This window comes from Dioscorea cayenensis, chromosome 1 (assembly GCF_009730915.1).
Source record: "Dioscorea cayenensis subsp. rotundata cultivar TDr96_F1 chromosome 1, TDr96_F1_v2_PseudoChromosome.rev07_lg8_w22 25.fasta, whole genome shotgun sequence".
NCBI classification, from domain to species: Eukaryota; Viridiplantae; Streptophyta; class Magnoliopsida; order Dioscoreales; family Dioscoreaceae; genus Dioscorea; species Dioscorea cayenensis.
In genome coordinates, this window is record NC_052471.1 from 20,037,873 (window position 1) to 20,109,961 (window position 72,089).

General features: G+C 41.8%; 1 long non-coding RNA gene and 5 other non-coding genes across 8 annotated transcripts; 3 read left to right on the forward strand and 3 right to left on the reverse strand.

Moving 5' to 3' along the window:
- Positions 1-13,400: 13,400 nt before the first annotated feature.
- LOC120266798 lies at positions 13,401-13,507 on the forward strand. The gene has a single exon (XR_005538284.1). It is a non-coding gene; the product is annotated as a small nucleolar RNA R71 (small nucleolar RNA).
- A 14,708-nt stretch (positions 13,508-28,215) lies between these two features.
- LOC120268459 lies at positions 28,216-28,322 on the reverse strand. Its single transcript, XR_005538948.1, has one exon. It is a non-coding gene; the product is annotated as a small nucleolar RNA R71 (small nucleolar RNA).
- Positions 28,323-32,139: 3,817 nt separating this feature from the next.
- LOC120264593 lies at positions 32,140-36,078 on the forward strand. Of its 3 annotated transcripts, XR_005537491.1 has the most exons (5): positions 32,140-32,174; positions 32,260-32,322; positions 32,588-32,643; positions 35,801-35,845; positions 35,955-36,078. It is a non-coding gene; the product is annotated as an uncharacterized LOC120264593 (long non-coding RNA). The 3 variants fall into 3 exon arrangements; XR_005537490.1 differs by having other exon boundaries at positions 32,147-32,322; XR_005537492.1 differs by lacking the exons at positions 32,140-32,174; positions 32,260-32,322; positions 32,588-32,643 and adding an exon at positions 34,499-34,538.
- A 4,562-nt stretch (positions 36,079-40,640) lies between these two features.
- Positions 40,641-40,747, reverse strand: LOC120266572. The gene has a single exon (XR_005538204.1). It is a non-coding gene; the product is annotated as a small nucleolar RNA R71 (small nucleolar RNA).
- An 18,294-nt stretch (positions 40,748-59,041) lies between these two features.
- LOC120266721 lies at positions 59,042-59,148 on the forward strand. Its single transcript, XR_005538260.1, has one exon. It is a non-coding gene; the product is annotated as a small nucleolar RNA R71 (small nucleolar RNA).
- Positions 59,149-70,481: 11,333 nt separating this feature from the next.
- LOC120267959 lies at positions 70,482-70,588 on the reverse strand. The gene has a single exon (XR_005538640.1). It is a non-coding gene; the product is annotated as a small nucleolar RNA R71 (small nucleolar RNA).
- Positions 70,589-72,089: the final 1,501 nt, after the last annotated feature.

A 72,089-nucleotide genomic window follows, 5' to 3' on the forward strand; every position in this document is an offset into this window, starting at 1 on the left:
TTATTCTTCCATCATTCTCATTTGTTTTCTTTTGTCATGTCTTACTTTTTCTTGCAAGGATTTTAAATGATGATTGACCCAGTCATTGCTCTACATTTGCAGGTTGAAGCTCTGAGTGAAAAACTTGATAGAATTTTAGCTTCACAACAACAGAACATTCCATGTTAAAACGCATATCATCCAATTGAAGTGGGCTACCCAAACGTACTATGGGATAATGGTGAACAACATTGGGAGGCACCTCAAGAGGAATGTCAAACGAGTGAGATACTCGGAGAGGATGCACTTCAGTTGCAAAGAGTGTTAGCTAACTTCACTAAAGCATCCGATGTCTGCGTCCAAAATATGGAGACCACACTAAGATGTCATGAAGCCTCCTTTAAAAACCTTGAGCATCAATTAGGAGGGATACTTGACACACTCTCCAAGGAACAACAAGCATTTGAGCAAGCAATTCAAGTTCCTTGTAGAGATGATGCGGTAGTGAACGACAATGAAGAAGTTGGGCAAATTGAGTACATTGGTGTAGAAAATGAAAAGGGAGAAGTTGAATATCATTTTGAGATTTTGGACAGTGTGAATGAAGATTGTGCTTGTGAGAGAGAAAATTTTCAAGGGGATTTGCTAGTGTCATGTTTCTTTCAAGCTAAAAATACACAAGAAGAAGTAAATCCTAAGGTAATGGAACAAGCACTACTCTTTGGTATTGATCAATTCATAAATTGCAAGAAAGAGATTTTGGGTTTGGGAGAAGATGTGGGTAGGAGATTCAAACCATCCAATGACCCACCTATGCTAAGTTTGGACAATTCCCAACCCAAATTGTTTCCTTGGAGGCCAAAAGTAAGATGGTTGGACTCTCCAACAAATATTCCACCCTGGCAAGCAAATTTTTGGTTTAAGGGAAGTAGCTATGCAATGTCTAGTTGGGAGGAACATACTTTTTTCAAGCCTCCATAAGGTAAAGAAGAGGTACGTCAAGCTTAGTGACGTAAAACAAGCGCTTCTTGGCAGGCAACCCAAGCAATTACTGTTTTCCTTGTTTTTAGTTTAGTGTTTGCATGAATAAGAGCTTGAGTGTTGGTGTTTTGATTCTTATAGGCCATTGCTATGCTTTTCTTGTGGACCGTTGGTGTTATCTTGTGCTTCCATGTGTTTTGGTGAAGTTTTGGTCGTTTGAGCTATTTCACATGTTTTTCACTAGTAAAACTTACATATTAGGGCAGGCTCTGAGTGTGTAAACATGTTAAAAAAAATTTTGTGGAGCCTGCAGAATTTTCTAAGGCATCCAGAGAAAACACACGGGCGTGTGGAATTTCCACACACCCGTGGATTTGCACTGCGAGCTCATCCAGAGAAGGCACAGGGGCGTGCGGCTGCCGCTGTGAATGACCATGCGACTGTCACACGACCGTGGGTAATTTTCGCACGGGCGTGTGAATTCCTGTAGAGTTGGGCGGTTTATCCCGAGAGCACACAGGGGCGTGGACTTGCCCCTGTAGGTGACCTTGTGAACCACACACGGGCGTGGGTAATTTTCGCACGCCCGTACGAATCTCTGCAGAGGATCTCTCCATCCCGAGAAGACACAGGGGCGCGCGTTTTCCCCTGTGAGTTGGACTTGTGAATATCCACGCCCGTGTGGAATTTCCGCACGGGCGTGGGTCTTAGAGAATTTTCTCGGTTGCATGCAGAGTCCACAGGGGCGTGCGTCTACCCCTGTGGGTCAGGCACACGGGCGTGGGTAATTCCCACACGCCCGTGTGGATTTACAGATATGCTAGAACCGTAGGCTTTCTTTAAAATCTTTTCGGGTTTCTTCATCTTTTCATCCTCATAAGTTTTGAGAACACATCCTTGCTCTCTCCTGACCTCTCACCGTCATTTTAGAGGGTTGTTAATTGATTTTTCCGGCTGTCTTCTAGTCTTTCATTCTCATTTTGTAGGTAAGCTTCTCTTTCTCTTTTCTTTGCCAATCTTCATTTATTTTGCAGCACCATCATCATCTTCACCAGCAACGGAAACAGATGTACTAGATATTGACACCGACACTGGAGGCGTCTTTACCTTCTTTGCTCTTATTTTTTGCATTTTATTTTCTGCATTTTATTTTGGATTGGTATACTCAAAAAGGATTTTCCTTCTGAGTTTATTTTCATTTTGTGGTCTCGAGTTGTATTCATTGCTCTATCTTTTGTATACTCGAGTTGTTTTTATTTTATTGAGCTTCAATGACCCCTCCTCGTGTATGCGTGCAGATGGTCTTGTCTTCTTGGGAATTGAGACTTTGTCATGGGCACGACCAAGGAGCTTCGGAACTTGCTCGTGAGAGCTTCACAACCCGTCGGAACACTACTCCCATGGAATTAGCTTCATCAAACGCAACACTAGGAGTCAGGGGAGTATTGTTTTGATTGCTTCTCCCACATTTGCTTTTGAAGGATGTATATTTTGAGTGAGCTTACATGTGTCCATTGAGGACAATGTACAACTTAAGTGTGGGGGGGAGTTTCATAATGCACACATCTTTTATATTGTTCTTGATTGATATATGCTTACATAGCCAATGGCGGTTTACCTTAGTTGCAATGATTGTATTATTAAGTCTAGAAGAATTGTTAACATTGAATGTTTTCATGCTCTAGTTCTTGCTTGAATTTTTAGGAATTTTTGCCCGATTTACACTTAGTGCACTACTCACTTTGTGAACTCTATTGGAAACTCATGTTCGATGTTAAAGGGACTAGTTAGGTTTACTTCTTTTGCTAAATTCAAAAAAAAAAATAAAATAAAAATAAAAATAAAAATAAAATGAAAATGAAAAGAAGCAACAAAATAGTTTTATTGTTTATTTGTATTTGTTGAGTTGAAAGAGCTACCACCTATGAAGTATGAAGCTACTCTCACAAGTTGGATACTAGTTATGCACTAATGAGAGAAAGAGCTATCTCATAGGATGAGTGAAAGCTACCACTCTGGTAGAAAGAGCTACCACCTAGAAAGTGTGAAAGCCACGTTAGCGGCGGCTTTGGAAAGGGCTACCTTAGAGGATGTGTGAAGCTACTACCATCTTTTAAAATTTTTGTCACTTTTGTAGATAAATAAGTCCCTTGTACTTAGAACTTTGAGGAGTATACGTTGGGTTGTTTTGAGTGAGTTCACACACATTCACGAAATTCGGGTTTAATGTCCTTTTTTATTCAAGTTTTTAGCTAGAGCATTGATTTTTCGTATTTAGTGTTGAAATTTTCCTTACTTGTAGAATACTTTCTTTGTATGCATCGGTGAACCTAAGGCCAAGAACTTTCAATATTTTCTTCATTGATGCACAGAATGTTTAATTTTTGCTTGAGGACAAGCAAAAGCTTAAGTGTGGGGGAGTTTGATAAGTCCTTGTGTGATATGAATGTGAAGCATTCTTTCCTTATGTTGAGCATTACTTTTCTTGGGTTTTTACATTAATATGTGTGTTTTTATGTTACTTTTATGCAGGTAGGGTTGTGAAACCAATTATGAAGGAAAGAAGCCAATGTGCATCACAATGCACCGATTTTGGAGGAAATCTTGCTAAGGTTCCAACGCGAAGATATAAGTCAGGTGCGAGATGCTAGAGTGTGTGCCAATATTCCCATATTTGAGTTTGCACAACCATTTGGAGGGGTACAAGGGCAGTCACACTCAAGCATTCTGACTTATGCACATAGAACAAGATCTCCAACAACTTATCCGTCATTGAAGAAACAAAGCGATCCACGGCATAAACGTGTGCCCGTTTATGTTACCTCGATGAAAAGTGGATTCGGGAGTATTTTTCACAACCGGCCGAAAATGACAGTTTCAAAGAATCCACACGGGTGTGTGGAAATTACCCACGCCCGTGTGGAAATTCCTCACGGGCGCATGAAGCATCCACGCCCGTGTAGTCACCCGATTCCAGCCCTATTTAAAGCCGAATCAGCCCCGATTTTTGTATTTTTTTCTCCATCTTTTCCCCAACTTGAGAGAGGGCTTCAGCTAGGGTTTTGAGGGGTATTAGCCAAGTTTTTGGAGAGGTTCTATGGCTCTGACATCGTCATTACTGAGGAAGAAGTTTGGTAGGGGAGCTTCCGTCGAGGCGTATCCTATACCGGACGAGGGAATCCTTGGATAACGAGTAGAGGACACTCCGCAAGACCATCGACATCACCATCCATAGGGTTTCTTTATGGATTCGTTGCTTTTACATTCGATTTCTTTGATTGTCCTTAGCTCCATGGAGAGCTAAACCCCTAGTGGGTACTTGGGTGATTGTGAACCTAGGATGTATTCATTTCTTTGAACTTCTTTATTATTCTTTCAATAAATTAATGTTTATTGTGAGTTCCAACCTTGAATGCTTGATTGCATGAATGTTTCCCCTAGAGTGACACTAGGGTTGAGAGTTCTTGTTGGTAACCTTGTGAGTGAGTGACACACCACGAGCGTTAGACAAAGCTAGGTTGGAGAGGTTTGAGAGAGTGAGTCGAGAGGTACAGGAGCGTCCCCTTTCCTCTCTGACGTGATAGATTCTACCTCCGTTCTTTGAGTTCTTTACGGCCATAATAGAGTGAATGGTCTAAGGGATAAACCTCCGCTGGGGCCTAGTTGCGCGTGCAATGGAGTGAAGCGTTAAGGGGATCTTAGTATCTAGGGCTTAATTGTTGCTAGGGACCTTCCGCCTGGACCAAAGGGTTAGGTCTATAATTAGGAAGCGATTTATCACTTGGAATCCCTAGAGCTCATTGCAACTTTATTCGAGTGCAAGGTTGAGAGGTTATTTAATCTCTCCTCCGGGACATGAATAGAGTTAGGCATAGTTGACCTTAGATTTGGGACTATGTATGTAAGGATTTTCACGACTCACCATTGCATTGATTAGGAAACATAATAGAAAGTTCTTGCACTTGAAGCGATTTTCCTAGGTTAAGCATCATCCGAGTGCCCCATCTTTATCGATTGCCTTGCCTCCTCCTTACTTTTGCTCTCTTACTTGTTGCTTTTAATTGTTGAGAATTGAATTATTATCACACTTATCATTGTTGATACTCCACATAGCTAAGAATCGAATTAAGTGTCTTTACTCCCTACTCCCTGTGGATTCGACCCCGCTCACCCGGGATTATTACATCGACAAACCCATGCACTTGCAGGATATACGCAAGGGGACCTTATCAGCCTCATAACCCTACCTGCATGAAACTAACATAAAAACACACATATTAGTGTAAAAACCTGAGAAAAATAATGCTCAACATAAGGAATGAACACTTCGCATTCATATCGCACAAGCACTTATCATAAGTCTTTGGGAGTGTTGTTCTAATGGGTTGGGAAATTCACACAGACAAGTGCCGAAACACCTTGGTCGTGCCCATGACAAATTCTCAATTCCCGTGATGATAAGACCATCTGCATGCATACACGATGGGGTTCAGTGAAGCTCACTAAAAACAAACATAACTCGAGTATATAAAAGATGAAGCAATGAATGCAACTCGAGACACAAAATGAAAATAAACTCAAAAGGAAAGTCGTTTCTGAGTATACAAGTCCAAAGTAAAATGTGGAAGTAAAAGATGAGGAAAATAAAATCAAGTGTAGATGTCATGCTCTGGCTCTGTACTACTGCTGGTGCTAGATCAAAGGGTGCTGGTGGAGGTGGTGAAGGAGATGCTAGAGGAGCTGGGGGTCTGCTTCTCAATATTTGTCGTAAGAAGTTGAAACGGGCCATCATATCGATATACTGTGCTGACTGTATCGACCGCATCTCCATAATCTCAGACTACAATACACTTACAGTGTTCTCGAGCCTCTTAATACGATCATAGGCTCTTGAAAGGATAACTGGGCACCCTGAGGTCTCGGTCGCCGTCGGTGCGGACTGTCCCGCTATATTTTTTCTGCTCTCGGTACTCTTAGTAGTGGATGTCGCCAGAATGTGAACTTCGGGACCATATCTGTGCACTACTCCCATCATCCTAAGAGTATCGAGTCTGAGTGGAGAAGGAATAAATGTCTTTTCGGTATCCCGAATGGCGTCTACGAGGCCCATCCCCAGAATAAGTCGAGTGATGTAGGGACTAGCAAATAATACTCCCACTCTCCCATTATGGCACTGATATCGCAGATAATCGGCCACAATACACTCCAAGTGGATTGGCACGATCTGAACCATGGAATACAAGTAAAGTAATCCCTGCCGACTCAAAACACCCGTATTGTCCCCTCGACCATCTATAGATATGCTAAGAACGGTGAATAAGTACCTGTAGCTCAGTCGGGACAAACATGAGGCCTTAGACACTCCCGGTTCATACTGTCTCCGTCTGTACAAGGCATGGTAAGCTTGCTGTCGGGTCAAGGTGCCAAGTTAGTCTATCGCCAATTGTCTATACTCCTCGGTGTCTATGTAAGCCTCATCATATAAGCCCATGCGCACTGAAAACTCAGTGACACTGACAAGGTCCCCTTGCGTATATCCCGCAAGTGCACGGGTTTGTCGAAATAATAATCCCGGGTGAGCGGGGTCGAATCTACAGGGAGTAGGGAGTAAAAACACTTAATTTGATTCTTAGCTATGTGAAAGATCAATGATAAGGAGTGTGATATTGATTCAATTCTCAACAATAAAAGCAACAAGAAAGAGAGCAAAAGTAAGGAGGAGGTAAGGCAATCCATAAAGATGGGGTACTCGGATAATGCTTCACCTAGGATAATCGCTTCAAGTGCAAGAACTCTCTATTTTGCTTCCTAATCAATGCAATGGTGAGTCATGGAAATCCTTACATACATATTCCCAAATCTAAGGTCAACTATGCCTAACTCTATTCATGCCCCAGAGGAGAGATTAAATAACCTCTCAACCTCGCACTCGAATAAAGTTGCCATGAGCTCTAGGGATTCCAGGTGATAAATCTCTTCCTAATTATAGACCTAACCCTTTGGTCCAGGCGGAAGGTCCCCAACCACAATTAAACCATAGAAACTAAGATCCCCTCAATGCTTCACTCCGTTGCACGCGCAACTAAGCCCCAGCAGAGATTCATCCCTTAGACCATTCACTCTATTATTGTCACAAAGAACTCGAGGAACGGAGGTAGAATCTATCTTGTCGGAGGAGAAAGGGGACGCTCCTGTATCTCTCGACTCACCCTCACAACCCTCTCCAACCTAGCTTTGTCTAACGCTCGTGGTGTATTACTCACTCACAAGGTTACCAACAAGAACTCTCAACCCTAGTGTCACTCTAGGGGAAATGTTTATACAATCAAGCATTCAAGGTTGGAACTCACAATAAACATCAATTTATTGAAAGCATAATAAAGAAGTTCAATGAAACGAATACATCCTAGGGTTCACAATCACCCAAGTACCCACTAGGGGTTTAGCTCTCCATGGGGCTAAGTACAATCAAAGAAATCGAATGTAAAAGCAATGAATCCATAAAGAAACCCCCTCGATGGTCATGTCAATGGTCTTGTGGAGAGTCCTCTACTCGTCGCAAGGGATCCTTTGTCCGGCCTGGGATACACCTCGCCGGATCGATGCCGACGAAAGCTCTCCCAATAACCTTCTTCCAAACGACACGCGATGTCAGAGCCATTGAACCTCTCCAAAACCCTAGCCAATATCCCTCAAAACCCTAGCCGAAGCCCTCTCTCAAGTTGGGGAAAAGATGGAGAAAAGAATACCAAAATCGGGGTTGAATCGGCTTTAAATAGGTCTGGAATCGGGTGACTACACGGCCGTGGATGCTCCACATGCCCGTGCGGAATTTTCACACGGGCGTGGGTAATTTCCACACGCCCGTGTGGATTCTCTGAAACTGTCATTTTCGGCCGGTACGTGAACAAGAATTACTACAGATGTTTTTCTACAATGATTTAATACAATACCCCGCTACGATGACTACGCCAAAAATACTCCCGAATCCACTTTTCATCAAGGTAACATAAATGGGCACATGTTTATACCGTGGATCACTTTGCTTCTTCAATGACGGATAAGTTGATGGAGATCTTGTTCTACGTGCATAAGTCAGAATGCTCGAGTGTGACTACCTTTGTGCCCCTCCAAATGGATGTACCCACTCGAATACAAGGAGGTTGGCACACACTCTGGCATCTCACGCCTGACCTATGTCTTCGCGTTTGAACCTTAGCAAGATTTCTTCCAAAATTGGTGCATTGTGATCCACACTGGCTTTTTCCTTCATAATTGGTTTCACAACCCTACCTGCAAAAAAGTAACATAAAAACACATATATTAATGTAAAAACCCGAGAAAAGTAATGCTCAACATAAGGAAAGAATGGTTCACATTCATATCATACAAGCACTTATCAGACACCCATGGCGAACTGATGTTTAAATGCTCTGAACTGTATGACATCAATGACGTCAGATCTCCCATATGGCTGCTGGTACTCAAAGGACGCCAGAACCTCCAGTGTCAGTAGCCAGTAGACTAGCTCTCGTATAGAAAGCAATCTCCTCTAGCTTTCCACGGTCATCAATGTGTCAAGCTCACTCTGGCTCACTCGCCTCACTCGGACCTCACTAAATACACTCAAGTCCACGAACTGGGACTACCCAATCTTGAGTCTCAATAGCCGCTAAAATCGAGCCTCATGCTCGAGATTTGAGAATTCGATATGTGCTAACTCAGGTGAGGTCTCTCTGCGATGCTTACCCTGTTGCTTCTTCGAGCGCGGGGCCATACCTGCGATAAAAAATGAAGAAATGATCAAAGAATCTCAGAAACAACATACTGTAGAATTCCACACGGGCCTATGGAAATTACCCACGCCCGTGTGGATCAGCAGGGTGTGAAAATCGCACGGGTGCACAACAATTCTCAAAAATCCAACTTAAAAAAACGCCTAGACCCTTTGTAAACAAGCATAAAACATTATAACATGAAAATTCGTTCACTTTAAGACATTCAATCAGCTAAATACAAGAGTTGACGAAGAAAAGAGAATATAGAGGTTTTACAGATGAAATAGATGTGCAACTTTCAAAAATCGGTGCGGAATGTGAAATCAAATCCTCCAAAATAGCGGTGAAAGGCCGGGGAACTGATCAGGAGCTGTTTTCAGGTGGGTGAAGATGAAGAAGAAGAGAATTCACTAGGATTTTAAAGAAAAACTCGTGTCTCTTGGAATTTTGCACAACCACACGGGCGTGCGGAAATTACCCACGCCCGTGCGTCTCTGATAAACGTCTAAAAGTACATATTCTGCATGTATTTGTTTTGTATTATTCTTTATATTTATTTGTTGAATCGATTCCCTTTTGGTTTAAATTGTGTTATTTTTACATTTCAGGTCCATTTGAAGCCTTGGCGCCTCGGCGACGCGATTAGGGATGAATTCAGCAACAAAGTGGTGTTTTTCGGTCCGGGATCACTGTAGCACAACACTGTAGTAGTGTACTGGAGCAGTTTCACTGTAGCAGTCACTGTAGCTCATCGCGGGCTTCTCGGCAGAAAACTGAATTTCCCGAGGGGTTGGCATACGGTCGGTATATTGACCCATTTACCGATCGGGATCTGGGCATATATAAGGCTTGTTACGGCATCAATTAAGGGACTTTTGGCCACCACTCTCCACCATCATCCGCTAGAGCTTCAAGGCTGCGGGAGAAGGCAGATCTGAGGGGCAAATCAAAGGGAGAAGAAGGTTACACTCAAGGGAAAGGATCTAGGAGCTCGCCGGCGTGGATCCGACGAGTTCTCATCACCACCTTCTAGTCTTCATCTTAGGGGAGTTTGTTATGAACTTTTCTTTGTATCTCTTATCTTCTACACTTGCTCCTTTGTTGATGACGAACTAGACTCCCAAGGTCACCGGGCATTCGGTGAACCTTGGGATGAACTTTCTTGTATAGATTCTTTGATTTACATTTATGGCATTTGTGTGGTTTGTGATCCTTGCTTGGTGCTCTTTGATGTGTTGTTTTGCATGAGCACTTTGTGATTCAACTTCTAGGTTGTATTTGGTGCGTGACCATCGCCCTTATACTAGACACACCTTGCTTGGAAAGGATACACCATGACCATTGGGTATTTCATACCGCTCCAACTATTAGGGATGTACCTAAGTTGAGTTTCGGCCCTAATTTGAGATTCCCCTAATTGTAATGCGATCATAGGAGGATTTGGTCGGAAGAGATTCCGAGCTAATACTCTTATTGGATTAGGGATTACTGCCGTGACCATCGGGGTGATCTATCTTTGGATATCTCTTGGTCCAACCACCGTTGCCTTTGTAATTCTAGCATCCATCTAGCTTTAGTAGTCTCGAGGGGATCCTAGCTCGGAGACCTTCCACTTTCATTGTTACTTGCGACCTTAGTATGCTTGTGTGGTGACCCTTAGTCCATGTGTTTATAGTTTCTTTTCTTTTGTTATTTTCATTATCTTGTTTTAGTCCTATATTTGGTAGACTAGACAGTGTCATCTAGGGGGGAGTAATAGCAGCTCTTGGGACCTAGGGAATACGACCCCTGTGTCACGCACAGGGTATTACTTGACGACCCGTGCACTTGCGGATTTCATCAGTCTCCATATAAAGATTTCACAGGGGCATGTACATGCCCCTATGCGCTCTCTGGAAAACACTCCTTCTACTCTAAATGCTCTCGCACGGGCGTGCAGAAAATACCCACGCCCGTGCGCCCGACCCACAGGGGCAGTCGCACGCCCCTGTGGCTTCTCTGTCCACACGAGATGAATTGCTAAGTGTTTCACACGCCCGTGTGGAAATTCTGCACGGGCGTAGGCATTCACAAGCCCACTTCTCAAGGGCAGTCGCACACCCTGTGTCTTCACAGGATGGTGAGAGCTCGTCTACAGAGATCCGCACGGGCGTGTGGGAATTACACACACCTGTGTGTAATTCACAAGTTCGCCCACAAGGGCGAGTCCACGCCCCTGTGTGCCCTCGGGATAGTTTGTGAAGTCTTTGCAGGAAATCACACACACGTGAAGAAATTACCCACGGGCGAGTGAGAATCACAAGGTCATTCACAGTGGTGAGTCCATGCCCCTGTGCCTTTTCTGGATGAGCTCACAATACAAAACCACGGGCATGTGTTAATTCCACACGCCCGTGGGTTTTCTCTGGATGCCATAGAAAACTCTGCAAGCTCTGCAGAAAATTTTTGAACATGTTTACACACTCAGAGCCTGCCCCAATATGCAATTTATACCAATGAAAAACATGAGAAATAGTTCAAACGACCAAAACTTTGCCAAATTCACATGAAAACACACGATGAACTTGAAAACCCACAATAAAATCACAGCAGAAATATATAAAAAATCAAGACACCAACACTCAACACTTTATTCATGCACACACGAAACTACTAAACTACGAAAATAGTAAACACTTGGGTTACCTCCCAAGAAGCGCTTGTTTATCGTCACTTAGCTTGACGTACCTTGTCTTACCTCACGGGGGCTCATAGATGAAGGTTGCCCTCTTACCCATGGCTTGGAAACATGATGAGCAAAGCCTCTTGAAGATAGAGGGGGAATTATCAGGCTTGCAACCACCTAGCAATGGTTCATCAAACTTGTTCAGTTCACGCACGTCACCAACAGCCTTGAAGCATTTCCAATAGCATCTCCTAGCTCTCTTCATCTTCCGGAGCATCTTCTTTAAGATCCCCGGGGCAGATGGTACTTTTTCCATCAAACCAAGCATCATTACTTCTTCATTATCCTCCTCTTGGTCGAACAGACCCTTATACGAGTCTTGTTTTAACATTTCTTGCATGTATTCATCAACAATGTCATCACTAATGTCTAAAAAATACAAAGTATCATCAAAATCAAGTGAATTCCACATGGCTTCAGCAAGGCGGTATGTGAGCTTGTCATCTCCAACTCTCAAATTTAGCTCTGTGCCGTCCATGTCAATCAATGGCTTGTAAGTCCGCAAGAACGGCCTCCCAAGTATCAAGGGTACATCCGCATCATCATCGACGTCTAGCACCACAAAGTCTACAGGAAATATATACTTGTCCACCTTAACAAGCACATCTTCAATGATATCCCTCGGATGTCTCACCGTTCGGTCAACTAATTGCAAAGTCATCCGAGTGGGTCTAGGCTCGCCCAAGCCTAACTTTTGAAAGAAGGTCTATGGCATGACGTTGATACTGGCCCCTGAGTCCTCCAATGCCATTTCTTCACCTAGATTGCCAATATTACATGGAATGATGAAGCTTCCCGGGTCATTCTTCTTGTTTGGCATGTTCTTTGGCAAAACTGCCGAGCAAGATGCATCTAAAATCACTGAAGCACTCTCCTCTAACTTCCTCTTGTTGGTCAACATGTCTTTCAAGAATTTTGCATACTTACGCATTTATGCCAATGCGTCAACAAAAGGAATATTGATGTGGACTTGTTTGAACAAACTCAAAAACTTCTTGTACTGTTCATCCCCTTGGTCATTCTTTATTCTAGAGGGATAAGGGATTCTTGGTTTCAAAGATGGGGGTGCCACCGCCTTCTCTTTGTTTACTCCCTTCTCAACCTCTATAACCTCGACTGCGTGTTCATTTGGCTTCTCACTCGGAAGCTTAACCTCAACCTCACCACCACTCCTCAAAGTGATCGTCTTCACATGCTCTCTAGGGTTGGTCTCGATGTTACTTAGCAAGCTTCCTTGTGGCCTTTCCGATAATGACTTCCCAATCTGCCCAACTTGATTTTCAAGATTATGCAAAGAGGCGGTGTGGTTGCGAAGTGTAGCCTCAACTGATTGGAACCTTGTATCAGATGATTCTACAAACCTAGTTAAGGTATTTTCCAAATCGTTCATTCGGGTCTCCAATCCTAAAACTCGGTTCTCCATGTTTGGGGCTTGTTGTTGGAAACCCGGTGGCCCTATGGCCTTTTGTCAACCTTGGTTGCTCCACGAGAAATTGGGATGACTCTTCCAACCCGGACTGTAGGTATTACTGTATGGGTTTCCTTAATTCCTCATGCCATTACCCACAAAATTAATGTTGTCAATCGAAGATGCATCACCAATAGATATCGGGCGATCGGAGGGAGCATGTCCTCCATCACACCCGGTGTAAGTAATCACAACCGCCACTCTATTCGAAGTTAGAAGATCTAACTTCTTACTCAATGATTCCACTTGAGCTGCCAACGAAGTCACTACAGCTATCTCATGGAGACCGCCCACCTTTTTCTTCTCCCTGGCATTCCATAAGTAGCTGTTTAACCCCATTTCTTCAATTAATTGATGGGCCTCATCGGGGGTCATGATACTTAAGGTACCTCCTGATGTCGCATCCAAGAGTTGCCTTGTACTCAGATTCAGACCGTTATAAAAGGTCTGAACAATCATCTACTCCGGGAATTCGTGTTGCGGGCACTTTCTCAGGAGCTCCTTGAACCTTTCCCACGTCTCAAATAGAGACTCCAATTCCAATTGTACAAAGGATGAGATCTCATTCCTAAGCTTTACAGATTTTCCGGGAGGGAAATAACGGCCAAGAAAAGCTTCTAAAATCTCCTCCCATGTGGTAATTGATACTCTAGGTAATGAGTGTAGCCACTGCTTCACTCTCTCTTTCAAGGAAAATGGGAAGGCTCTCAACTTGATGGCATCATCTGTTACCCCGTTTATCTTAAGCATATCACACACCACGAGAAAGTTCTCTATTTGACTGTTCTGATCCTCATTGACCAAACCATTGAACTGTGCAGATTACTGCAACATGTGGATGAATGCCGGCTTCAGCTCGATGTTCTGAGTTGTAATCAGGGGAAGCACAATGCTCGATTGTGTCCCCAATACTGAAGGTCTGGTATAATCGGATAATGTCCGCTGTTGCTCATTCTGTTCTGCCATGTTTTCAGATTCTTCTACTTTCAAATCAGCTAAATTAGACTATTTTTGCATAGGTTCTTTCCCTTTTCTTCTAAGTGAACGTTCGAGCTCGGGATCTCCTTCAATCAATATTGAGAGGTTCCCTCGGGTCATAACCTTGAGCTGCAATAAAAGAAGGAAAACAAAACCCGAACGATGATAGAAAAGAATATATGAAATAAAATGAATGAATAAATAAGAAAACAAAGTGCAAAGTATCTCTAAACGAATACTGCCTGGCAACAGCGCTAAAAACATGACACGTCCGTATATGCATGTAAACCGCAAGTACACGGGTGTCGAAGTAATAATCCCAGATGAGTGGGTATCGTATCCACAGAGAGTAGGGAATAAACACAGTTAAGTTGTTTTGTAACTAACGTGGAAGATGAATAGTGATAAGTGTAACAAAATATGAAATAACAAAAATAAAAGCAACAAGATAGAGAGCACAAGTAAAAGAGAAGGTAAGGCAATCAATAAATATGGGGTACCCGGATATTGATCCATCTAGGACAATCGTTTCAAATACAAGAACCCTCTATTATACTTCCTAATTGATGCAACAATGAGTCATGGAAATCCTTAATTACATGATCCCAAATATAAGTCAACCATGCCTAACTCTATACATGTCCCGGAGAAGAGATTGAATAACCTCTCAACCTCGCACTCGCATAAAATTGCAATGAGCTCTAGGGATTCGAAATCAAATACCCTATTTCTATGTATAGACCAAACCCTTTGGTCCAGGTGAAAGATTCCTAGGCACAATTAAGCCCTAGGTGCTAAAGTCACTACAGCGGTTCACTCCGTTGCACTCGTGAACAGGTCCCCTTGTGTATATCCCCCAAGTGCACGGGTTTGTCGAAGTAATAATCCAGAGTGAGCAGGGTCAAATCCACAGGAAGTAGGGAGTAAAGACACTTAATTCGATTCTTAGCTATGTGGAGTATCAACAATGATAAGTGTGATAATGATTCAATTCTCAACAATTAAAAACAACAAGTAAGAGAGCAAAAGTAAGGACGAGGAAAGGCAATTGATAAAGATGGGGCACTCGGATGATGCTTCACCTAGGAAAATCGTTTCAAGTGCAAGAACTCTCTACTATGCTTCCTAATCAATGCAATGGTGAGTCATGGAAATCCTTACATACATAGTCCCAAATCTAAGGTCAACTATGACTTACTCTAATCATGTCCCGGAGGAGAGATTAAATAACCTCTCAACCTCGCACTCGAATAAAGTTGCAATGAGCTCTAGGGATTCCAAGTGATAAATCTCTTCCTTATTATAGACCTAACCCTTTGGTCCACGCGGAAGGTCCCTAGCCACAATTAAGCCCTAGATACTAAGATCCCCTCAACGCTTCACTCCATTGCACGAGCAACTAGGCCCCAGAGTGAGGTTCATCCCTTAGACCATTCACTCTATTATGGCCGCAAAAGAACTCAAGGAATGCATGTAGAATCTATCACGCCGGAGGGAAAGGGGCGCTCCTGCACCTCCTCGACTCACCCTCTCAACCCTCTCCAACCTACCTTTTGTCTAACGCTCGTGGTGTGTCACTCACTCACAAGGTTACCAACAAGAACTCTCAACCCCTAGTGTCACTCTAGGGGAAATGTTCATACAATCAAGCATTCAAGGTTGGAACTCACAATAAACATAAATTTATTGAAAGCAAAATAAAGAAGTTAAAAGAAAAGAATACATTCTAGGGTTCACAATCACCCAAGTACCCACTAGGGGTTTAGCTCTCCATGGAGCTAAGTACAATCAAAGAAATTGAATGTAAAAGCAATGAATCCATAAAGAAACCCCCTCGATGGTCATGTCGATGGTCTTGCGGAGAGTCCTCTACTCGTCGTCCAAGGATTCCCTCGTCCGGTATAGAATATGCCTCGATGGAAGCTCCCCTACCAACCTTCTTCCTTAGGAATGACGATGTTGGAGCCGTAGAACCTCTCCAAAACCTTGGCCAATAAACCTCAAAACCCTAGCCGACACCCTCTCTCAAGTTGGGGAAAAGATGGAGAAAAAAATACCAAAATCGGGGATGAATCGGCTTTAAATAGAGCTGGAATCGGGCAACTCCACGGGCATGGACGCTACACGCGCCCGTGCGGAATTTCCACACGGGCGTGGATAATTTCCACACAACCATGTGGATTCTCTGTTTCTCTGATTTCACGGCCGGCTGTGAACAATGTCGCTACAAGATTTCTCATGCATTGTCCCATTACGCTCTTCGACCGAATAACTTCCCCAATTCCCATACTTTCATCGGGTAACGCAAAACAGTGCACACGCTCCCCATCGTGAATCACTTTCTTCTTCAATGATATATATGTTGGTGGAGCTCCTGCTCTTATATGCATAGACGATGAATGCTCGAGTGTGACCGCCTTTTGTGGCCCTCCAAATGGATGTGCTCACTCGAATGCGAGGAGGTTGGCACACACTCTAGTATCTCACACCTGCCCCTATGTCTTCGCGTTTGAACCTTAGCAAGATCTCCTCCAAAATAGGTGCATTATGATCCACATTGGCCTATTTCCTTCATACTCAGCCTCACAACCATACCTGCATAAAAGTAACATTAAAACACACATATTCATGTAAAAACCTAAGAAAAGTAATGCTCAACATAAGGAAAGAATGCTTCGTATTCATATCACACAAGCACTTATCAAACTCCACCACACTTAAGCTTTTGCTTGTCCTCAAGCAAACATTAAAACATTATGTGCATCAATGAAGAAAATATTGAAAGTGCTTGGCCTTAGGTTCACCGAGGTATACAAAGAAAGTATTCTACAAGTAAGGAAAATTTCAACACTAAATACAAAAAAATCAATGCTCTAGCTAAAAATTGGAATCAAAAAGGACAACAAACCCGAATTTTGTGTAAATGTGTGAACTCACTCAAAACAACCCATGTTATACTCCTCAAAGTTCTAAGTACAAGGGACTTATTTATCTACAAAAGTGATAAAAATTTTAAAAGATGGTAGTAGCTTCACACATCCTCTGAGGTAGCCCTTTCCAAAGCGGTCGCTAAGGTGGCTTTCACACTTTCTAGGTGGTAGCTCTTTCTACCGGAGTGGTAGCTTTCACTCATCCTATGAGATAGCTCTTTCTCTCATTAGGGCATAACTAGTATCCGACTTGTGAGAGTAGCTTCATACTTCATAGGTTGTAGCTATTTCCACCCAACAAACACAAATAAACAATAAAACTATATATATATATATATCAAAAATTTAGCAAAAGAAGTAAACCTAACTAGTCCCTTTAATATCAAACTTGAGTTTCCAATAGAGTTCAAAGAGTGAGTAGTGCACTAAGTGTAAATCGGGCAAAAATTCCTAAAAATTCAAGCAAGAACTAGAGCATGAAAACATTCAATGTTAACAATTCTTCTAGACTTAAGAATTCAATCATTGCAACTAAGGTGAACCGCCATTGGCTAACTGAGCATATATCAATCAAGAACAATACAAAAGATGTGCACATTATGAAACTCCCCCCCCAAACTTAAGTTGTACATTGTCCTCAATGTACTCATGCAAGCTCACTCAAAATATATCATTTAAAAATAGATGTGGGAGAAGCAATTAAAACAATACTCCCCTGACTCCTAGTGTTGCGTTTGATGAAGCTAATTCGTTGGGAGTAGTGTTTCAACGGGTTGTGAAGCTCACACGGCCAAGTGCCGAAGCACCTTGGTCGTGCCCATGACTAAGTCTCAATTCCCAAGATGACAAGACCATCTGCACGCATACACGAGGGGGTTCAGTGAAGCTCAAGAAAAACAAAAATAACTCGAGTGTATAAAAGATGAAGCAATGAATAAAACTCGATAAATGCAACATAACATAAACTTAGAAGGAAAAATCCTTTCTGAGTGAAGAAGTCTAAAAACAAGACAATAGAATAAAATAAAATGCACAAAAGTAAAAGAAAAGTGAAGTGCCGGAGTCACTCTCGGTCTCCTGTGCTACTGCTGAAGTGGAAGCATATAGTGGGTCCTCTGGTGCTGGGTCGAGGATGGAGGTACTGGAGGAACTGGTGGGGCCTGAAGAGTCCTCGACTGCAGGACAAATGATGAGGCAACGTCTCGCTCTAGGATCTGCTGTAATATGTCAAAACGTGCCATAAACTCTGTATACTGAGAGGCCTGTGTAGCCTGAATCTCGGCAATCTCTGCTCGAGCCTCAGTCACCTCTGTCTGTATCACTCCCAAGGCGCCCTCGAGTCTCTCAAAATGATCATGAGCTCGAGACGGTGGAAATATACGCACAGGGGGTGGTTCCTCTGCCGCTGGAGGTGTCTCGGTCTCCATCGGAGCTGGTTGGGGCTTGGGAATGGACTGAGATACCCCAGCTTCATCTTCAAATGGTATGTGTAGCACATAAACACCATTTGAAAATTTTTGGACCAACCCCATGAGCCTCATTGTCATTAACCCAAGTGGAGCTGGTATTATCTCTTTCTCGATTCTGCTGATTTTATCTCGCAAACCAATCCCCACAATGAGTTTAGTAATATATGGACCCTAGAAGATGACACCTAATCGAGGATATTGTCCTTGATGCTTCAAATACTCCGCTAAAATGTGTCCCAGATGGACCGGTTCGTTCTGAACCATGGAGTACAAGTACAGAAGCTCTTTCTTGTTGATGACTCCCGTGCTATCACCGCGACCATTCACTGACCTGCTTATGATGGCGTGAAGATATCTGTAACTGGGTCGAGATAAACATGAGGTCTTAGACACTCCTGGTTGATAACACCCCTTTCCACATAATAATGAATACGCCTCAATGGGAGATAAACGCGTCATGTCAATTGGGAGATTCTCATACTCCTCAGTTTCAGTATACTCTTCATCATATAGACCAAATCTAGTGGAAAACTGTGTGACACTAATACTGTGATGCTGCCCAAAAGCTTTGAACTGAATCGCGTTGACACTATCAAAATGAGCATAAAAGCGGTCGAACTCAAACAAAGTAAATACATCCAAAGTGAGTGTGCGGATAGCAGGGTCATGAATATTCAGTAACTTGTGCCAACTACCGACCAGTAATAATTTCTCTACCTCGTCAGCCATATCATCCGCTAGTTGCACCTTCCTAAGTAACCCAACATCCGGAATTCGCGTTTGACCAAACTTAAGCTTCTCTAACCGTTCAAACCGAGCTTGATGCGCAGGGAGTGTGAATTGCATAACTTCCAGCTCAGGGGCAGGCTTTCAAGGACGCTTAGCAACTGCTTTCTTCAATTTGGTAGCCATACCTGTATGTATTAGAAAAGGAAAATCAATCAGTTCCATTCAAGCGGCAGAAAAATAAGAATACATGACCGTGCGGAAATTCCACACGCCCGTGTGCTTCCACGGGGCGTGAATACCACACGGTCCTTATAGCCAATCTCCATGCCACCTCTCTATCTCACTTCCATATCATCTTAAAAACAAATCATAACTAGTTTAGCAAGAAAAACGATGTGTTTTGACCATTTCAATCGCAAGTAATCAGTAAGATTCAAACGAAATCGAAAAAGAGAGGAAATCAAGGCTTACCGATGAGCTGCACTTAAACACCCTTACAATCCACACAATGCTCACTCAATCAGCTCGAAGACGATAGTAGCAGGGGACAAGAATGTCAGAAAAATGCTCTTTGGGCAGCTTAGGTTTATTTGAGGGGAAGGGTGTGACTCTTGTATTGGGAGAGCGAATGGTTCTTTAAATCATGGAAATCCACACGGGCATGCGGGAGTCGTCCACGCCCGTGCGCCCTCAAACAAAGGGTTCACAGGGGTGGACGTACGGCCCTGTGGCCTTGCTGGATATCCGAGAAAAATGTACACACGCCCGTGCGGCAATTCCGCACTGGCGTGGACTTACACATGCCCGACTCACAAGGGCAACCGTACGCCCCTGTGTTTTATCGGGATGGAGGGACCAACCTGCAGAGTTCCGCACGAGCGTGCGGAAATTATCCACACCAGTGTGTGCCTCACAAGGTCACCGACAGGGGCGAGTCCATGGCCCTGTGTGCTCTCGGGAAAATCTGCTCAACTCTGCAGGAATTCACACGCCCTTGCGGAAATTATCCATGGGCGTGCGCCCGGTCGCGATGATCGTCCCACAGTGCGGCAGCCGCACGCTATGCCCCTCACTGGATGAGTTCACAGATGAGATCCACGGGCGTGGGAAATTCCACGCCTGCGTGTTTTCTCTAGATGACTTAGAAAAACCTCGCAGTCTCGCGGAACTATTACTGAACATGTTTACACACTCAGAGCCTGCTATATTATGCAAAATTTACCAGATAAAAACATGAAATAGAACTCAAACGACCAGACTTCGCCAACTCTCAACAAAACACACAATGAGTATTTTTTTTTTTTAAAAAAAAAATCCCACAACAAAATCGCAGCACAAGCACTTATAAATCAAGACACCAACACTTAACAATTTATTCATGCAAACCAATTAAACTACGAAGATAGGAAAATAGTAAACACTTGGGTTGTCTCCAAAGAAGCGCTTGTTTAACGTCACTAAGCTTGACGTACCTTACCTTACCTCATGAGGGTTCATGGAGGAAAAATACTTCTCTATTGTCACTGCAAATTTCTCCGCCATGGTATGGTTTCAGCCTATGTCCATTCACCTTGAATGTGCCATTCTCTGGATGACTAATCTCAATGGCTCCATCAGGTGAAACTTCGGTTACGGTATATGGACCAGACCACCTTGATTTAAGTTTCCCTAGGAATAAACGTAGACGGGAGTTGAATAGTAGCACCTGGTCGCCGACTTTGAAGTCTTTCGGGGTTTTAATATGCTTGTCATGCCACTTACGAATCCTTTCCTTATATATCCTTGCATTCTCATATGCCTTCAGCCTCCATTCATCTACCTCATTGAGATGTAATATTCGTTGCTCTCCAGATTTGCGCAAGTCGGAATTCATCACTTTAATTGCCCAATACGCTTTGTGCTCTAATTCCACTGGTAAATGGCAAGAGTTTCCATACACTAGATTATAGGGAGTGGTCCCTATTGGTGTTTTGTATGCTATTCTATGAGCCCAAAGCATGTCGTCCAACCTTTCAGACCAATCTCGTTTACCTTGTTCCACTGTTTTAGTTAAGATTCTCTTGAGCTCTCTGTTTGTAACCTCCACTTGCCCACTCGTTTGTGGATGGTAAGGTGTTGCAAGACGATGATGAACCCCATAACACTTTAACACTTTTGCCAGTTGTGTATTACAAAAATGTGTTCCCCGATCACTAATGATAATTCTTGGAGTTCCGAAACGAGCAAATAACTTCTTATGAAATTTCACCACAGTTCTTGCATCATTAGTTGGAACAGCTTGGGCTTCCACCCACTTGGAAACATAGTCAACTGCTACTAAAATGTATTGATTGCCATTGGACTTTGGAAATGTTCCCATGAAATCAATTCCCCATACATCAAACACCTCGCAAAATTGCATAGGATTTTGAAGCATCTCATCCCTTCGTGATAAGTTTCCAGCCCTTTGACAACTATCACATCGTAAAATGAATTGATGAACATCTTGGAATAAAGTCGGCCAGTAAAACCCAGCATCTAGAACCTTCTCTGCAGTTCGACTTGACGCATAGTGCCCCCCCCACTGGGCCTGAGTGACAATGCACAATGATGTTCCACCCTTCCTCCCTAGAAACACACCTTCGCACCACCTGATCTGCACAAATACGGAACAGGTACGGATCTTCAGAGAAAAAATTCATATGGTCACTGAAAAATTTCTTCTTCTTTTGAAAGCTTAAGCCCTGCTTCAATACCTTTGCTGACAGATAGTTTGCAAAATCCGCAAACCATGGGGTATCTTCTGATTCTGATTTCTGTACCTCATACAGATGTTCTTCAGGGAAGAAATCATTAACTTCCTTGCTTGCCGGTTCTTGCCCCTCACAACCCTCTAATATCGACAAATGATCGGCAACCACATTCTCTGTCCCCTTTTTATCTTTGATTTCCATATCGAATTCTTGCAACAACAATATCCACCGAATCAATCTTGGCTTCACATCTGCCTTGTTCATGAGATAGCGAAGTGCATAATGATCTGTGAACACGGTGACATTAGATAGGATGAGATATGGTCTGAATTTATCAAAAGCATACACTACTGCTAATAGTTTCTTTTCAGTAGTGGTGTAATTCTCTTGTGCACTTGTGTGAGTCTTGCTAACATAATAGATCGGTTTAAATTGCTTATTTCTTCTCTGACCCAAAACCGCTCCCACTGTATAATCACTAGGATCACACATTACTTCGAATGGCTCATCCCACTTTGGTGTTGTTAGGATTGGTGCTTGCACTAACTTCTTTTTCAATACATTGAATGCATTCAGACAGTCATTTCCAAAGTAAAAAGGGGTATCCTTCTCCAGAAGTTTGGTCAACCGTTGGGAGATTTTCGAAAAGTCCTTAATAAATCTTCTGTAGAAACCTGCATGACCCAAGAAACTGCGGATCCCTTTTACATTCGTAGGTGGTGGAAGCTTGTCAATTATCTCAATCTTCACCTTATCCACCTCCATACCTGCCTGAGAAATCTTATGTCCAAGGACAATGCCTTCTTGTACCATAAAATGACACTTCTCCCAGTTAAGGACGAGATTTGTCTCTTCACATCTCACTAATACTCTTTCCAAATTGTTTAAGCAACCATCGAAAAAGTTCCCGAACACTGAAAAATCATCCATGAACACTTCCATAATATCTTTGAGAAAGTCGTCAAAAATTGCCGTCATGCAACGCTGAAATGTTGCAGGGGCGTTATACAACCCGAAAGGTATTCTTCTATAAGCAAAGGTTCCATAAGGGCAAGTAAATGTGGTTTTTTCCTGATCTTCTAGGGCTATCGGAATTTGAAAGTATCCTGACATGCCATCAAGGAAATAGTAGAAATGATGCCCCGCTAGTCGCTCCAACATTTGGTCAATGAATGGCAAAGGAAAGTGATCTTTCCGAGTGACGTCATTTAGTCTTCTAAAATCAATGCAGACTCACTAACCAGTAACTATCCTGATGGGGATTAACTTATTCTTTTCATTCCTCACTACAGTTATTCCTCCTTTTTTCGGGACAACTTGGGTCGGACTCACCCACTTGCTATCGGATATGGGGTAGATAATTCCTGCATCCAAAAGTTTTATTACCTCCGCGTTAACAACCTCCTTCATATTCGGGTTCAATCTTCGTTGAGGTTGGATCACAGATTTATAGTCATCCTCCATTAGGATCTTATGAGTGCAGAATGATGGATTTATACCCTTAATGTCAGAGATCTTCCATGCGATGGCTGATTTGTGCTTTTTCAACATGCTAACAAGCTTATCCTTTTGTTCCGCAGATAAGTTCGATGCCACGATTACAGGGAGTTTAGAGTCCTCCATTAGGAATGCATATTCCAAATGTTCTGGAAGAGTCTTAAGCTCAAGTTCTGGTGGTTCGACAATTGATGGCTGCGAGCTACCCTCCTTCAATTTATCAATCTCCTCGAAATCATTCCCCTAATGTTCACAGTTACTCTCTTCCTTTTCCACCTAGAAATCTATTTCTTTACAATCTGTACTGGATATCAATGTGTCCATTCCATAGAATTCCAAATTTGAAATAGAAACTCCAACTGAAAAGATTTCTTGCTTCTGATTTTAAAAGGAGAATCAAACCTAGTAAGGATTCTTTCTACAATCTCCTCTAACTGGTCACTCATTGATACTGAAGTGGATTCCTCAAACTGCTTTATCACATTATCTAATTTATAGCTTTGCCCTTGAATCCTGGCGATGTACTCTTCAACCAATTCTTCTAATGGCTGTTAAGTTGTACATTGTCCATGGTAAGAATAACACCATATGTCATTCCATGCAACTGTTTGAACTTTCTGCTCTACGTGTTCAACCATCCTCATGATAGTGTCAAATGATTCAAACATGTTGATCATTTTCTGCAATAAAAGAAATAAGGAAAAATTAGAGCAATGATAGAATAAGAATATATTAATTAGAATGTGTGGTGAAATAGCTAAGAAAACAAAGTGCAAAGTATCTCTAAACGCCTAGCTCCCCGACAACAGTGCCAAAAACTTGATAACGTCCCCTTGCGTATATCCCGCAAGTGCACGGGTTTGTCGAAGTAATAATCCCGGGTGAGCGGGGTTGAATCCTCAGGGAGTAGGGAGTAAAGACACTTAATTCGATTCTTAGCTATGTGGAGTATCAACAATGATAAGTGTGATAATGATTCAATTCTCAACAATTAAAAAAACAACAAGTAAGAGATCAAAAAGTAAGCGGGGAGGCAAGGCAATCGATAAAGATGGGGTACTCGGATGATGCTTCACCCTAGGAAAATCGCTTTCAAGTGCAAGAACTCTCTATTATGCTTCCTAATCAATGCAATGGTGAGTCATGGAAATCCTTACATACATAGTCCCAAATCTAAGGTCAACTATGCCTAACTCTATTCATGTCCCGGAGGAGAGATTAAATAACCTCTCAACCTCACACTCGAATAAAGATGCAATGAGCTCTAGGGATTCTAAGTGATAAATCGCTTCCTAATTATAGACCTAACCCTTTGGTCTAGGCGGAAGGTCCCTAGCCACAATTAAGCCCTAGATACTAAGATCCCCTCAACGCTCCACTCCATTGCACGCGCAACTAGGCCCCAGCGGAGGTTCATCCCTTAGACCATTCACTCTATTATGGCCGCAAAGAACTCAAGGAACGGAGGTAGAATCTATCACGTCGGAGGGGAAAGGGGACGCTCCTATACCTCTCGACTCACCCTCTCAACCCTCTCCAACCTAGCTTTAACTAACGCTCGTGGTGTGTCACTCACTCACAAGGTTACCAACAAGAACTCTCAACTCTAGTGTCACTCTAGGGGAAATGTTCATACAATCAAGCATTCAAGGTTGGAACTCACCATAAACATCAATTTATTGAAAGCATAATAAAGAAGTTCAAAGAAACGAATACATCCTAGGGTTCACAATCACCCAAGTACCCACTAGGGGTTTAGCTCTCCATGGAGCTAAGTACAATCAAAGAAATTGAATGTAAAAGCAATGAATCCATAAAGAAACCCCCTCGATGGTCGTGTCGATGGTCTTGCGGAGAGTCCTCTACTCGTCATCCAAGGATTCCCTCGTCCGGTATAGGATACGCCTCGATGAAAACTCCCCTACCAACCTTCTTCCTCAGGAATGACGATGTCAGAGCCATAGAACCTCTCCAAAACCTTGGCCAATACCCCTCAAAACCCTAGCTGAAGCCCTCTCTCAAGTTGTGGAAAAGATGGAGAAAAGAATACCAAAATCAGGGCTGAATCGGCTTTAAATAGGGCTGGAATCGGGCAACTCCACGGGCATGGACGCTACACGCGCCCGAGCGGAATTTCCACACGGGCGTGGATAATTTCCACACGCCCGTGTGGATTCTCTGTTTCTCTGATTTCTAGGCTGGCTTTGAAAAGTGCTGCTATAGTACTTGCTACAGTGTCGCTACAGTTCTCTGATACAGTCTTCGACCTGAATAACTTCCCAATTCCATACTTTCATCGGGGTAACGCAAACAGGCACACGTTCCCATCGTGAATCACTTTCTTCTTCAATGATATATATGTTGGTGGAGCTCCTGTTCTTATATGCATAAGATAGAATGCTCGAGTGTGACTGCCTTTGTGGCCCTCCAAATGGATGTGCTCACTCGAATGCGAGGAGGTTGGCACATACTCTAGCATCTCACACCTGTGCTATGTCTTCGCGTTTGAACCTTAGCAAGATCTCCTCCAAAATAGGTGCATTATGATCCACATTGGCCTATTTACTTCATACTCATCCTCACAACCATACCTGCATAAAAGTAACATAAAAAAACACATATTAATGTAAAAACCTGAGAAAAGTAATGCTCAACATAAGGAAAGAATGCTTCGCATTCATATCACACAAGCACTTATCAACTCACAACTAAGCCCCAGCGGAAGGTCATCCCTTAGCCCATTCACTCTACTATGGCCGCAAAGAACTCTTTGAATGTGGAGGTAGGATAGAACACAGCGGAGGGGAAAGGGAACGCTCCGCTACCTCTCGACTCAGCCTCTCAACCCTCTCCAGTCTAGCTTTGTCTAACTCTCATGGTGTGTTACTCACTCACAAGAGTTACCAAGAAGAACTCTCAACCCTAGTGTCACTCTAGGGGAGTATTCATACAATCAAGTCTCCAAGATTGGAACTCACAATAAACATCAATTAATTGAAATCATAATAAAGAGATTAAATAAAACGAATACATCCTAGGGTTCACAAATACCCAAGTACCCACTAGCGGTTTTGCTCTCCATGGAACTAGATATAATCAGTGAAATCGAATGTAAAAACAAAGCGTCCATATGAAACCCCTCGTTAGTCATGGCGATGGTCTTGTGGAGAGTCCTCTACTCATCACAAGGGTCCCTTTGTCCGGCCTAGGATACACCTCGTCAGATTTGTGCCAACGAAAGCTCTACCACTAACCTTCTTCCAAATGGGGCGTGATGTCGGAGCCGTAGAACCTCTCCAAACCCCAATCCAATAACTCTCCAAATCCTAGCCGCCGCCCTCTCTCAAGTTGGTGAAATGATGGAGAAAGAATGCTGAAATCGGGGTTGAAATCGGCTTTTAAAGGGCTAGAATCGGGAATCCACATGCCCATGTGGGCGCCCCTGTGTATTTTTCACATGGGCGTGTGGAATTTGCACACGCCCGTGTGGATTCTCATTTTTCCTGTTTCCTCGGACGGCTGTAAACAGTGCTGCTACAATATTTTTCTATAGTGTTTTCTACAATACCGTGCTACATTACTGACCTGAAATACTCCGGAATCCATACTTTCATCTAGGTAACGCAAACGGGCACACATTTACGTCGTGGATCGCCTTGCTTCTTTAATAACGGACATGTTGATGGAGATCTTGTTCTATATACGCAAGTCAGAATGCTTGAATGAGACTACCCTTCTGCCCCTCCAAATAATTGTCCTAACTCGAGTATGAGGAGTTTGGCACACATTCCTGCATCTGGAATCCGACCTATGTCTTCACGTTTGAACCTTAGGAAGATTTCCTCCAAATTAGTGCATTACGACCCACATTGGTTTCTTTCTCTCATAATCGGCCTCACAACCCTACCTACATAAAAGTAACATAAATACACCCATATTAGTGTTAAAACCCGAGAAAAGTAATGCTCAACATAAGGAAAGAACGCTTCACATTCTTATCGCACAAAGCACTTATCACGGCGGTATAGTTTTCATGCCCCGTGGATCGACAAGGCCATGTGAAAATTCCACACTACCATGTGGATTTCTGCTGTATTATTTTGTGAATTTCTTTGATCGATTGCTCTTTAATTTTTACAAATATGGCCTCTCAGTCGAAGAGGCAAGCTGAGAAATATCCACGTGAGTCATCACCTGAACCCAAACAGATGGAATTCATGATTCCCGAGCATCCTGCTCGATTTCTGAAATTGGCAAAGCTAAGGTTTGGACAGAGACACATTTTCCCAACATGGACGCAGTGAGAGAGGTTTAGGGGACAGGTGACATGGTAGAGGAGATAAAGGAGATGCTTGCTGTAGGCGGATGGAGTCTGTTGCTCGCCATATGGGATCCTGTGATCCGTATGTTGACATTGAAGGTGTTATCATAATTCGAGTTCGACCGCTCTTATTCCAGCTTTGACATCATAGACACTATACAGTTTAGAGCACTCGGACAACATCACAACATGTTATTCACCCAGTTCTCGACTGGGACGTTATGATGCGGCATTCATGGATATAAATAACTATGACCAATAGAGGATACTTTCTGATTATTATAGACCATCAGTTGTAGGCACACATTCGAGTATTGTGTGACCCCCGATTACAGCTCTGAACTTCGAGCTGAAGCTCGTATTCATCCAAATGATTTAGCAATCAGTGTAGTTTAATGGTTTGGCCAATGAGTATCCATACAACCATATAGAGAACTTCTTGGAAGTTTGTGATATGCTAAAGATTAACGGTGTATCAGTTGATGCTATTAGATTGAGTGCTTTCCCATTCTCTCTCAAGGGAAGAGCCAAGCAGTGGCTACATTCTTTGCCCAAGGTCTCCATCACGACTTGGAACGAGATGGTCGAAGCTTTTCTTGCTAGATACTTTCCTCCGTGGAAGTCAGCCAAGCTTCACAATGAGATTTCATCATTTGTACAGATGGAGCTAGAGTTATTGTTTGAGACATGGGAGTGCTTCAATGATCTTTTGCATAGGTACCCACAACACGGATTTCCCGAATTGATGATTATTCAAACCTTCTATAATTGGTTGAATCTGAGTACAAGATAGTTGTTAGGTACTACTGCAGGAGGTACAATGAGGAGTAAAACCCTGAAAGAAGCCCGACAGTTAGTGGAAGACGTGGCCATGAACAGTTATTAGTGGAATGCACAGGAAAAGAAAAAGGTGGCCGGGCTCCATGAAATAGATGCAGTAACTTCATTAGCGGCTCAAGTGGAATCATTGAGTAAGAAGTTAGACCTTCTAACCCTTAATAGAATGGCGGCCGTGACTACTTGCACCAGGTGTGGTGGTAGACATGCTTCCTCCGATTTTGTGGGTAATGCAATGAGGAACCAAGGGAATCCATATAGCAACACCTATAATCCGGGTTTGATGAGTCATCCCAATTTTTCGTGGAGTAACCAAGGATCACAAAAGGCCACGACCCCAACAGGTTTCCAACAACAACAACCTCAAACATGGAGAACTGAGTTTCAAGCTTCGAAACCCGAATGACCTATTTAATGAAGACCTTGACAAGGTTTGTACAATCGTCGGATACAAGGTTTCAATCAGTTAAGGGTACACTTCGCAACCACAATCTTTTTTTGCACAATCTTGAGAATCAAGTGGGGTAAATTATGAAGTCTCTATCGAAAAGACCACAAGGAAACTTACCAAGTAATACTGAAACCAATCCTAGAGAGCATGTGAAGGTGATCACTTTGAGAAGTGGTCATGAGATTGAGGGTAGGGTTCCGAGTGAGAAGCCCAATGTAGAAGCACCTGAGGTTATAGAGGTTGAGGAGGGAGCAAGGAAAAAGAAGAATGTGGCACCCCCACCTTTCAAGCAAAGAATCCCTTATCCCTCTAGATTGAAGAATGACCAAACGGATGAGCAGTACAAGAAGTTCCTAAGTTTTTTTAAGTAAATCCACATCAACATTACCTTTGTTGAGGAATTGTCCCAAATACCTATGTATGCAAAATTATTGAAGGACTTGTTGACCAACAAGCGAAAGTTTGAGGAGAGTGCTTCAATGATCTTAGATGCCTCTTGTTCGGCAGTTTTGAGAAAGAATATGCCGAGCAAGAAGAAAGACCAGAGAAGCTTCATCATACCTAGCAATAATGGCAATTTGGGTGATGAAATGGCATTTGCAGACTCAGGGGCCAGTATCAACGTTATGCCATATTCTTTCTTTCAGAAGCTAGGCTTAGGAGAGCCTAGGCCCACTCGGATGACATTGCAATTGGCGGATCAAACGGTGAGACATCCGAGGGGCATCATTGAAGTCGTGCTTGTTAAGGTGGACAAGTAAATTTTTCCTGCAGACTTTGTAGTGTTGGATGTCGATGAGGATGCGGATGTTCCTTTGATACTTGGGAGGCCATTCTTATGCACTTCTAAGGCATTAATTGACATGGACGGCGGGGAGCTGACACTCAGGGTTGGAGATGTCATTGCTTCCCCGCAAGTGTATGGGATCGCCAAGTAATACCTTGTGTGAAGACACGAGGATCGTATTCCACGGGGCTAAGGATCTCCTATTACTCCTTCTCGAGCTATTATCTAGCCTAAGAACTCAAGTGATGGGTTTTACTCTACTAAAAGTAATTAAAACTAAAACAAGATTATGACCAAATTAGAGATAACAAGCAATAAGCAAGCAAGAAAATCAATGAGGTGCAAAGGCCTATGGATGAGGATCCCCTTGAGGGGTTATCATGCAACATGGATGATGATCTAAAGATGCAAGGGTAAAAATGGACCATGAGATTCCAAGATTAGAACAACTCCAATTTCTCGGCGATTGAACCCTAATCCCATACAAACATAGATAGGAATTTTTTCGAAATCTACATTCCTACGATTGCATTAAGTACGAGGAAATCTCACTTAGGAATAAACCTACTCTTCTTCGGATTAAACCTACATGGAGGGCTACAAAACACCCAATTTCTTGGCATGATGATACAAGTATCCCCTTATAATCCATTCATGATCTAACACATGCGAGCAAGTCACATCTACATGCATCACTCATAAAAGAGCTACAGATTTCTCCTTAGTGTAGCACTTAGCATGAAAACAATGGACTAGATCTCAAAATTACCCAAGCATGGAATTAACAAGTTATCATCCAACATACATGATAAAACCCCCCCAAGGTTCACCAACACCCGGTGGCCTTGGGGGTCTAGTGTGTCATTATCCCACAACAAGCAATACAAACAAACAAAACATGAAACAAAAGCATAAATGACACTCCCTAGATGAAATGGTGAAGGAGGAGGTGAAGAATGTGCCGAATGATGCTTTCCCCGCCAAAGGAGTGCCAAATGACGCTTCCTCTAGCCGCGGGTCTCCTTCCTTCAAATCGTGGTAGATCTCCCCTTGAATGATGTTGCCTTCTTGCCTTGAGAATCTTGGACCTTGAGCTTGGATGATCTTCTAGCTTCCTTGCCCTTCTTCTCCTCCCCAAGGTTGCCCAAAAACTCCCAAGTGCTCTCCCAAAGTCGGCCAAGAAAAGGGCTAGCCAAAAAGTCCCCTTTCCTGCCCTAAAAGTTGGTATTTATAAAACCCGAGGCATACGGGTCGTATGGGGGTCATATGGGGGTCGTATAGCACCCAAAAACCCTAGATTCACGATCCATACGGGGTGCATACAGCCCCTATACTTGGTAGTATGGAAATCTGGGCAGACACTTAAAATCAATCTGCTGCTACAGTGCATACGGCCCCCATACTGGGTAGTATGGGGGTAGTATGAAATTTCTGTTTTCTTCTCTTTTCACCCAAATGATATCTTCTTGTTCTCTATGGCTTCCTTATACCCTACAAAGCAAATAATAGACGATTAAGCGCAGAACGGACATCAAACCTCACAAAATACATGCAAAGTGAATACGATATATACATGAAAATATCTACATTTAGACACTTATCAAATATCCCCACACTTAAGCGTTGCTTGTCCCCAAGCAAACAACTCATGAAAGACAAAGAGACTGAGAAGTGGCTAAATGCATTACCTCTGCCATCAAGTAAATATCAGACTCCAAAAGCAATGGACAATGATACATAGATGTTGAGTCATAGTCAATAAGCATAATAAAATTATCTTGTCTCACCCCTTATATGTCTGTGCCGTCTAAGTGAATCTTATATCTCATATGCCCTGATCTGGTCTAGCCTACGGACTTCATTCAGTACAGCTCTAGATGCTAATCACTCCACTTACAAAGAATACTAAGTCTTAAACTACTAAGTGCTACTTCAATGGCCAAGTGAGATCCTTCTAATTCTATAGCTTGAAACTAAATCAACTTTCTACTCAAAACCTTTGGTAGGTACTCAAAAAGATCACTAGGTTTTATTTTCATTTCATCATTCATTTCAATTTTTTTTTTTCGAGTCTAACTAACGTAGACCGCAAGAAAATCATTTTGAAATCTTTCTGAAGGGTGCACATGCTAGTTAGGCACAAGAGCCACCCAACTACTCGATTACAGTCCACATAGACGCATTCATGCTTCAATAGCAGAGGAATACTGACATAGACTCATTTTTTTTTCACTTTTTTTATTTTTTTATTTTTTTTTTGTTACATTCACCCTAGATCACATCCTTAGAGTACACTACATGCCACAAAATTAGGATTAGCTCAACAAGACTTAGAAGTTCTTAAGAGTCCATTGATGGAAAGAACCTGTGGGAATTTTAAAGAAGAAGGCAGTTGGTTTTGCGTTAACAAACGAAAATTACTTCCCTCATTTCATGTTGTTCTGGAATTGTTTGTACTCAAACAATAGCTACCATACACATATAATCTGTCTCATGATATACTGATCAACTGGTATGAACTCAAGACTACATATCCCATTGGCATCAAATAGTTCTCACTGATACTCTGTTGCTAATGGTTTTGATAATTCTCATAGGAACCGTCATAATTGAAATTCTTCTTATCACTATATTTTTCAAATCGGCATTTGTATCAAAAGGTATGCCTGTGTTTTTTCCATCTGACCAATTAATTCGAGTTATATGACTTATCTCTTCTTCCAATTGAAGTTGATTGTCTCTTTTTATCGCATTGCTTTTCATAGAATTGAAGCTCTTATCACCTTGCAAAACGTGAAAATTATGATACTGCAGTGGCCAAGAACAGAAAAACTGTTTTAGCAGGTTATTATTGTTATTATTATTATTATTATTATTATTATTATTATTATTATTATTTCATTGTGTTTTGGTTTGAACTTGCAGCACCTATCCATTTATAAATTCTGATAAAAGGTTCAGCAGCTGCCCTCTGTGTAAAGGTACACACTTCTCAACACTTATTTAATAGCTATGATGATGAAAAAATTTTATGATAACATTGATTGATGCTACTTTTATGAATAAAGCGTCACCAATAAGCCTGACCATCATTTAACTCCGCTGCTTTGGATTGAATGCTTCCTTGGCCATCTTGAAGGTGCCTTTGTGAATTTTTTGGTGACCACTTGCTAGGAAAATGAAATCAATCAATTCATGCTGCCCATTTCCTTAAACTAGGCCCACTCTCAAGCATGTTTTCAATTAGTATTAAGACTCTGTCATCCATTGTGTTCAGATTGAGTATAGGAGAAAAGGAAAGTAAACCATGTTTAAAGGTTTGCTTGGCCCTGGTTTTCTGTTATATATATATATAATCTAGTTTGAAGTTTTTATTAAAAGTTGATTATTTATTTAATTAAAACTTAAGTCAGTTATTTTGTTTTAATAGAGAATAATTTGATTATTATTATAACTTCTAATAGTATGTCTTGGTGGTGCTTTAATTACAGGTTTGTCTTCTGTGGAGTCTCCTAATTTAAGATTTTGTCAATCTTTTTGTGTAAAGACAATAACAAAGAGTTGGAAGAAGATCCCTATTTTACTGACTCCATTTTAATTGGTTCTCATGTCAGGGGAGGCACGATACCTATGGAAGCATGAGATAAACTGTAAGCCAGGATTTCAGCTGGGGGGAGGAGAAGAAATTCAACAAGAGAGGAGGACATCTGTAACTCTGTGACTGGCTCATTGCAGGAACATCTGTTCAAGTTCATGCAGGAAACATCCTTATCAACACAAGACTTAATGATAATCAAGAGGACAAATGGATGAATATCAATGTTAGGTAGTTCTTCTACGATATGCAGATATGGAATTTATTACACCACATCTTCATTGGTTCAGAAATAGATTGGTATTTGGCTTAGGTATAAGTTAATTTACAATGTTTTAGTTGTGATATTTTTATAAACATTATATATAAATATATATAATATTAGTAACTATAGTTTTTAATTAGTAAACCGGTGGCCATGCGGACTATTTGCGGCTATGCACAGGACCTGCTCGTTGGTGGATTATTTTTTTTTAATTGATTATTATTATTTTACTCGGGTAATCACCTGTAAATTAAATTATTTATGACTTTAATTTTAATATCCTATGTTAATCCTAATTGTTATTTTAAATAATTATAAATTTAAATTTTGAAATAGAGTGATTATATATAAACCAACACCACCCCATTTTATTATAAATCTATAAGAGAGAACAAAATAGATTGGAAATATTATTGTGGTTTCCTCACAGCTCGAGGTCTAATAGCTATGGATGGAGGTAAATATTTTTGCTTCCGCTAATTATTATGTAATTATTATATGATATATTTAGATGTTATATATTCGATAATTTTTTTGACATGCACAGCTTACAAAAATACAAAAGGCTTATTAGGGCAAAATTGACCCTATTATATGAAATAGGGTCAATTTTCATTAGAATGATTTTTATTATAAATTATTTATTTTTATATATGGAGTTTGGAATTTCTTTGACTTTGTCTTTCTAATTAAATTAATATAATATTTTTTAGTTATGTTCTCTTCCTTTTTTTCATCAATTAAATGAATGTTACTATACATATTATAATAAATAAAAGATATTGTAATAGGGATTATATATATGAACTTGATTATTTCTAAATTGAAAAGAATATTTTAAGATTATAATTATTTTTTTAGATAAAAAGAGTATTTATCTTCTATTTTTCTCATCTATAGAGAAGGCGGGTTCACTCGAAGACATCTTCTATTTCTTTGGTGTGAGTGAAGATTTTGGAATTTCTTTTTGCACAAAAATCATCATTACTCGAACAATTGAAGGGAAACCATATTTGGTAAGTTGAAATTGCCTTCATTTTTCTTGCATTTATTTATTTATGTATTTATTTATTTCATAAGTAAAGTAAATGCATGCCCATAATAATCACAATATATGGGTTTATATGCTTTCAACATGCATGATGCCAAGAATAAAAACAAACCTCATGATGTGGAAGTTGATGAATGGGTAGTGATTCTCTTTGTTGGTGGCCAACGCAAGTTTTCATGTATGTCTCTCGTAGTGTGTTACATCTTTTATTTTAATTTTTAATGTTTTGTTTTGAGTTGATTATATTTATTTATTGTTTATGGTGAATTAATGTGTTTATGAAAATTAAAAGTGATTATACTTTGCATGATATACTAGTTAGAGTAAATATGGTTGATCACTTTGAACTATTTTTAATAGATTTTATTTTTATTTCAAGTTAGATAAGCCTTAGTGAAATTGTAAAACAAATTTATTGTTTTATGTGAGAACAGATTGTTTACTTCGTAGCTTTGTTAGACTTGAAACATGAACAGAGATCGATCTTGGATGTATTGTCGTAAGGATGGGGCTTCATTTATCAATGATGAATTTGTTAAGGGAGTTGAGGAATTTATTTCCTTTGCATATTCTAATATTCCTCGTTATCATGATACGGGTTCAAGTTTCATGGAAGAAGAACCAAACCCCAAGGCATCCACATTCTATTCTTTACTGAATGATGCAGACGAACCCTTGTATGAAAGTTGTACCAAGTACTCAAAGTTATCAGCTTTATCACAAGTACTAAATTTAAAATCTGATTTTAACATGAGTGAAGCATGTTTTGATCGTCTTATGGTGATGATTAAGAATATGCTACCACAAGATGAATGCTTGCCTGATAACTTCTATAGAACAAAGCAGAAGATGAAAAGTCTAGGTATGGGCTATGAGAAGATAGATGTTTGTCAAAACAATTGCATGTTGTTTTACAAAGAGTACTCCACGTATGGATGTTTCTCTTAATGATGATAGAATTGTGAGTTTAGAGCAGAAGCTTGAATCATTGACTGATGATGTGAGTCAAGTGAAGAATGCCGTAGGTGACATAAGCGACTTAAAAAATCAATTTCAGATTATGATGAGTTTCATGATGGAGAAATTTGGATCAAATATTCCTCCACAAACAAGTAAATAATTTTAGGTATAAATTGAATCTTACTTCTCTTATGTTTTAGTGCTTTACATATAAATTTCTACTTGCAATTTAAATTGATGGATTTTAAAATTTCATGATTTTCATAGAGGAAGATCTTGGAGGCAAGAAGAGAGCAACAAAAAAAACTCAAGGTAATTAAATGTACCTTCATATATTACTTTTACTTTGTTTATTGTTCACAATTGTATTTCTATAGCAGTTTTATTTGATGGATTTTAAATTTTTATGATTTTAATAAAGGAAGACAATGGCCAAGAAGAGGGAACAAAGAAAATCAAAGTAATGTTCATGATGACTTCTTATTTCACTTTGTTTGTTGGTGACAAGTGTATTGATGGATTAGAGAATTGTTGATGATGGATTTATGGTTGGATCATTTATATGGATAATTTGTTTTTTCGTTATGAATTGAATGTTGGATCATTTGTATGGATTAATTGTGTTTTTGTATTTTTTGTATGATTGAAATGATGGATTATGGATACTTGATGAGATAATTTTTTTGTGGATCATTTGTATTATTCGTGTAATGGGTAATTTTTTTTATTTGTGCAATAAATTGTGCAGGTTGTGTGAAAAACAAATTTAGTAGCTAATAGCTATGATAATTAATAACAAAAGAATAGCAGCGGATATTACATGTTGCAAAAATAACAAAATGATAATGGAAATTTCATTTGTAAATAAAAATAGCATCTGAAATTCTGTTACAATACATATATTGCAATTGTATAAGAAACCAACAACCAAAATTCCGTTGCTACAAAAACTAACAACGGAAAAAAGAAAAATCCGTTGCTAAGAAAAAAACAACAACTGTAATTCCGTTGCTGCAAGAAATTAACAATAGAAAAACAATCCGTTGCTAATAAGAAAAACAACCACCAAACTTCAGGGAAATAGCAACAGAACAAAAAGGAATTCGGTTGCTAATAAGAAAATAACAACCAAAATTCCGTTGCTACATAAACAATGGCAAAGGAAATATAATGAATTCCATAGCTAATGAGTGCATAGCAACGGATTTCATCATAAATAAGATAATAGCGACGGATATTCCCTTGCTAAAATAAGAAAAATATTGTTGCTAAACTAAATTTTTCAGTAGCTATAACAATAATTGTAATAGAATAGTCCGTTGTTATGCAACACTAGCGACGGAAATATAGCAACGGAATTTTTGTGAACCATAAAAGAATGAATATTTTATTATTATAATAACGACGGAGTTTTTGTGTTTGGCAACGGAATTATCCGTCGGAACAACATACGAAATAACGACGGAATTTTATCATACCGACGGAATTTGAATAGCGACTTGGGAATAGCCGTCGGAATGATTCCGTTGCTAAGTCCATTGCTAAATATTTATAGCAACGGAAATGTAGTTCTTAGTGACGGAAAAATCCGTTACCTATTCCTGTATTTCTTGTAGTGATTCCAACCCTATTTAAAGCCGATGCAGCCCAAATTTCAGGATTCTTTTCTCCATCTTTTTCCCAACTTGAGAGAGGGTTTCGGCTAGGGTTTTAAGAGGTATTGGCTAAGGTTTTTTTGGAGAGGTTCTATGGCTCCGACATCGTCATTCCTTAGGACGAAGGTTGGCAGGGGAGCTTCCGTCGAGGCGTATCCTATACCGGACGAGGGAATCCTTCGACGACAAGTAGAGGACTTTCCACAAGACCATCGACACAACTATCGAGGAGGTTTCTCTATGGATTCATTGCTTTTACATTCTATTTCTTTGATTGTACTTAGCTCCATCGAGAGCTAAACCCCTAGCGGATACTTGGGTATTTGTGAACCCTAGGATGTATTTGTTTCATTGAATCTCTTTATTATGCTTTCAATAAATTGATGTTAGTTGTGAGTTCCAACCTTGAATGGTTGATTGTATGAACAGTTCCCCTAGAGTGACACAAGGGTTGAGAGTTCTTGTTGGTAACCTTGTGAGTGAGTGACACACCACAAGCGTTAGACAAAGCTAGGTTGGAGAGGGTTAAGAGGGTGAGTCGAGAGGTACAGGAGCGTCCCCTTTCTACTTTGACGTTATAGATTCTACCTCCATTCCGCGAGTTCTTTACGGCCATAATAGAGTGAATGGTCTAAGGTATGACCCTCCACTGGGGCTTAGTTGCACGTGCAACGGAGTGAAGCATTGAGGTGATCTTAGTATCTAAGGCTTAATTGTGGTTAGGGACCTTCCACCTGGACCAAAGGGTTAGGTCTATAATTAGGAAGAGATTTATCACTTGGAATCCCTAGAGCTCGTTGCAACTTTATTCAAGTACGAGGTTGAGAGGTTATCTAATCTCTCCTCCGGGACATGTATAGAGTTAGGCATAGTTGACCTTAGATTTGGGACTATGTATTTAAGGATTTCCATGACTCACCATTGCATTGATTAGGAAGCATAATAGAGGGTTCTTACCTTGAAACAATTATCCTAGCCGGAGCATTATCCGAGTACCCCATCTTTATCGATTGCCTTACCTCCTCTTTTTCTCGTGCCCTCTTACTTGTTGTTTTTACTTTTGAGAATTGAATCATTGTCACACTTATCACTATTGATCTTTCACATAGCTAAGAAGCAGATTAAGTATTTTTATTCTCTACTCTCTGTGGATTCGATTTGGAGGGGCACAGAGGCAGTCACACTCGAGTATTCTGACTTATACACATAGAACAAGAGTTCCACCAACGTGTACACCATTGAAGAACTAAGTAATCCACGACGTGAACGTGTGCCCATTTGCGTCACCGCGATGAAAGTATGAAATTGGGAAACTATTCAAGTCGAATTCTATAGCAGAGCACTGTAGCAACATTGTAGTATGTACTATAGCAGCATGTTCATAGTTGGCCGAGAAACCCGAGAAACCATAGAAACAGAGAATCCACACGGGCGTGTGGAAATTATCCACTCCCATGTGGAAATTCCGCACGGGCGCGTGGAGCATCCATGCCCGTGGAGTCGCCCAATTCCAGCTCTATTTAAAGTCGATTCAACCCCAATTTTGGTATTCTTTTCTCCATCTTTTCCCCAACTTGTGAGAGGGTTTCCGCTAGGGTTTTTAGGGGTATTGGCTAGGTTTTTGGAGAGGTTCTATGGCTCCAACATCGCGCGTCGTTTTGATGAAGGTTATTGGGAGAGATTTCGTCGGCACCGATCCAGCGAGGTGTATCCTAGGCCGGACAAAGGATCCCTTGCGACGAGTAGAGGACTCTCCACAAGACCATCGACACGACCATCGAGGTGGTTTCTTTATGGATTCATTGCTTTTACATTCTATTTCTTTGATTGTACTTAGCTCCATGGAGAGCTAAACCCCTAGTGGGTACTCGGGTATTGTGAACCCTAATATGTATTTGTTTCTTTAAACCTCTTTATTATGCTTTCAATAAATTGATGTTTATTGTAAGTTCCAACCTTGAATGCTTGATTGTATGAACATTTTCCCTAGAGTGACACTAGGGTTGAAAGTTCTTGTTGGTAACCTTGTGAGTGAGTGACACACCATGAGCGTTAGACAAAGCTAGGTTGGAGAGGGTTGAGATGGTGAGTCGAGAGGTACAGGAGGGTCCCCTTTCCCCTCTGGCGTGATAGATTCTACCTCCGTTCCTCGAGTTCTTTGCGGCTATAATAGAGTGAATGGTCTAAGGGATGAATTTCCGCTGGGGCATAGTTGCGCGTGCAACGGAGTGAAGCGTTGAGGTGATCTTAGTATCTAGGGCTCAATTGTGGTTAGGGACCTTCCACCTGGACCAAAGGGTTAGGTCTATAATTAGGAAGAGATTTATCACTTGGAATCCCTAGAGCTCATTGCAACTCTGTGCGAGTGTGAGGTATTGAGATTTTTCAATTTCTCCTCCGGGACATGTATAGAGTTAGGCATAGTTGACCTTAGATTTGGGACTATGTAATTAAGGATTTCCACGACTCACCATTGCATTGATTAGGAAGCATAATAGAGGGTTCTTATACTTGAAACAATTATCCTAGGCGGAGCATTATCCGGGTAACCCATCTTTATCGATTGCCTTACCCCCTTCTTTACTTTTGCTCTCTTTCTTGTTGCTTTTATTGTTAAGAATTGAATCATTATCACACTCGTTATCATTGATCTTTCATATAGCTAAGAATCAAATTAAGTGTTTTTACTCCCTACTCCCTGTGGATTTGACCCCGCTCACTTGGGATTATTGTTTCGACAAACCCGTGCACTTGTGGGATATGCGCAAGGGGACCTTGTCAAGTTTTTGGCGCCGTTGCCCGGGAGTAGCCGTTTAGAGATACTTTGCACTTTGTTTCCTTAGTTATTTCACCATATATTCTGTTTCATATCTTCTCATTCTATCATCATTCTGATTATCTTTTTCTTTCTTTTTGTTGCAGCTCCAGGTTATGACCCAAGGGAATCCATCAATATTGATTGAAGGATACCCTGAGCTTGAACGTACACTTAGAAAAAAGGGAAAGAACCTGTGGAAGAACAACATAATTCAACTGATTTGGAAGGAGAGAAATCTGAAAACATGGCATGACAGAATGAGCAACAGCGAACACTATCCGACTATGCCAGACATTCAGTGTTGGGGACGCAATCGAGTATTGTGCATCCCGCGATTACAGCTCAGAACTTCGAGCTAAAGCCGGCATTCATCCATATGCTGCAGTAGTCCGCACAATTCAATCGTTTGGCCGATGAGAATCCAAATAGTCATATAGAGAGCTTTCTCGAGGTGTACGACATGCTGAAGATAAATGGGGTTACGGATGATGCCATCAAATTGAGAGCCTTCCCATTTTCCTTGAAGAGGAAAGCGAAGCATTTGCTACACTCATTACCTAGAGTATCAATCACTACATGGGTGGAGATGGTAGAAGCTTTTCTAGCCCTTTATTTCCCTCCCGGAAAATCAGCAAAGCTTAGGAATGAGATCTCATCCTTTGCTCAGTTGGAATTGGAGTCTCTATTCGAGACATGGGAAAGGTTCAAGGAGCTCCTGAGAAAGTGTCCACAACACGGATTCCCGGAGTGGATGATTGTTCAAACCTTCTACAATGGTTTGAACCCGAGTACAAGGTAACTCTTAGATGCGGCAGCAGGAGGTACCTTAGGTAGCAAAACCCCCAATGAGGCTCATCAATTAATTGAGGAAATGGGGTTAAATAGTAACCAATGGAATGCTAGGGAGAAGAAAAAGGTGGCTGGTATCCATGAAATCGATGCGGTGACCTCATTGGCAGCACTAGTAGAGAGTCTAATTAAGAAGCTAGATCTCATAGCTTCGAATAGAGTTGTGGCCATGACCAATTGCACCAGTTGTGGTGGAGGACATGCTCCCTCCGATTGGCCGATCTCTTTTGGTGATGTTTCTTCAGTGGAAAACGTTGACTTTGTAGGTAATGGCATGAGACCTCAATGGAACCCATATAGCAATACTTACAATTCAGGTTGGAAGAATCATCCCAACTTTTCATAGAGTAACCAAGGACCACAGAAGGCCATGGGGCCACCGGGTTTCCAACAACAACAACAAGCAGCTCAAGTTGAAAACAGAATTTCAGGCTTGGAAACCTGAATGACGGATTTAGAAAAGCACTTGGCTAGATTTGTTCAATCTGTAAATACACAGTTTGAATCAGTCGAGGCTACACTTCACAACCACACCGCCTCTTTGCACAACCTTGAAAATCAGGTGGGGCAAATTGCGAAGTCTCTCTCCGAAAGGCCACATGGAAGTTTACCAAGCAATACGGAAACCAACCCTAGATAACATGTGAAGGCGATCACTTTGAGAAGTGGTCGTGAGGTTGAAGGGAGGCTGCCTAGTGAGAAGCCGAAAGAACACGCACCTGAGGTTGTAGAGGTTGAGGAGGGAGCAAAGAAAGAGAAAGAGGTGGCATCCCCACCTTTCAAGCTAAGAATCCCTTATCCCTCTAGATTGAAAAATGACGAAGGGGATGAAAAGTATAAGAAGTTCCTGAGTTTATTCAAGCAACTCCACATCAACATTCTTTTTGTAGAGGCATTAGCTCAAATGCCTAAGTATGCGAAGTTCCTGAAAGACTTGTTGACCAACAAGAGGAAGTTGGAGGAGAGTGCTTTAGTGGTGCTAGATGCTTCATGCTCGGCGGTGCTGCAAAAGAACATGCCGAACAAGAAGAAAGACGCGGGAAGCTTCATCATTCCGTGTAACATTGGCAACCTAGGTGAGGAAATGGCATTGGTGGATTCAGGGGCAAGTATCAATGTCATGCCATATACTTTTTTCCAAAATCTAGGCTTGGGAGAGCCTAGGCCTACTTGGATGACTTTACAATTGGCGGACCGAACGGTGCGACATCCTAGAGGCATCATTGAAGACATGCTTGTCAAGGTGGACAAGTACATTTTTCCGGTTGACTTTGTAGTGCTAGATGTCGATGAGGATGCGGATGTACCCTTGATACTTGGGAGACCGTTCTTGCGGACTTCCAAAGCATTGATTGACATGGACGGCGGAGAGCTCACATTGAGAGTTGGAGATGACAAACTCACTTACCGCCTTGCTGAAGCCATGCGGCATTCTCTCGATTTTGATGACACTTTGTATTTTCTAGACACTACTGATGAGCTTGTTGATGAATACATGCAGGAAATGTTCAACCCGGATCCATATAAAGGTTTGTTCGACCAAGAGGAGAGCAATGAAGAAGTAATGATGCTTGGATCGACTGAAGAAGTAACATCTACTCCTGGGATATTGAAGAAGGTGCTCCGGAAAATGAAGAAAGCTAGGAGACTCCACCGAAAATACTCCAAGACTGTTGGAGACGCACATGATATTGCCGAAAGCTTGGTCGTTTGGGTTCTATTTCGTGTTTTTCACTAGTAAAATTTGCATAATAGGGCAGGCTCTGAGTGTGCAAACATGTTCAGAAATATTCTGCAGAGCCTGCAGATTTTTCTAAGTCATCCAGAGAAAACACACGGGCGTGTGGAATTTCCACACGCCCGTGGGCGTATACTGCGAGCCCATCCAGCGAAGGCACAGGGGCGTGCGGCTGCCCCTGTGAACGACCATGCAACTGGCACACGCCCGTGGGTAATTTTCGCACGGGCGTGTGGATTCCTGCAGAGTTGGGCAGATTTTCCCGAGAGCACACAGGGGCGTGGACTCACCCCTGTGGGTAACCTTGTGAACCATGCACGGGCGTGGGTAATTTCCGCAAGCCCGTGCGAAACTCTGCAGAGGAGTTCTCTCCATCCCAAGAAGACATAGGGGCGTGCAGCTGCCCTTGTGAATTGGGCATGTGAATGTCCACGCCCGTGCGGAATTTTCATAAGGGCGTGTATAATATTTTTCTCGAATATCCAGCGAGGCCACAGAGGTGTGTGTCTACCACTGTGACTCCTAAGTTTGAGGGCGCATGGGCGTGGACGATGCCCAGACGGCCGTGTGGATCTCCAGGAGTTAAAAGACCATCCGCTCTCCCATTACAACAGTCACACGTTTCTCCTCAAACAACCCTAAGCCGCCCAAAGAGCATTCTTTCCGACATTCTTGTCCCCTCCTATTGTTGTCCTCGAGTCGATTGATTGCGCATTGTGTGTATTATAGGGGTGTTTCGGTTCAGCTCATTGGTAGGCTTTAATTTTCTCTCTTCTTTGATTTCTTTGTATCTAACTAATTACCCAAGATTGAAATGGATAATACACACCGTCTTCTTGTTAAAATGGTTATGATTTGTCTTTAAGATGATCTGAAAATGAGATAGAGAGTGTGGCATGGAGATTGGCTACAAGGGTCGTGCGTTTTCCACGCCATGTGGATGTGTACGGTCGTGTGGAATTTCTGCTCGGCCGTGTGTTGTTATCTTCCTGCAGTTTGAATGGAATTGATTGATTTTCTTCTTTAATACATGCAGGTATGGCCACCAAACCGAAGAAAGCAGTTGCCAAATGTCCTCAAAAGCTTGCCCCTGAGCCTGATATCATGGAATTCACACTCCCTGCGCATAAAGCTCAGTTTGAGCGGTTAGAGAAGCTTAAGTTTGGTCAAACGTGAATCCCGGATGTTGGGTTACTTAGAAAGGTGTAGCTAGCGGATGACATGGCTGATGAGATCGAGAAATTATTATTGGTCGGTAATTGGCACAAGTTATTGAATATTCATGATCCCGCTATTCGCGCACTCACTTTGGAGGTACTTGCTTCGTTTGAGTTCGACCGCTCTTATGATCATTTTGATAGTATCAATGCTATTCAGTTCAGAGCCCTTGCGCAACATCATAGTATGAGTGTCACACAGTTCTCCACTAGACTTGGTTTGTATGATGAAGAGTATACTGAAACTGAGGAGTATGAGAATCTTCCAATTGACATGTCGGGTCTATCTCCCATTGAGGCGTATACATTACTATGTGGAAAGGGGTGATATGAACCAGGAGTGTCTAACGCCTCATGTTTATCTCGACCCAGTTACAGATATCTTCACACCATCATGAGCAGTTCAGTGAATGGTCGCGGTGATAGCACGGGAGTCATCAACAACCAAGAGCTTCTGTACTTGTACTCCATGGTTCGGAACGAACCAGTCCATCTGGGGCATACTTTAGCGGAGTATCTGAAGCATCAAGGACAATATTCCAGATTGGGTGTCATCTTCTCAGGTCCATATATTACTAGACTCATTGTGGGGATGGGTCTGCGAGATAAAATCAGCGGAACCGAGAAGGCGATAATACCAGCACCCCTTGGGTTAGAGACAATGAGGCTAATTGGGTTAGTCCATAAATATTCAAATGGTGTTTATGTGCTGAACATACCATTCCAGGATAAAGCTGGGGCATCTCAGCCCGCTCCCGAGCCCCAACCAGCACCGATGGAGACCGAGACACCTCCAGTGGCAGAGGAACCAACCCCCATGCATACATTTCCACCATCTCGAGCCCATGATCATTTCGAGAGGCTCGAGAGCGCTTTAGGAGTGATACGGGCAGAGGTGGCTGAGGCTTGAGCAGAAATTGACGAGATTAGGGCTATGCAGGCCACTCAGTACACAGAGTTCATGGCGCGTTTCGACATGTTACAGCAGATTTTAGAGCGAGACGTCGCCTCATTATTTGTATTGCGGCCGAGGACTCCTTCGCCCCCTCGCTCCTCTAGCACCTCCATCCTCTACCCCGCACCCCAGTAGACCCACTATGTGCTTCACCGCAGTGAGTAGCACAAGAGCCCCGAGAGCAAAGACCGACACTTTGATTTTTTTCCTTTACTTTCTTGCATTTTATTTTATTTTTCCTGTTTTTAGACTTTTTCACTCATAAAGGATTTCCCTTCTGAGTTTATTTTCATTTTGCATCATCGAGTTGTATTCATTGCTTTATCCTTTATATACACTCGATTTATTTTGTCTTTATTGAGCTTCACTGAACCCTCTCATGTATGCGTGCAGATGGTCTTCTCTTCTTGGGAATTGAGACTTAGTCATGGGCACGGCCAAGGTACTGAGGTACTTGGCCGTGTAAGCTTTACAACCCGTTAGAACCCTCCTCCCAACGAACTAGCTTCATCAAACGTCACACTAGGAGTCAGGGGAGTATTGTTTTGATTGCTTCTCCCACATTTGCTTTTTGAATGATTTATATTTTTGAGTGAGCTTTGAATGTGTACATTGGGGACAATGTACAACTTAAGTGTGTGTGGGGGAGTTTCATAGTGCACACATCTTTTCTATTATTCTTGATTGATATATGTTCACATAGCCAATGGCGGTTCACCTTAGTTGCAATGATTGTATTCTTGAGTTTAGGAGAATTTCTAACATTGAATGTTTTCATGCTCTAGTTCTTGCTTGAATTTCTATGAAATTTTGCCCGATTTATACTTAGTGCACTACTCACTCTTTGAACGCTATTGGAAACTCATGTTCGATTTTAAAGGGACTAGTTAGGTTTATTTTCTTGTGCTAAATTCTTAAAAAAAATAAAATAAAATAAATTGGAAAATGAAAAGAAAGAACAAAATAGTTTTATTGGTGCTTGTTGGTTGGAAAGAGCTACCACCTATGTAGTATGAAGCTACTCTCATAAGTCGGATACTAGCTATGCCCTAATGAGAGAAAGAACTATCTCATAGGATGAGTGAAAGCTACCACTTCGGTATAAAGAGCTACCACCTCTAAAGTGTGAAAGCCACCTTAGCGGCCGCTTTGGAAAGGGCTACCTTAGAGGATGTGTGAAGCTACTACCATCTTTGAAATTATTGTCACTTTTGTAGATAAATAAGTCCCTTGTACTTAGAACTTTGAGGAGTATACCGTGGGTTGTTTTTGAGTGAGTTCACATACGTACACGATTTCGGGCTTTGTTTCCTTTTTGATTCAAGTTTTTAGCTAGAGCATTGATTTTTCGTAATTAGTGTTGTTATTTCCCTTACTTGTAGAATGCTCTCTTTGTATACTTTGGTGAACCTAAGGCCAAGCACTTCCAATATCTTCTTCATTGATGCACATAACATTTTTAATTTTTGCTTGAGGACAAGCAAAAACTTAAGTGTGGGGGAGTTTGATAAGTGCTTGTGCGGTACGAATGCGAAGCGTTCATTCCTTATGTTGAGCATTACTTTTCTCAGGTTTTTACACTAATATGTGTGTTTTTATGTTACTCTTATGCAGGTAGGGTTGTGAGGCCGAGTATGAAGGAAAGAAGCCAATGTGGATCATAATGCACCGATTTTGGAGGAAATCTTGCTAAGGTTCAAACGCGAAGACATAGGTTGGGTGCGAGATGCTAGAGTGTGTGCCAACCTCCTCGTATTCGAGTTGGCACATCCATTTGGAGGGGCACAGAGGCAAACACACTCGAGCATTCCGACTTATGCACATAGAACAAGAGTTTCACCAACGTGTACACCATTGAAGAAGCAAGTGATCCACGACGTGAACGTGTGCCCGTTTGCGTCACCCCGATGAAAAGTATGGAATTGGGAAGCTATTCGAGTCAACATCTAGTGGCGAAACCATGTAGCAACATTGAAGTATGTCTGTAGCAAAGACTGCATTCACGGCCGAGAAACTAGAGAAAGCAGAGAATCCACACGGGCGTGTGGAAATTATCACGCCTATAGTGGAAATTCCGACGCAGGCGTGGAGCATCCACGCCCGTGGAGTCGCCCGATTCGACCCTATTTAAAGCCGATTCAGCCCCGATTTTGGTATTTTTTTCTCCATCTTTTCCCCAACTTGCGAGAGGGCTTCGGCTATGGTTTTGAGGAGTATTGGCTAGGTTTTTGGAGAGGTTCTACGGCTCCGACATCGCGCGTTGTTTGGAAGAAGGGTATTGGGAGAGCTTTCGTCGGCACCGATCCGGCGACGTGTATCCTAAGCCGGACAAAGGATCCCTTGCGACGAGTAGAGGACTCTCCACAAGACCATTGGCACGACCATCGAGGGGGTTTCTTTATGGATTCATTTCTTTTACATTCTATTTCTTTGATTGTACTTAGCTCCATGGAGAGCTAAACCCCTAGTGGGTACTCAGGTATTGTGGACCCTAGGATGTATTTGTTTTTTTGAACCTTTTTATTATGCTTTCAATAAATTGATGTTTATTGTAAGTTCCAACCTTGAATGCTTGATTGTATAAACATTTCCCCTAGAGTGAGACTAGGGTTGAGAGTTCTTGTTGGTAACCTTGTGAGTGAGTGACACACCACAAGCGTTAGACAAAGCTAGGTTGGAGAGGGTTGAGACGGTGAGTCGAGAGGTACAGGAGCGTCCCCTTTCCCCTCTGACATGATATATTCTACCTCCGTTCCTCTAGTTCTTTGCGGCCATAATAGAGTGAATGGTCTAAGGGATGAACTTCCGCTGTGGCTTACTTGTGGGTGCAACGGAGTGAAGCGTTGAGGTGATCTTAGTATCTAGGGATCAATTGTGGTTAGGGACCTTCCACCTGGACCAAAGGTTTAGGTCTATATTTAGGAAGAGATTTATCACTTGGAATCCCTAGAGCTCATTGCAACTCTATGCAAGTGCGAGATGTTGAGATTGTTCGATTTCTCCTCCGGGACATGTATAGAGTTAGGCATAGTTGACCTTAGATTTGGGACTATGTAATTAAGGATTTCCATGACTCACCATTGTATTGATTAGGAAGCATAATAGAGGGTTCTTGCACTTGAAACAATTATCCTTGGTGGAGCATTATCCGGGTACCCCATCTTTATCGATTGCCTTACCCCCTTCTTTAGTTTTGCTCTCTTTCTTGTTGCTTTTATTGTTGAGAATTGAATCATTATCACACTCCTTATCATTGATCTTTCACATAGCTAAGAACAAATTAAGTGTTTTTACTCCCTACTCCTTGTGGATTCAACCCCGCTCACCAGGGATTATGACATCGACAAACCCGTGCACTTGTGGGATATACGCAAGGGGACCTTGTCACAATCAAAACAATACTCCCCTGACTCCTTAGTGTTGCATTTTATGGAGCTAAATCCTTGGGAGTAATGTTCCAATGGGTTGTGAAGCTCACATGGCCAAGTGCAGAAGCACCTTGGCCGTGTGCATGACAAGTTCTTAATTCCCATGTTCACAAGACCATCTGCACGCATACACGAGGGGGTTCAGTGAAGTTCAATAAAACAAAAACAACTCAAGTATATAAAAGATAAAGCAATGAATACAACTCGAGGCAACTAAACAAAAATAAACTCAAAAGAAAAGTCCTTTCTAAGTATATAAGTCGAAAATAAAATGCAAAAAGTAATAAAACAACGAAAACAAAGTCAAGTGTTGATGTCACGCTCTGGCACTACTACTAATGCTGGTGGTGATGAGGTACACGGTGGGTCAATGAGTGCTTGACTAGGTGATGGAGATGCCGGAGATGCCAGGGAAGTCCAAGGTCTCAGAATAAAAGATGAGGCAACATGTCGCTCAAAAATTTGTTGTAGCGTATCGAAACATGCCATGAACTCTGTATACTGTGAGGCCTGTGTAGTCCGGACCTCAGCAACCTCCGCTCTGACATCAGCGATCTCTGGCCGAAGCACCCCCACACCACTCTCGAGCCTCTCAAATCGATTATGGGCTCGAGATGGTGAACAAATGCGTACTACGGGTGGATCTTCTGCCATAGGAGATGCCTCAGTCTCCATCGGTGCTGGCTGAGGACAAGGGCAGGCTGAGAAGCACCAACGTCATCATCATCCCCCTCAGCTATCTCTAGAGCTGGCATAATCAAGGCATAAACTCTAGATTGGACCCTGCGAACCATCCCCATCAGGCGCAATGTCTCTATGCCCAAAGGAGCAGGTATACTCGCCTTCTCGATCCCCTGAATCGAGGTTAGATGGTCCATACCTATAACCAATCTTGTAATGTACGGACCCGAGAAGATCACTCCTACTCTAGTGTACTGCCCCTGATTTTGTATATACTTCGTGACGATGTGTCCCAAATAGATTGGTGTGTGCTGAACCATCGAATACAGATATAAGAACTCCTGCCGGCTAAGGATGCCGGTGCTGTCACCATGGCCATTTACTGACCTGCTCATAACAGCATGCAAATATCGATATGCAGGTCGGGAAAGGCACGTGGCCTTGGAGACCCATGGACCATACCGGCCCTATCCGCATAACACTCCATACGCAATCTTCGGAGTCAAAGAGCCCAGATAATCTGTCGGTAACTGCGTGTACTCCTCAGTACCTGTGAACGCCTCCTCATTCAACACTAGTCTGATCGAAAATTATGTCACACTCATGCTATAGTGATCCCCAAGTGCACTGAATTGTATATCGGTGTCACTGTCAAAACTATCATACGGACGGTCGAATTCAAATTAGGATAATGCTTCGAGTGTAAGTGTATGGATGGCAGGCTCTCTGATCGTCAATAACTGTCACCAACCTCCGATCGATACCAACTCATCTACCTCATCTGCTAACTCTCCTCCCTACTGTGTATCTCCCAATATGCTTCTGTCCAGGAATCGAGTATGTACGAATCTAAGTCTTGACAAACGTACAAAATGAGCCTTGTGCTCCAGGATAGTGAATCTCATGCTCTCGGACTCAGAAGACATCTCACACAGCCGTTTATCTGCTTGCTTCTTTGACCGAGGTGCCATGATCTGCAAAATTTGGAAGAAAATCAATCAACAAGCTAAATAGGTAGTGATGCAGAAATCCACACGGCCGTGTGGAATTTTTGCTCACCCGTGTGGATTCACGGGATGTGAAAAACGCATGGGTGCGCTTTAAAAATCCAACAATACACTGTTTAATTACTTCTAACTTCGTTCTAAACACGTAAAACCATTCTAATTGTAGAAATGAAGCAACATTAACTAGTTTCATCGATTAAAATCAAGAATTGACGAAGAAAACAAAGATATAGGGCTTACCGATGAGTTCAAATATAAGAAAAACTTGAATCGACTGTGAAATGCAGTGAAAATCTATCCAAAAATGGCAATACGAAGTCAGAAAGAAGTGTAAATGCGCTCTCAGGCATATAAAGAGTGTGGAAATTAAAATAAATGATGATCCTTTAATAAGGACTCGCGCCTCTTAGTGTTCTGCGGATCCACAAGGGCGTGCGGAAATTACCCACGTCCATGCGCCTCCACAAGAGAGCTTCACAGGGGCAGATGCAAGTCCCTGTGTGCTCTCAGGATAACACTTGTTACCTCTTAATGCAACCGCACGGGCATGCAGAAAATACCTACGCCCGTGTGCCCAACCCATAGGGGCAGCCGCATGCCCATGTGATGTGTCTGTCCAACCGAGAGAATCATCTAAGTGTTTCGCACGCACTTGCGGAAATTACGCACGGGTGTGGACTTTAACAGGCCCAACTCACGGGGACGGACGCACACCCTTGTGTCTTCTCAGGATGGAGAGAGCTCTTCTCCAGAGATCCACATGGGCGTGAGGAAAATACCCATGCCCGTGTGTTTGTCACAGGTTCACCCACAGGGGTGAGTCCACACCCCTTTGCACTCTCGGGAAAATTTGCTAAGTCTCTGCAAAACAACGCATGCCCATGCGGAAATTACCCACGGGCGTGCGAAAATTACAAGGTCACTTACAGGGGCGTGTCTAGGCCCCTGTGTCTTCTCTGGATGAGCTCACACTACAAATCCACAGGCGTGCAAAAATTCCACACGCAAGTGGATTTTCTCAGGATGTCTTAAAAACTCTGCAGGCTCCACAGAAAATTTCTGAACACACTTACACACTTAGAGCCTGCCTGTTATGCAAACTATACCAGTGAAAAACATGAGAAACTACCTCAAGCGGCCAAAACTTTGCAAAATCCACATGAAAATACACGATGACATTAAAAACCCACAATAAAACACAACAAAAGCATCTAAAAAAAATCAAGACACCAACGCTCAACACTTTATTCATACAAACAGTAAACTACTCAACTAAGAAGACAGTAAATACTTGGGTTTCCTCTGAAGAAGTACTTGTTTAATGTCACTAAGCTCAACGTACCTTGTCTTACCTGACGGGGGTTCATAGATGAAGGCTCTCTTACCCATGACTTTAAAGCATGATAAGCAAATTCTCTTGAAGGTAGAGGGTGAATTATCGGGCTTGGCACCACCTAGCAAAGGTTCATCTAATTTGGTCGGTTCATGCCCATCTCCAACAACCTTGGAGTGTTTCCAGTGGCGTCTTCTAGCCCTCTTCATCTTCCGGAAAAAAATCTTCATGATCCCCAGAGTAGATGGTATTTCTTCTGTTGGACCAAGCATCATTACTTCTTCATTGTCCACCTCTTGGTTAAACAAACCCTCATATGGATCTGGGTTGAACATTTCCTGCATGTATTCATCAACAGTCTCATCAGTAGTGTCTAGAAAATACAAAGTATCATCAAAATCGAGAGAATGCCACATGGCTTGGGCGAAGCGGTATGTGAGCTTATCATCTCCAACCCTCAGTGTCAGCTCCCCACCGTCCTTGTCAATTAATGCCTTAGAAGTGCACAAGAACTGCCTCCCAAGTATCAAAGGTACATCCGTGACACGTCTGAATATGCGTGTAAACCGCAAGTGCACCGGTGTCGAAGTAATAATTATCCCAGTGAGTGGGTAGTCAAATCCACAGGGAACAGAAGTATTAGTATTAACCAATTCTTAGTTATCTAGTCGAAATCAATGGATGTGATGAAATGAACTAATTGCAAGAGAATTAATAAGCAAGCAAATGGGCAAGAAAAACAAGTAAAGGAGATCTCAATCAATAAAGATGAGGTACCCAGACAATGCTCCCCTAGGATCTAACATGAAGCTCAAGATTCACTAAATGCTTCTAAACCGAGTCTAATGAGTCGAGGTAATCCAAGAACAACCGGCCTTGCCTCCAAGCAACCGGTACTTGTCCCCTATAAGGTCCTAGTGGAGAAATCACTCAATCTCAACACCTCACACCCCATATGACCGCAATACGCTCTAGGGATACCTAAGAGTGAAACCGATTTCTAAAGATAGATCCAACCCTAATTCCCGACGAAGAATCCCTAACCCCCTACAAGGTCCAGGTGGAGAAATCTCTCAATCTCACGCCTCACACCAAATTTGGTTGCATAGAGTTTAGGGAATACGGAGATAGGAAACACTCAATCGGAAGGGAAAGGGGACACTCCACTATCTCATGACTCACCCTCTCAACCCTCTTTAACCTTGAGGTTCTAACTCTAATGCTGACCTTTTTCTCATCAAAGTAATAAATCATGTAAATGCAATCAACCACAAGGATTAATTAAACAAGCAAGCAATGGGAATACAAGATTAAAACTCAAATCAACTCGAATTTAATAGAAACATAAAGCAAATCATTACAAAAACATAGATCCTAGGATTCACATGCCCAAATACCTACTAGGGTTTAGCTCTCCATGGAGCAAGTTACAAAACAATGATGAATTCAATGAAAAGCAATGAAAACCATGAAGTAAAACCCCCTTAAATTCGTGATGATGGCCTTGATGGGTCGCCCAATGTCTTAAAGAATCCTTCTCCGAAGCTAGGTCGACGAAGGCTACCTCTATGCTATGACGCAGAGAAGATCGATCAAAGTTGGTGATGGACGCCCCCCCAATATCGCCAAAGACCTGCTCCAAAACCGTAGCCGCCTTGCCTTCAAAGTGCTCACGAAAACCCTCGCCCAAAAGTCTCTCAAGAATAGGGCAAATGGCCTATTTAAAGCACAAAACCGCGCCTACCATGTGCCCCCATGCGCCCATGTGGGCTGCAGGAATTTCCACGCAGGCGCGTGGACGGTAATTTTGCTACAGTACTTCTACAGCAAAATGCTATAGTGATTTGCTACATTACTTTTCACAAAACGCGGTCCAAACACTCTTCTCTTGAGGCCACATGTCTGGGAACACGTCCATTTGGTAGGCTATAAAACTTCTCTTCATCGATGTATCGTTGAGAGGTCTTGCAATCTTCACAAAGAGAAGGAACATGTTGATGTAGCTGCCTTTGTGCCATTCCAACTAGTGAATTGACTTGAATCTTCTTCGAAGTTGGCACACATCTCCATGTTTATGAACTCCTCTCGTGTCTTGGTCCTTGAATTGAACAAGAACTCCCAACATTGTGTCTTTATAGCCTATCTTTGCTTCCTTTTTACTCTTTAAGGCATTCACAACCTATATGCATAAAAGAACACCGAATACACAATATGAGACATAAATCATGGTATGAAATGATGCTCAATGCATGTAAAACATATATAAAAATATGTCTACTCAAGCACTTATCAATCAGCATCCTCATTAACATCCAACACTACAAAGTCAACCGGAAAAATGTACTTGTCCACCTTGAAAAGCACGTCTTCAATGATGCCCCTCGAATGTTGATAAGTGTTTAAATGTAGGTGTTTTCATATATATATCGTATTCACTTTGCATGTATTTTGTGAGGTTTGATGCCCGTTTTGCGCTTAATCATCTACTATTTACTTTATAGGGCATAAGAGAGCCATGGAGAACAAAAAGATATCATTTAGGCGAAAAGAGAAGAAAACTACAATTTCATACCACGCACATACCACCTAGTATGGGTTCCATATGCAATGTAGCAGCAGGATGAAATTGAAGCTGTCTGCCTAGATTTTCATACCACCCCTATAGCACCCAATATGGGGGCCGTATGGGGGCCATATGGACACCGTATACACCTCGTATGCAGCACGAATCTAGATTATTTGAGTGCTATATGACCCCCATACGACCCCTATACAACGCATATGGCATGTGGGGTATAAAAGCTGACTTTTAGGGTAGAACTGGGGACTTTTTGGACAGATTTTAGATAGGCAACTTGGGAGGCTTTGAGTGACCTTGGGAAGAAGAAGAAGGGCAAGGAAACGAGGAGATCATCAAAGGGCAAGGTCAAGGGCTCTCAAGGCGAGAAGGCAACATCATTCAAAGGGGAGATCAACCACGATTTTAAGGAAGGAGACCCACAGCTAGAGGAAGCGTCATTCAGCACATTCTCTATCTCCTCCTCCATCATTTCATCTACGGAGTGTTATTTATACTTTTGTTTCATGTTTTGCTTGATTGTATTGCTTGTTGTAGGATTATGACACACTAGACCCCCAAGGCCACCGGGTGTTGGTGAGCCTTGGGCGATTTTATCATGTATTTTGGGTGATTACTTGTTAATTCCATGTTTGGGTAATTTTAAGATTTAATCCATTATTTTTATGCTAAGTGCTACACTAAGGAGAAATCCATAGCTCTCTTATGAGTGATGCATGTAGATGTAACTTGCTTACATGTATTAGATCATGAATGGATTAGAAGGGGAGACTTGTATCATCACGCCGAGAAATTGGGTGTTGGTAGCCCTCCATGTTAGGTTAAGCAGAAGAAGAGTAGGTTTACTCCTATTTGGGATTTCCTTGTACTTAATGCAATCGTAGGAACGTGGATTTATAAGAAATTCCTATCAATGTTCGTATGGGATTAGGGTTCAATCGCCGAGAAATTGGGGTTGTTCTAATCTTGAAATCTCTTGGTCCAATTTACGCTTGCATCTTTTAATCATCATCCATGTTTCATTATAACCCCTCAAGGAGATCCACATCGATAGGCCTTTGCATTACATTGATTTTCTTGCTTGCTCATTGCTTGTTCTCTCTAATTTGTTGGTAATCTTGTATTTAGTTTTAATTGCATCTAGTAGAGTAAATCCCCTCACTTGAGATCTTTGGCTAGATAATAGCTCGAGAAGGAGTAATAGGAAATCCTTAGCCCCGTGGAATACGATCCTTATGTCTTTAGATGAGGTATTACTTGGCGATCCCGTACACTTGCTGGATAGCAATTAAGTTTTTGGCTAACACTTAATTGTTGAGATAAGCCTTTTGCCATTAATGAACCAACCTTTCACCAATTAACCTTGGAGGTTTTGAGTACTTTTGAGGCATGATAAGATGCACAATCGGTATGAGATAGGAAATGTGTTAGCATTCGTTTACAATCTTTTTGAAGAACTTGTGCTTGATCGAAAGATAGTTGGGGAAGTTGCAGCAAAGGGTTCTCAGCCTGCTCCCGAGCCATAACTAGAGTCGATGGAGACCGACGCACCTCTTGCAACATAGGAGCTGCCTCCAGTGCACATGTTCTCCCCATCTCGAGCCTATGATCACTTTGAGAGGCTTGAGAGTGCTGTGGGAGTGTTATGGACCGAGATTATAGAGGTTTGAGTGATACAGGCCGCGCAGCACATAGAAGTGATGGCGCATCTTGAAATTCTGCAGCAACTACTTGAGCGCGATGTCACCTCACCATTCATCATGAGACCAAGAACACCTCAGGCTCTTCCAGCATCACCATCACCAGTAGATCTACCAGTACCATTCGACTTGGCACCACTACTAGCAGTAGCAGAGCCGACCGGTGCAGACACCGATGCTTGATGCGTCCATCTCTTAGTTTCTTTATGATTTCGTATTTCATTTTCCATATTTTATTTTGGGCATTGTACACTCAAAAAGGATCTTCCTTGTGAGTTTATCTTTTATTTTTTCTCGAGTTGTATTTCATTGCTTTACTTTTATATACTCAAGTTTTCTTTTGTTTTTATTGAGCTTTACTGAACCCCCTTGTATATGCATGCAGATGGTCTTGTTAGTATAGAAATTGAGGATTAGTCATAGACACGGTCAATGTGTTTTACAATTGGCCGTGTGTGCTTCACAACCATTTGGAACTCAACTTCCAAGGATTTATGAAAAAAAGAGAATGAGGGTTTACCGATAAGATGAATATGAAAGCCTTGAAATTGGCCTGAAAAACTTAGTAAAATCTCTATAAAACGATGGTGCAAACTCCAAAAAGTGAGAGAGAGTGCTCTTCGAGTGTTTGGGAGTGTGAAAATGAGAAAGGCTCAAAAGATTTATAAAGGAGATCGTGGCCTCTTGGGTTAAGTACATCCACACGGGCATGTGGAAATTACTCATGCCCATATGACTCCACAGGGGAGCTTCGCAGGGGCAGACACACGCCCCTGTATGCTCTCGAGATAGCACATTTTGTCTCTGAACGCATCCACACGCACGTGTGAAAATTCCCCACGCCCTTGTGCCCGACCCATAGGGGCATCCACACGCCCCTATGGCTTCTCTGTCTACCCAAAAAATTCTCTAAGTGTTCGACATGCCTTTGTGGAAATTCAACAAGGCATGTGGATCTTCACAGGGTTACTCACAGAGGTACTCACACACTCCCGTGTCTTCTCAGGATGGCGAGATCTTCTCTGCAAGAAATCACACGGGCATGTGGAAATTACCCACGCTAGTGTGTAATGCATATGGTCAGAAACAGGGGCAGACACACGGCCTCGTGTCTTCTCGGGATAGTGTTCTGAACCTATGTAGAGAAACACACGCCTGTGTGTACTTTTCACATGGGCATGTGACAATCACAAGGTTGTTCACAGGGGCAGACATATGCCCCTATGTCCTCTCGGGATGAGCTCTGAATGAAAACACACCCTCATGTGGAATTTCCACATGGCCGTGTGTTTTCTCTAGATGACTTATAAAAAATCACGGACTTTGCGAAAAATTTTTGAACATTCAAATCTGCTCAAAGCTTGCCTATATTATGCACATGTAACCAGAGAACCATAAAAAACACGCTGAAACGACCAAGATACTTCACCACACACAAGTAAGTACATGAAAAAACCAAAGATCCACGAGAAAATCACAATAATAGCATATAAAAGATCAAGACACCAACACTTAAGCTCTTGTTCATGCAAACACTAACTAATACCAAGAAAAACAGTAAAGACTTGGGTTGCGTCTGAAGAAGCGCTTGTTTAATGTCACTCAGCTTGACGTATCTCTTCTTACCTCATGGGGGCTCATATAGGAAGGTTACCCTCTTACCCATGACCTGAAAACATGATGAGCATAGTCTTTTGAGGATAGCGGGAGAGTTATCAACTTGGTTACCACACAAGGGTTCGTCACCCTTACTCCATTCTTACATATCTCCATTAGCCTTGGGGTGTTTCTTATGATGTATCCTTGCACGCTTCATCTTCCGGATCATCTTCTTAATCATTCACAGGGTAGGTTGCACCTTGTCCTCTAGACCAAGTGTCATCACGTCTTCATTCTCCACTTCTTGGTTTAGCAACCCCTCGTACTGGTCTGGACACATCATTTCCATCACATATTCATCTATTAGTTCATCAGTAGTGTTAAGAAAATAAAGAGTATCATCAAAGTCTAGAGAATGTCTCATGGCTTCGGTGAGGAGGTATGTAAGCTTATCATCCCTAACTTGTAAAGTCAAATCCTCGCCGTCCAAGTTGATAAGAGCCTTGGAAGTACACAAGAACGGCCTGCCAAGTATCATCGGGACATCGATATCCTCATTGACATCCGACACTATAGTGTCCACAGGAAATATGTACTTGTCAACCTTCATAAGTATATCTTCGATGATGCCCCTCGGATGTCTAACCGTTCGGTCCACCAATTATAATGTCATCCGAGTGGGCCTAGGCTCTCCCATGCCTAGCTTTTCAAAGAAGATTTAAGGCATGAAGTTGATGCTGGCCCCTGAGTCCGCCAATGCCTTTTCTTCACCTAAATAGCCAATGTTGCACGTGATGATGAAGCTTTTGGGGTCCTTCTTCTTGTTCAGCATATTCTTTTACAACACCACCGAACATGAAGCATCTTGAATCAAAAATTAACTCTCCTCCAATTTTCTCTTGTTGGTCAAATGGTCTTTCAAAAACTTTGTATAACGAGGCATTTGAGACAACACCTCTATAAATGGGATGTTGATGTGCAACTGCTTAAATAGACCCAAGAACTTCTTGTATTACTGATCATTTTGGTTGTTCTTCAATCTTCAAGGATAAGGGATTCTTGGCTTGTAAGGTGGGGGTGACACCTCCTTTACTTTAGTTCTCTCCTCAACCTCCATGACCTAGGGTTCTTCAACATTGGTCTTCTCACTCGGAAGCCTACCCTCAACATCACGACCAATTCTCAAAGTGATCGCCTTCGCATGTTCTCTCGGATTGGTTTTCTTGTTGCTAGGTAAACTCCCTTGAGGTCTCTCCGATAGAGACTTCGCAATTTTCCTCACTTGATTCTCCAAGTTATGCAATGAAGCAGTGTGGTTGCAAAGTGTGGCTTCAACTGATTGAAATCTTGTGCCCAAAGATGCAATGAACTTGGTCAAATCTTTTTCTAGATCGGTCATCCAGTTTTCCAAACCTAGAACTCGGTTCTCCATGTTTGAGGCTTGTTGTTGTTGTTGGAAGCCGGGTGGTGCCATGGATTTTGGTTGCTCTTGATTACTCCATGAAAGATTTGGGTGGCTCCTCTAACCTGGATTGTAGGTGTTACTATATGGATCGCCTTGATTTCTCATTGCATTACCCATAAAATCCACTTGTTCTACCGAGGATGTACACCAATAGAAATAAGGCAATCTAATGGAGTATGTCCTTCCCACACCCAGTGCAACTAGTCAAGGCTACCACTCTAGGAGAAGTTAGAGTATCTAACTTCTTGTTCAATGACTCAACTTGGGCCGCCAATGAAGTAATTGCATCGATCTCATGAAGTCCAGCTACCTTCAACCTGTCTCTTGTATTCCACTAATAACTATTTATAGCCATTTCTTCAATGAGAAGCCGGGCTTCTTCTGGGGTCTTACTCCCTAGGGTACCTCCTGCTGTAGCATCAAGTCACTGTCTTGTGCTCAGGTTCAACCCATTATAGAAAGGCTGAATGATCATCCACTTAGGGAACCCATGTTAAGGACATTTCCACAGGAGCTCCTTGAACCTATCCCATGTCTCAAATAGAGACTCCAATTCTATTTGCACAAAAGAGGATATTTCATTCCTAAGCTTTGTAGATTTTCCAGGAGGGAAATATCGGGCACGAAAAGCTTCTACCACCTCCTCCCATGTAGTAATCGATGCTCTAGGTAATGAATATAGCCATTGCTTCGCTCTCCCTTTCAAGGAAAATGGGAAGACCCTCAACTTGATAGCATCATTCGTAACACCATTGATCTTGAGCATGTCGCACACTTCCAAGAAGTTCTCTATGTGATTGTTTGGATCCTCATCGGCCAAACCATTAAATTATACCGACTACTGTAACATTTGGATGAATGATGGCTTGAGATATAAATTCTGAGCTGTGATCAATGGCCGCACAATGCTAGATTGTGTGCCAAGAACTGCTGGTCTGGCATAATCAGACATTGTCCTCTGCTGCTCATTCTGTTTTGCCATATTGTCTGACTCTTCACCTTCTATCTCAACTTGATTAGACTGTTCTTGCATAGGTTCTTTCCCCTTCTATGAATTATTCCTTCAATGTCGGATTTCCTTCAATCAATGTCAAAGGGTTTCCTCGGGTCATAACTTGGAGCTACAACCAAAGAAAGAAAAACAAATCAGAACCATGGAAGAATAAGAAGATATGAAATAGAACGAGTTAAGTTAAAATAGGAAAGTGCAAAGTGCTTCTAAAACGCCTATTCCCTGGCAATGGTGCCAAAAACTTGACACACCCCATTGCGTGTGACCCATAAGTGCACGGGTTTGTTGAAGTAATAATACCCCGCTGAGTGGGTAGTTGAATCCACAGGGAATAGTGATCAGAAACACAAGGATTTCTACTTAACCAAAGTGATGATGAGTCAATATTAGTGTGAACAAAATCAATATGCAAATAAATAAAGAAAGTAAGAACAAGAGGCGCAATAAAACGAGAACAAAGGCAATCGATAGAAAGTGGGGCATCCGGACATTGCTCCCCCTATGACTATTGCTTCAAGTGCAGGACCAACTATTAAGCTCCTGACTGATGCTTAATGAGTCATGGAAATCCTAAAATACACAGTCCCAAACCTATTGTAAATCACTCAGTCTCAACACCTCACACTGCGTACAGTTGCAAGAAGCTCTAGGGATTCCAAATGATAAACCCTATTCACTAATATATGTCTAACCCTTTGGTCAAGGTGAAATACACAGACCCAAACCTATTGTGAATGCAAAGAACCCTTGGAACATGGAGGTAGGATAAATCACACCAAAGGGGAAAGGGAAGTTCAGCTACCTCTCGACTCACCCTCTTGACCCTCTTCTATCTTTCTCTGTCTAACCCTCATGGTGTGTCACTCACTTACAAGTATTACCAATGTAGACTCTCAACCCTAGTATTAATCTAAGGGAGAAATCATTCAACAAGCATTCAACATTGGAACACAATTAAAGGCATTAATTAAGGAAAGCATAATAAAAGATCAATGAAACAATAACATCCTAGTGTTTACAAGTCCAAGTACCCACAAGGGGGTTAGCTTTCCATGGAGCAAGATACAACCAATAATGAAATCGAAAGTAAAAACATGCAATCCATAAGTAAAACCCCCTTGGTATTCGTGTCGATGGTTATGTGGATGATACAGTATTTGAGGTAGTAAATTTCTGCAGTGATTTGATACAGTAACTTGCTACAGTGATCCCACCAAAAACACTCCTGAATCCACACTTTTCATCAAGGCAACATAAACGGACATATGTCTATGTTGTAGATCGCGTCGCTTCTTTAATAATGGATAACATTGATGAAGATCTTGCTAGCATTGCACAAGTCAGAATACGCAAATGTGACTGCCTTTGTGCCCCTCCATACCATGTAATTGCTTGAGCACATGGAGGTTGGCACACATTTACATATCTTTGAGCACAACTTGTGTCTTCACGTTTGTTCACTCCAAGATTCCTTCAATAAAGTGCAATCGCAATCTACTTTGTCTTCCTCTCTCTATATTTGGCTCCACAATCCTACATGCACACAAGTAACACAAATACACATATATTAGTGCTAAAATCTAATAAAAGTAATACTCATCGTAAGAAAAGAATACTTCGTATTACTATTACACAAAAACTTATCAACTCGGTACATAAAAGACAACAAAATTCATCTTTCAGGGCATAAAAAATTGATGAGGAACACCAATACTACTATGAGGAATTTAGAGCATCATATGGCCCAAATGTTGAAGATAATTGAGAAAAGACTCCCAAGTTCTCTCCCTTGTAACACGGAAATCAATCCCAAGGAATCTCTGAAGGCTGTTACTTTGAGAAATGCTAAGCAACTTCTAAACCAAACAAACAATGAACCCAAAACTTATATTCTTAATCCTTAGTCAAGAGCATGGCAATCAGTTGAGGTTGGTCCTAAAGCTCTAGTTTACAGTGAGGAGAAAGGAAAGGAAAAGGAAAAGGGAAGAACTTATTTTCCTGAATACCAAACCAAACATCCTTACCAGAAAGAATGAAGAAAGATCAACAAGAAGAGTAGTATAAGAGATTTCTAGATGTGTTCATAAATTACTTTTGTTGAGGCTCTTTCACAAATGATGAGATATGCAAAATTCCTGAAGGAGCTACTCACTAATGATTCGATGCTTGAGGAAGTGTGTTTAGTGACACTTAGTGAAGAATGTTTGGCCTTGAGCACAGACAAGCTCCCTAAGAAAGAGAAAGACGCTGGGGGATTTATCATTCCATACACTATTGGAGGGCTTGTGGATAAGAAAACTTTACCCGATCTTGGGGAAAGCATCAATTTAATGTCCTACAAAATATTCCAAAAACTGGGGTTAGGAGAACCAAAAGGCACCATAATGACTTTACAATTAGCAGGCAGGTCTATTCGGCAATTAAGAGGTATTATTAAAGATGTGTTGGTGAAGGTGGACAAGTTAATCTTTTCGGTGGACTTTGTAATCCTAGATGTGGTTGACAAAGTGGAAGTGCCTCTCATTGGTAAAACCATTCTTAGCAACTTTAGAAGCCTAGATTGATGTAAAGGATGGTTGAGTGGTACTTGATGTGTTATGAACACCAGCAAGGGTCGTATTCCCAGGGACCAAGAAGCTACTCTTACTTCATCTTTGTATGTTGTTTAGCCTATAGGTTTGAGTGAGTGATCTAAACTACCAAAAGAACAAAAATGAACTAAGGAAATAGTCTTCGTTCGAGATAAAGGGGGTGAAAATATAGGGGTGAAACTGGTAATGGATGTGGATTCCACTGGGCTACTAAAGTGAGAAGGATGCTAAGACTACCACGAAACTATTGGTTTAGACCAAGAAATTCATAAGATAAATCTACAAAATGGTCATCGCAATTGACCCCTAATCTAATATGAGTACTGTTGATACATAATTTCTTTTGATCAAATCCTCCTATGATCACATTAAAAATGTGGAAATCTTTAATTAGGGTTGATACTCAAATGAGGTTCAATCCTAATGTTTGGAGGGGTACAGAATACCCGATGGTGACAGCGTATTCGTGCATGAATTCCTTCCAAGCTAAGTGTGTCTATTACAAGGGAATTGGCTACACCACCAGTACAACCTAGAAATTGACATACAGAGTTCTCATGTATATTAATGCATCGAAGTACACCAAGCTCGAATCTCAAACACACCATGCAATAAGAATGGATCAAAATATCCAACCATGCAAGTCCATCCCAAGGTTCACCAACATCCGGTGACCTTGCTGTTTAGTTGTTCATACTTAAAAAATACATGATCAAATCCATAAAAACAAGCAAACAAAGCAACATAAAACTCCCTCAAGTGATGAATGCAAAGTGAGAAGCCGTGGAAAGCTTCCACCGATTACACAAAAAGGTGGCTTCCTTATCCTTTTATAAGCCTCTACAGAAGGAGATAAGGGGGGATCTTGCTAAATCTTGCTTCTCCCTTTGAGTTTCACTCTAAAGATTGTCATCCACATTTTCCTTTAGCACAAATCTAGAGATGGAGGTGAGAGATCTAAGGTAGGAGATAATCCTCCAACAAAAAACCCTAAAACCATCTTTTAAAACAATTCTCAGGTTGGCTTCACAGTGTGGTTCATGGGCGTGAAGTAGCCTATAAGAGCTTTGGGATTTTTGCTAAAATTTCAGTAAAGTGCCACTGTGAAATACTATAGTAACTGCTACAGTACATTTCACATTCTTTAGCATGTTTATGGGTGTCTTCACGGCCTTCAGAAATCCTGTCAACAAAACACGTGACTTTACTATTTCATAATGATGAGAATCCTGCAAGTGCACGGGATCGTCAAGTAATACCTCTCGTGCAAGCACAAGAAGGACATATTCCCTAGACTCAAGGATCTACCCTCACTTCCTCATTACTCGTTGTCCAACATCCCAATTCGAGTTCAAGAATTACAACTATTGAAACAATTAAACAATGCTAAAAAAATAAAGTCCAAAGCCAAATGGATGAAAACCAAAGAATGAGAGAGGTCCCGGATGTGGATCCCATTAGGGTTATTGATAAGTGCTTTTGTATAAGTAATATGAAGCATATTTTTTTTACATTAAGCATCACTTTTTTAGATTTTACAAATCAATTGTGTGTATTTGTGTTATTTTGTGCATTTAGGGTTGTGGAGACTAGTTTGAAAGAAAAGAAGCAAAAGTAGATCGTGGACGAGATTGATGATGGAATTCTTGCATCGAACAAGGGTCAGGGCACAAGTTGTGATCAAACATGTGGGTGTGTGGCAACAAACAAAATGCCAAGTGAATATACAAATTGGACAGGCACAAAGGCAGTGACACTCATGTTTTAAAACTTGTGTAACATTTTCAAGAGCTTCATCAATATGGTTTAATTTAAGAAGTGATATGATCTACGGCATTGATGTGTCCCCAATCATGCAGCCTCGATGAAGAAAATGAATTCGGGAGTATTTCGGCAAAGTATTATAGCAGCTAATGTAGAAAATCATTGTAGCAGTTACTATTTATAGCGTACAGGAAAACGCAACATGGAAATCTGAACGGCCATGTGAAAATTCTGAACGCCCATGTGGATGTCCGATTTTAGCCCTATAAATACCGCTTTGAGAGTTTTATTTAGGGATCTTCTCCCTATCTTTGATCTATCATTTGGGTTGAGCGCAGCTAAGGTTTGGAGAGGCTTTTGCTCAGTTTTAGGAGCAATTCTATGGCATTTAACATCGATTCCCTTTGTAGGAGAGCTATTAGGTGATCTTTTATCAGCATCGATTCAGTGAGGTGTGCCCTAAGCTTGAGGAAGGAGCCCTTGGAGAAAACGAGGCGGCTCTTTAAGACCATCTATACAGATGACAAATGTCTTTTCTCTATGGATTGCTTGCATTTATCTTTAATTTTATCTTTGACTTTGTATTGCTCCATGGAGAGCTAAACCCCCTTGTGGGTTTTTGGAGTTATAAACCCTAGGATGATTTTCTTTCATCGATTTCTATTATGTTTCCTTTAAATGATGTTTTAGTTGATTTTCAATCTTATGTGATTGTTCATTTGATTTTCTCTTAGAGTGACACCATGGTTGAGAATCTATCTAGGTAATCCTTTAAAGGGGTGACAACATCATTAGGATTAGACTTAGCAAGATTGAAGAGGGTTAAGAAGGTGAGTCGAGAGATAGTGGAACGTCCCTTTTCCCTTCCGATATGATTTATCCTACCTCCACGTTCCAAGAGTTCTTTGCGGTCACAATAAAGTGATGTGCTAAGAGACAAACTCCACTAGGCTTAGTTGCGCGAGCAACAGAGTGAAGTGTTGAAGTTATCATTAGTGTTAGGGCTTAATCGTGGCTAGGGGTCTTTCACCTTGACCAAAGGGTTAGATATATATTAGGGAATAGGGTTTATCACTTGGAATCCCTAGAGCTTCAAGCAATCATACACAATGTGAGGTGTCGAGTGTATCCCTTTCCGCCAGGGCATAGGGTAAAGGACTAGTCACAATTGAACTTAGGTTTGGGACTGTGTTTCTTTGGATTTCCATGACTCATCAAACCTCAATTAGGAGACATAATATTAGTCTTGCACTTGAAACAATAGTTCTAGGGTTAGTATTGTTCGATTACCCCATTTTATCATCGAACACCCGCACCACTTGTATGTGACCCGCAAGTGTAAGTGTCTGTCGAAGTAATAAACCCAGGTGAGTGGGATATCATATCCATAGGGAATAAGGAATACAAATGCTAAGATTGATACTTAACTAACTGGAGATGAAACAATGATGGTGTGGGTAAAGATCAATGCAAATAAACTAAAGTAAATAAGAAACAGTGGCACAATAGAATGAGATGAAAAATAATCAATAAAAGTGGGGTACTCGGATATTCTTCCTCCTAGGATTATTGCTTCAAGTGTAAAACCAACTATTATGGTCCTTAACTAATGCTTAATGAGTCGTGGACATCCTTAAATACACGGTCCCAAACCTAAGGTCAACCATGACTAACTCTACACTATACTCCGGCAGAGAAATCAACCAGTCTTAACACCTCACATTATGTAAATTTACAAGAAGCTCTAGAGATTCCAAGTGATAAACCCTATTCTTATATGTAGATCTAACACTTTGGTCCAGGCGAAAGACCCCTAGTCACAATTAAGCCCGAGGTGTTAAAGTCACTTCAAAACTTCGCTCTGTTGTTCGCACAACTAAGCCCCAACGGAGTTCATCTCTTAACTCTTCAATCTATTGTGACCACAAAGAACTCTCGGAACGTGGAGGTAGGATAAATCACACCGGAGAGAAAAGGGGATGCTCCTCTACTTCTCGACTCACCCTCTCGACCCTCTCTAATCTTGCTTTGTCTAACCCTCATGGTGTGATAGTGAGTTACAAGGATTACCAAGATGGACTCTTGAAAAGTGTCTGAATGTACGTATTTTAGTGTATATAATTGATGTATTTAGAATGTATTTCTATAAGGACTGATGGCGGTTTTATGCTTAATCGTGTGTTATTTGCTTTGTAGGGCACAGAAACGCCATGGAGAACATGAAGATACAATTTGGGTGAAAAAGAGAAGAAAAACAGGGCACAGTACTGCAGCGTATCACTGTAGCTATAGTACTGTAGCAAGAATACTGTAGATGCCATTGTAGCACCTGGAGAGTTTTTGAGTCAGGAATTAAACCATGGCATACGGCCTCATTGTTGCTCTTGATTGAGCCCGGGATGATTACTATAGCCAGAGAAGAGGATAATATGTTTGAAGGCATACTGGCTCAATAAGGTGCTAATTGAGCCAGTATGGATACTATTACGTGAGCTGGAGTGCACTCTTGCCCACCCCAAACGACCTCAATGAGCACCTCATTAAGGCAGTATACCACCAGTATGGAGTCCATTTTGAGCCGGTATACCGCCAGTATAGAGGCCATTTTGAGGGTATTTTGAGTCTATTTTGAGGGCATACGGGCTAGTTTTGAGAGGGAGCATACCGGGGGTATTTGAGGGCATTTTGGAGGCTCTTTTGGGGGACTTTTGAGATCTTGGGCAACTAACAATTTGAGAAGGGGAGGAGAAACAAAGACATCATCTTGGGAAGAGTTTAGTTTGAGGGATGGAGGTAATCAAGGGCTTGAACTTCAAGGGGAGAGCTTCATCATAAAGGGAGGAGGAACATTCTGCATTCCTTGCAGTATAGGAAGCGTCATTCGGACGATATTGTTCTTCTTCATCATCATTCGGACTAGGAAGTGCCATTTATGCTTTTGTTTCTTATATTTCTCGAGTTTGTGATTCTTGTTTATATGATGGCACAATAGACCCCCAAGGCCACCGGATGTTGGTGAACCTTGGGGGGTTCATCATATATTGTGGATGCTATACTTTTATTTTGGAATGCATTGGTCTGATTTATGGTGTGGCTCATTATTCTTCATGTCTAGAATTATAAAATGGAGAGATCCTTAGTTCTTTATTGAGTTGTATGTGTAGATGTGACCTACTCGCATGTACTAGATCATTAATGAGCTAGAAGGGGTATTCTTGTATCTACATGCTGAGAAATTAGATGTTGGTAGCCCCCTCCGAATTATAAGGATAGATTTAGGTTAAGTGTATCCTTATTGCATGATCTTCCTTTGCTTAATGCAATCATAGGAATGTGATTAGGGAGAGATCCTTGTCATTATTCGTATGGGATTAGGGTTTAATCGCTGAGAGATTGGGGTTGAACTAATTGTGAGATCCATCTGTGTAAATCACCCTTGCCATGTTGTTCTTATGCATCCATATTGCATGATGACCCCTCTTGGGGATCCTCATCCCTAGGCTTATTTATCATCATCATTGCTCTTGTGATTTCTTTCTTGCTTTGGAATTTTTATTCTTATGATTTATTAGCATTGCTTCATGTATTAGAGTGAAATACCATGTTTAAGTTGTAAGGTTAGAAAGTAAGTGATGGAGGATTAATAGGAGCTCTTTAGCCCCATGGAATCTGACCCCTGTGTCACTCACAGGGTATTACTTGGCATCCTCATACACTTGCGGGCAAACAATCAAGATTTTGGCAACGTTGTCGGGGACTTAAGGAATTCTAGGAAACTTCTAGCCTATTGCTCTAACCAATTTTCTTTTCTTTTATTTCTTTTTTTCTTTTGTCTTACTTCTTTTTGAGCTTAACTTCCTTTATCTTTCTTGACTTTGCAAGGTATAGTGCATGACATGAGCAAAACCATCAAAAAAAAGTGGGTGAAAGCACCAGTGAAAGAAACATTGAAATTGAGGACACAGAATCTATAATCATGGCTGAAGAAAGATGTACTTTATCCGAATATGAAAGGCCGCAATTCACGAGAGAAGAATTTAGTGTGCAAGCATGATAAGTGCTTGTGCGATATGAATGCGAAGCGTTCATTCCTTATATTGAGCATTACTTTTCTCAGGTTTTTACACTAATATGTGTGTTTTTACGTTACTTTCGTGCAGGTAGGGTTGTGAGGCCAAGTATGAAGGAAAGAAGCCAATGTGGATTACAATGCACCGATTTTGGAGGAAATCTTGCTAAGGTTCAAACGCGAAGACATAGGTCGATGTGAGATGCTAGAGTGTGTGCCAACCTCCTCGTATTCGAGTTTGGCACATCCATTTGGAGTGGCACAAAGGCAATCACACTCGAGTATTCCGACTTATGCACATAGAACAAGCGCTCCACCAACGTACCTATCATTGAAGAAGCAAGTGATCCACGATGTGAACGTGTGCCCGTTTGCGTTACTCCGATGAAAGTATGGATTCGTGAAGCTATTCATGCCGGAGACTGTAGCAGAGCACTGTAGCAACACGGTAGCAAGTAATGTAACAACACTGTTCACAGCCGGCCGAGAAAACAGGAGTTCAGAGGATCCGCATGGGCGTGTGGAAATTATCCACGCCCGTGTGGAAATTCTGCACGGGCGTGTAGTCGCCCTATTCCAGCCTTATTTAAAGCCAAATCAGCCCCGATTTTAATATTCTTTTCTCCATCTTTTCCCCAACTTGAGAGAGGGCTTCGGCTAGGGTTTTCAGGGGTATTGGCCAAGGTTTTGGAGAGGTTCTACGACTCTGACATCGTCATTCCTTAGGAAGATGGTTGGTAGGGGAGCTTCCATCGAGGCGTATCCTATACCGGATGAGGGAATCCTTGGACGACGAGTAGAGGACTTTCCACAAGATCATCGACATGACTATCGAGGGGGTTTCTTTATGGATTCATTGCTTTTACATTCTATTTCTTTGATTGTACTTAGCTCCATGGAGAGCTAAACCCCTAGTGGGTACTTGGGTATTGTGAACCCTAGGATGTATTTGTTTCAGTGAATCTCTTTATTATGCTTTCAATTAATTGATGTTTATTGTGAGTTCCAGCCTTGAATTCTTGATTGTATAAACATTTCCCCTAGAGTGACACTAGGGTTGAGAGTTCTCATTGGTAACCTTGTGAGTGAGTGACACACCACGAGCGTTAGACACAACTAATTTGGAGAGGGTTGAGAGGGTGAGTCGAGAGGTACAGTAGCGTCCCCTTTCCCCTCCGACGTGATAGATTCTACCTCTGTTCCTCGAGTTCTTTGTGGCCATAATAGAGTGAATGGTATAAGGGATGAACTTCCGCTGGGGCTTAGTTGCGCGTGTAACGGAGTGAAGCGTTGAGGTGATCTTAGTATCTAGATCTCAATTGTGGTTAGGGACCTTCCACCTGGACCAAAGGGTTAGGTCTATAATTAGGAAGAGATTTATCACTTGGAATCCCTAGAGCTCATTGCAACTCTATGCGAGTGCGAGGTGTTGAGATTGTTCGATTTCTCCTCCGGGACATGTATAGAGTTAGGCATAGTTGACCTTAGATTTGGGACTATGTAATTAAGGATTTGCACGACTCACCACTGCATTAATTAGGAAGCATAATAGAGGGTTCTTGCACTTGAAACAATTATCCTAGGCGGAGCATTATCCGAGTACCCCATCTTTATCGATTGCCTTACCCCATTTCTTTACTTTTGCTCTCTTACTTGTTGCTTTTATTGTTGAGAATTGAATCATTGTCACACTCATCATCATTGATCTTTCACATAGCTAAGAATCGAATTAAGTATTTTTATTCCCTACTCCCTGTGGATTCGATACCCGCTCACCCGCGATTATTACTTTGACAAACCCGTGCACTTGCGGGATATAAGTTTTTGGCGCCGTTGCCGGGGAATAGGCGTTTAGAGATACTTTGCACTTTCTTTTCTTAGCTATTTACCTTTCATTCTATTTCATATCTTCTTATTCTATCATTGTTTTGATTTCTTTTTCTTTCGTTTTGGGTGCAGCTCCAGGTTATAACCCGAGGGAATCCCTCAATATTGATTGAAGGAGATCCCGAGCTTGAACGTACACTTAAAAGAAAAGGGAAAGAGCCTGTGCAAGAACAGTCTAATTCAACTGATTTGGAAGTAGAAGAATCTGAAAACATGGCAAAACAGAATGAGCAACAGTGAACATTATCTAATTATGCCAGACCTTCAGTGTTGGGGACACAATCAAGCATTGTGCGTCCCCCGTTTACAGCTCAGAACTTCGAGTTGAAGTCGGAATTCATCCACATGTTGCAGCAGTCCATACAATTCAATGGCTTGGCCGATGAGGATCCAAACAGTCACATAGAGAGCTTTCTCAAGGTGTGTGATATGCTGAAGATAAATGGGGTGACGGATGATGCCATCAAATTGAGAGCCTTTCCATTTTCCCTAAGGGGATAGCAAAGTAGTGGCTACACTCGTTACCCAGAGCGTCAATTACCACGTGGGAGGAGATGGTGGAAGCTTTTCTAACCCGTTATTTCCCTCCCAGAAAATCAGCAAAGCTTAGGAACGAGATCTCATCCTTTGTTCAGTTGGAATTGGAGCCTCTATTCTAGACATGGGAAAGGTTCAAGGAGCTCCTGAGGAAGTGCCCGCAACACGGATTTCGGGAGTGGATGATTATTCAAACCTTTTACAATGGTTTGAACCCGAGTACAAGGCAACTCTTGGATGCGGCAGCAGGAGGTACCTTAGGTAGCAAGACCACCGATGGGGCCTATAAGCTGATTGAAGAAATAGGGTTAAACAGCTACCAATGGAATGCTAGGGAGAAGAAAAAGGTGGCCGGTCTCCATGAGATAGATGTGGTAACTTCATTAGCGTCCCAAGTGGAAAATTTGAGTAAGAAGTTAGATCTTCTAACTTCAAATAGAGTGGCGGTCGTGACTAATTGCGCCGGGTGTGGTGAAGGACAAGCTCCCTCCGATTGCCCGATCTCTATTGGTGATGTTTCTTCGGTGGAGAATGTTGATTTTGTAGGTAATGGCATGAGACCTCAAGGAAACCCATATAGCAATACCTACAATCCGGGTTGGAAGAATCATCCCAATTTCTCATGGAGTAATCAAGGTCCACAAAAGGCCATGGGGCCACCGGGTTTCCAACAACAACAACAAGTCCCTCAGGTGGAAAACATAGTCTCAGGTTTGGAAACCTGAATGACTGACCTAGAGAAGCACTTGGCTAGATTTGTGCAATCTGCAAATACTAGGTTTGAATCAGTCGAGGCTACACTTCGCAACCACACCGTCTCTTTGCATAACCTTGAAAATCAGGTCAGTCAAATTGCGAAGTCTCTCTCTGGAAGACCACATGGAAGCTTGCCGAGCAATACAAAGACCAATCCTAGAGAGCACGTAAAGGCGATCACTTTGAGAAGTGATCGTGAGGTTGAAGGTAGGCTTCCGAGTGAGAAGCCAAAAGAACACGCACCCGATGTTATAGAGGTGGAAGAGGGGACGAGCAAAGAGAAAGAGGTGGTACCCCCACCTTTCAAGCCAAGAATCCCTTATCCCTCTAGATTGAAAAATGACCAAGCTGATGAACGGTACAAGAAGTTCCTGAGTTTGTTCAAGCAACTCCAGATTAATATTCCTTTTGTTGAGGCATTCGCCCAAATGCCTAAGTATGCGAAGTTCTTGAAAGACTTGTTGACTAACAAGAGGAAGTTGGATGAGAGTGCTTCAGTGATTTTAGATGCTTCACGCTCGGCGGTATTACAAAAGAACATGTCGGACAAGAAGAAAGACCCGGGAAGCTTCATCATACCGTGTAATATTGGCAATCTTGGTGAGGAAATTGCATTGGCGGACTCAGCGGCTATTATCAACGTCATGCCATACACTTTCTTTCAAAAGCTAGGCTTGGGCAAGCCTAGGCCTACTCAAATGACTTTGCAACTAGCGGACCGAACACTGCGATATCCAAGAGGCATCATTGAAGACGTGCTTGTCAAGGTGGACAAGTACATTTTTCTGGTTGACTTTGTAGTGCTAGATGTTGATGAGGATGCGGATGTACCCTTGCAACTTGGGAGACCGTTCTAGCGGACTTCCAAAGCATTAATTGACATGGACGACGGAGAGCTCACCTTAAGAGTTGGAGAT